Here is a 60,948-nt window from a genome sequence, read left to right on the forward strand (position 1 = left end):
TAGACGACATAGACTCTTCCTTTCAGGTTTATGCTTTAATAAATCATAGGTTTGTGTTAAGTGGCTAAACAGACACCACTGTATAGTTTTCAGAAAGGAAATTAACATAGCGTATTATGCAAACAAAGCAAATTTCAGCCTGACAACGACCAGTCAAGTCTTATCTCTGGTGTTCTTCACATTTATAGTCTTTGAATGTAAGAAATGTAGCACTTTCTCAAAAGTGGTGATCTGGACTTTGTCAACGCAGGAAGTATGCGTTTGCAGATTTTCTGATAAGAGTTTATGCTAGCTGAACTGAAGACAACATGTTGACCATCACCACTCACATGACTGACACAAAGGACAAAGGCAGACGCCAGCTGCTTATATTCTCCTAGCACACACCCAGGCGACCGACAGCAGAGCTCATGAAACCATAACAAGCTGAAACGTATTAGTTTCACATTTTAGGTCAGCTGGCCTCGCAGGTAACGGGATCTTTCATACGCATAATGGCGATAGCTAACAAGCTAGCCGCTACTTCTACTCAGCTAACCTACGCTACATCACATTACCACTGTGCTATGATAATATCAGAATATTTTACATACCAATAACCATCTGTAGAATGAACAAAGAGGCATGCCAAACAAAAAGTTAAAACAGGTCAGTACATTTCTTCGCCAGTGTTTCGCTTTTTCATTCACAAGCTAGTTAGCTACAAGCTAATGTAACCAGCAGAGACTTAGCATCCATGTTACATACTCACCATGTAAACCACATTCAGGGAGCACAGGGCGTTTTTGGAACAGGTGAACCCGCCGCACACCATCTTCGAAACACTTCCTCCAGCTAAGCGAAAAAATACAAACAACCTGAACTAATATCCCTGCTAGCTCGCTCTGAGAAACAGCTGCGCTGATTACTGGGAACGAACAGCACCGAGGGCGGATGACGATGGTGCGTCACGTCAGGGCAGCGACTCACGTCATCGTGTAAAGTGGAATAACCTTTTTTTTTTTTGCTTCCTCCGAAACGCCAAATACATGCGTGGGGTTAACTGCTGACTCTAAACTGACCACAAGCGTGAGTGTGAATGGTTTCCTGACCAAGGTGACCACTGACCCGGTGATTCCCCCCACCCCACGAACTGAATAAGCAGATTGGACTTTATTTGTAATCCTGTCAGGGTTTTTTTGGGGGTTTTTTTAATAATAGTATGCTTCTGTTAAATGTAAATTAATGAAAACATTTCACAGTATGCTGAAGCTCTAAAAAAGAAAATACAAAAAAAAAGAAAAAGAAAGAAAATGTCAACTTTTATGTACCATACTGGATAGAAATGTGAATACATCACCTGCAAAATGTTGCTGGTGATTCATTTTTTCCCCTAGAATGCAGTTACAGTAACTCAGTGTTTTTCAGAGATCAATATCTCTGAAAAAGACTCTGTCAGGAGTGTCAGGAAAAACATTTGTTACTGCATATATATATATATATATATATATATATATATATGTATGTATATATAGTTATTTTTAAAAGGAAACAAAGCAAATACAAAAAGAAAATGTATAGAAAAGGATAGAAAAGGTCTTATCAGCCCCCAGTGTATGATCTCTGTAGTGATGGCGGGACACTTGTTGTAACAGAGAGATTACAAAACAGGCTTGTTAATACATCAGGGATGTATGTGTGTGATAGCGTATGACAAAGGGAAACACAGATATGTTCAGTTCGGCTGGATAAGCCTGCCTGCCTAAAAAAAAAATCCCCCACAGTGTTTAAAAGCCACAGTTTAAAGCAGTAGGTCACAACCCTTTGGTGCGTGTGATGCTTTTGAATGGAGAAACAGTGCTGTTGTGACCTCACGTCACTGACCTTAATATAGATGGGTAACTTTTCCCTCAGAGGCAGCTTCATTTTTAGATGCCTCAGGAGGTTGATGCATTCAGCAGATCAAAAACAGCAGTGTGAGAAAAGTCATTAATTATTTTTATTATTAATACACCTCCAACAGCTGACATTAGCTGATGTAAGTACGGTCAGACTAATAGGAATCATCAATTAACATCATGACACTGATTTTGAGCTTGTAAACTAAGCTCGTAATCCTTTTTTCTCCTTGACAACATTATACAGGTACATGTAGGCATATATAGATAAATGGATAACACAGCTATTGGTGTCATAGGCCAGTGTACTCCTAGTGCATCTCCCAAGCTAGGTTAAGTTGGGGGGAGGGGCATTTGGTGTAAAATATTTTCTAAATCAAATATGTGAAAAGAGTTCACACCAGATGGGTCAAGCCTGGGTTAACAGCAACCACCATGCTGGTGTTGACTGGAGCAACTGGAGCGGCCTGCTTCAAATCCACCTCCATCGTCCCAATACCCAAAAACTCCAACCCATCAAGCCTCAATGACTACCGCCCAGTAGACCCTCACCAGTGTTGGTCAAGTTACTTGAAAAAAGTAATCAGTAACTAATTACTGATTACTTCCCCAAAAAGTAATCCCGTTACTTTACTGATTATTTATTTTCAAAAGTAATTAATTACTTAGTTACTGAGTTAGTTTTTAAAAACATGATTTACAACCTGAATAGGTGATAAAGTGATAGATCTTTCAGCCCAATTCTACTTTTTCTGCATAATCCATCATACAAAATGTAATCAAATGAAAAAGTCTCTTTTTAAAACTTGTTTTATTAGTTTTAATCTTTTAACTTTATGCATCACCAAAAATTTAATTATATGCAACATTCTCTGACTGGAAGAAATTAGTTTAACATTTAAACCTATTTTCTGCACATTCCAGCACATAAAATAAAATAGTTTTTGTGTTTACTCTCAGTCTATCAAATAAATGCAAGTGAAACACAGCAGAAAATAAATAAAATCAAAGACTCAGCGGTCCTGTTGCTCTGTTTTCACCTGTATAGCAGGCGGAGGTTTACCCTGGTGCAGGTGTGCCGCAGCGGTCAGTGGAAGAATCCGCGGGTTTGTCTGTGAATTTCCTATTCCGTGGTAGCGCACTCGGTGCTTGCTCGGAAGTTTAGGGTTTTTTCGCTGTAAAAAGAAGTTTTCTTCCCAAGCAGTGAACAGCGGACGCTAATGTTTTTGTCACTTTTTACAGAATCAAACTCAAAGTAAGGTCAGTACTTCCACGCTTTAAACGCTGCACGCTCATACTCTCTCCTGCATTCGATATATTATCCATTGTTGATCTGCACACAGCTGTTGCCACGGATGTTGCACTCGCTTACCTCATTGTCATGAGACACTCTCGCAAAAAAATCACGGTTTTAGTAACGCAGTAACGCAGCGTGCTCACAGGAAAGTAACAGTAATCTAATTACCTTTTTTGCAATAGTAAACCTTACTTTACTCGTTACTTGAAAAAAGTAATCGGATTACAGATTACTGCCCATCTCTGGCCCTCACTCCCATCATCACAAAGTGCTTAGAGCACACTTCAAATCCTGTCTCCCCCCCCCCCACCCTGGACCCCCACCAATTCGCATACCGTCAGAACAGGAGCACAGAGGATGCAGTCTCCATCGCACTGCACTCTGTCCTCTCACACCTGGACAACAACAACACCTACGCCAGAGTGCTGTTTATAGACTCCAGTTCAGCATTCAATGCAAGTGTGAAGAAGTGAATGAGGATGTGCAGAGGGTTGGTGTGACAAAGGAAAATAGGGGAGGTATAAAGATAATCCATTGTAAACGACCAGCAAAAACAATAAAGAGGAGATGATTTCCAGTTAATACTTATACTACACTTTATTCAGTAAGACTTCAAACCAGCAACTGAACCAATGGATCAATCAATACGGCGTTTACTCAGGTTACAAGTCAAGTGAGCCAAGAGCCACTTTTCGATGGACTTCCATATAATCAGACTTCTTTTTGGAGCAAGTGTTGCCCCCTGTTGACCATTAGGAAAACTACAGGACTAAGCATTTTGGCACTGGCTTCCTTTCTAAGGAAGCAAGATTCACTTTTTATATAAACAGCTTGAGAATTTTGTAAACCTGCCACCGGATCATGAGTGAACATCTTCAGTCACATGAGGAGGATGCAAAAGAGCAATGTTCCAACCACTTTATGACACACATTATGACCTTTTTATTTATTTATTTGCCAGACATGCTCCAATATTTTGTATCTAACGGTGTCTTGGCGTGTTTCTTTTTATTGTGATCTGCTTTTCCAGAGTTTTTTCACCCACTTTTTTACTTTTGTTAATCTGTGATGTGACAATAAAACCGAATCTTAATCTGAAATTGATTGAGTAACAGTGTCCCTAGAACTGAAGGTAAAAAAGTACAGAAAACTTATTCTGTCCTCTGGTTGTGGCCAGAAATTTTTCATAAATGAAACCATTGTTGCTAAAAAAGATCACCTGTAAGGATCCAGTATACTTACATAATGTGAGCAAACTCTGTAATAATGATAGGCCCAAAGATATTTTCATATTTAATATCAGTTTAATTTTATTCATGCAGGCACTTTATATTATAAGGTGAAGATGCTGAACATTATAGTTAGAAACTCAAAAATCCATTCATGCCAAATGACCAAACACTTGGTGACAGTGGGGTTAAAAAAAGATTTTTCTTTTAGCTGGAAGAGATCTCCAGAAGGACCAGGCTCTGGGAGGGGAAGCCATCCGTGACAGGCTGGGGGATTAAGAGAAAGAGAAGACAAAAATGAAGAGCATAAAAACAGACGTACGACAAACAGGACTAAACACAAACCACAGGAGACGGTAGACAAGCAGTTGACAGACCTCCTGACTACATAAACGGGCAATTAAGAGGTACAACTGCCCCATGATGATATGACCAACGTAGTGAAACACAAGATTCAAAGACTGTGAGGAAGCTAACAGTTTGGTCCTGACTGTAATAATGTTTTAGTTTATGGGGTGGCAGGGGGAAAAAACACTGTGAGGCCTGTGAGGATGAGTCTGTCTTTAAAAACATAAACATATTTTGCACCAATAGATAGCACAAAAGCTTTCTGTGTCTACTAATATATACTTATATATATATAGGAATGCATATAATCTGGATATAAGCTGTGAGTAATATGAATACTGACAGTGATGTGCAAGGAGGGCAACACTGTTCCCTTTATTGCCCTGCTAAAGCTAATTTCTGACCCATGAACTGATCTTAAGTTCAAACACACACCTACCTCTCATAGGTCTCAAAATGTGTACTTGCCCCACCCATTTCTCCCTCCCTCTTTTCCTATTTGTAATCCTCCCTCATAGCAGAATCTCTCGGCCGTGAGGAGCCACTACAGAGCTTCACAGATCATTCGTTCTTATTTTGTGGTGATCTTGGCAGTGGTTAGTACTGTCGAATCAAAGCAAGAATTTTCTGGGTTTGGCTCCACCGGCCGGCCGGGGACTTTCTGTGCAGTTTGCATGTTCTCCACATGCTTGCAAGTGTTGTCATTAGGTCCACTGGCTTCCTTCCACAGTCCAAAGATATGTATGGGTTAGGTTAACTGGCATTTCTCTATACACTGAAAAAACAGGGATTGGCCATCTCTTGGATTTATGAAAGCATCTTGCGTGTATTTAACACAATTGCCTTGTGCTTTAAAGCTAAGTGTAATATAGAAACTACATGATACGCAAAGAGGGTAGATTAAATTGTTCATATCATGTTCAAGTGAAGTAAGTCAATAATATATCTGACTTACTTACTTATATGTTAAATCTCACGACACCGCACGGGATTTCAGTCTCGCGCGCTTTGGATCGTGGTTTGAGGAAGGCATCCACCTCAGTCAAGTCGAGCAGCCGCCTCTACTTTTTTCGGTATGCCAAAAAAGTAAATTGGGTGGTTGTCACATTAAAAAAAAAACCAAAATTTCATGTTTCTATCTTGAACATAATTAAATCATGTAGGATCTGTATCAAATTCAACAACTTAATTTGTTCTTGTTGAGATGACATGATACAATCTAGTAAGAGTGGTTAGTTGCTCGACTTATGAAATTGACAAGATTGCACGAGAATTCAAACTCCAGGAAAATCACTGGAGTTATAAGAGGCAGACAACTACACACACACCACATGGTTGCTCTTGCTAATTATTGTGGTTTAACCTGTCAAAGACAAATGTACAGAAGATTCTGCATCAAGCCTTGAAATCATAGCTTTCCTACTTCTGTTAACCCTGGATCGGTGGCGTGGTGGTTAGTGCTGGTGCTTCATAGCAAGAAGGTCCTGGGTTCAAATCCACAATCTCGCTAGTGGTTTCTCTCTGGGTATTCTGGTTTCCTCCCACGGTTAGCAGTTGTTAGGTTTATTGGTGATTCTAAATTACCTGTGAATGTGAGTGCAAATGGTTGTTTGTCTCTATGTGATAGACTGGTGAGCTGGGTGTACCCTGCCTCTTACTCTATCACTAAAGGGTTATACCCCAGTCCCCCTGAAACCCAGATAAAGACTGGGTTGTAGATCCATTTGATTTTTATGTTAACCAGACTCTAGACTTTGTTGAACATTATGTAATATGGAGACAACATGTAGTATTTAAGTGACCAGGTAGTATTGGGGTAAAAGTTATTGAATAGCGTTGAAATAAAATGACAAAATTGGGAAGGATTTAAGAAGCTCCAAGAGCTCACCTTACTTCATCTAAACATGTCTCAATCACGTTTTATCAACACAAAATGCTCAGGTTTGTTGAATATGAATAAGTTGTGTTGATTTAACTCAGTTGTTTAAGTTTCTGCCAAAGCAAAACAGTTGTGCGCAACCAATGTCCACTATTGAATTAGGTAAATCCAACATGGCCTTTTTTTCAGTGTAGGTGTGGATGTTTCCAGCCTATTTACTGTCTCAGTATCCTCCCAGGTTGTACCCTGCCTTTCACACTATGACAGCTGGAATAGGCTCCACCCTTAATTTGATAAATTCAAGAATATTGATAAATAAAAAGTTTTGAGCCAAAAAGTAAAGAGGGTGGGCCTAAAGTGGGAGCTGGTTCTACAGGAGAGGGGTCTGACAGGTGAAGACGCTGCCTCCCATTCTGCTTTTCAAAGCTTCACAAAGTGAAAGTAAGCCTGCACCCTCAGAGCAAAGTGCTCTTTTGTGATAATATAATGTTATGAGACATGAGACACGATGATTCAGGACTTTGTACGTGAGAAGAAGGATTTTAAATTCAATTCCAACCTTAACAAGGAGCCAGTGAAGAGAAGCTAATAGGAGAGAAATATGATCCCTCTTTCTGGTCCCTGTTAGCTCTCTCTCTACAGCATTTTGGATCCGCTGAAGGCTTTTCAGGGAGCTTTTAGGGTGTCCTGTTAATAAAGCCTGTAAGTAACAAATGCATGGTACAGCTTTTCTGTATTGCTCTCTAATTAGAGAACAGTACAAATACTGTATGCACCAAACAACAACATCAGTGCTACAAAGCTGCTGCAAAGATTGGGCAAAAATCTGGTTATGGTGAGATCCTGTGCACGTGACCAGCATGTCTGACAGCAGTGGATATTTGCTCAGATGCCAGCCAGTCTGCAAAACAGTGACATATTTAACTATTAAAACACAGAGTCCTCTAATGTAGGTTCAATATGTGACTAACACAAACTGTGTCTCAGATTATCATGCTTCATAATATACTTTCCTTGGTAGTAACAGTTAGGGTGTTATGTGAGTTACATGGACGCTTCAGACGCCTTTTCTGTCGTGTGAAATGACAGCACTCAGAGCCGCCTCACAGTGAAGATTTGAAATAAGGAAGTGAATTCAGTTCAGTTCAAACCTGCAGAGGAAACTGAGACGTGCATTGTCGTGATCCGACTTTGTGGTCTAGAAAGACAGAGCGAGAGAGAGCGAGTGAAAGAGAGACACCCCGAGCCGCCTTTGCTTCTTGTTTCTGCTGCATCTGTGCGTCTGGAGCTCTTCTTGTGGAACAAACAGCCAGGAGTTCAAATGGGCTGAAGCGGCTGTTTGCTTCACTTTACCACCGATCCATGTGTCAGGATGACCAGCAACAGCAAAACGGTGAACTCCGCTGCAATAAAAGCAGAGATCAAGAGGCATGATTCCCTTCAGACTGCAATCAACAGACTGGCCAAGCAGTTTGAAAGGGTGGGGGATCAACAGCTGCGCTCAGGCCTTAAAGTTTACCTCCACAGTATTCAAGGTAAGCTCCTCTTTCTTAAGCTTGGCTGCTCTTTGTGATTGACCTTTACCTGTAAACTGCAAAAGCTGTTGTCACAATAACAGGATATTCATTTTAGTGTTATTCTTGGCGTGTTAACATGGGGAAACAGCTTACAAATGATACGTTTCTCTTCCTTTTATAAGTTTTAATGCTATGGTGGGTGAGAACAAGACAGTGTAGGTGATTTATATCTTCCCCTTCACTTCCTGTGTCAGTCGGTGTGACTCTACAGTGGAGGAGAGGCTCATTTCCATTATTGTTTTACTCTGAGGGAAAGAATTTACCACCTTGCTGCTGGTGTGTACTGGCATTTATTTATCAGCCAGGCTCTGGACATGGGCAACCAATGGCGACACCACCTCAGCAGCCATCGCCATGGCAGCAGCATAAAACCTGCTGTGCGGCCTACTTCCTTTCTGCCAATCTGCAACTGCCCTCAAAGCCACTTCCTTTCAAATAAACAGGGCCTTACATGTAACGCTGATCAGTTTTACATCATTTCCTCATCCTACTTCCCACCTTTTCTTGTTAATGTGACACGAGTTACTGTTGATCTACCTGTGATTTTGTTTTTAGATTTCTGTGGAAAGCTGGTGCACAGTAAGTGAGATGTAAAAGTAGGGGAAGTACTAAAATTGTATGTTTAAGTTAAAGGAACAAGAGCACAAAACAGCTTTTGTCGCTGCTGCGTGGAAAGGCCCCGGCTTCATAATTTGATGTTGCATTGTCAGTTCAGTTCACTTCAGTTTTTATGTGTATAGTGCCAATTCACAACAACAGTTGGCTCAAAGTGCTCAATAAATACTTAAAGCACATTTAAGTATGCCAATTAATTGTACTCACTATATAAGTGGTGCAAAGTAGGGCAAGGTCAATTTAGTGCATGGCTTCTCAGCTAGCCTAACCACTGCATATTTAAGAAAAAGCAATCAGAAACCAAACACGTTCATGTGTTTCCATTTCCTTTCATGTAATGAAGTAAATCCTAAAGAAAAGGTCAAATTTAACTAACCACACATTTATAAAACTGCTGATTAGGAGCCTCAGACATCTTAAGCAAAAAGTCTGACTTAATGTGGAAGTTAAGTCAGCCTGCTCTTACTATATGTGACTCTTTAAAGGCACAACACCTTCACACTTTGTTGTTAGTTAAGATTCAGAGAACTTGCTGAGATGCTTTCCACTGATTTCCGTTTCTGTTTAACACTAGTGGCGTCACAAACAACAGGAGCAGTAATGCAATTTCCTGAAAACAAATTACTTTTCTGTGATTCCCACACTTTGGTGTTTCTTTCTGCCCCACCTTGGTACCTACTACACAGAGCAGCATTTAGGTTAAAGGTTATTTTTAAATCAGTGTAATTGGCCGATGACCGGTCCACTGTGTACCCTGCTTCTCACTACCTGTGAAGGACGTGATGGACTCTCAAAGCTTTGATCAATGAGTCATTGCTTCTGTGTGACTGAGAAAAACACACACATCAAACACTTTCAGTTAGTCCTCTGTTCAGATGACGGTGGTTTATGTTGGCAATTGAGTAAAACAGGTTTTAAAAGAAAAAGAGGAAACATCTTTAGTTTTAGTTTTGGCCGGTCAATATAATTTTAGAAGTATAACAAACATGAAGAGGCTTGATATATAGTTTGGGTCTCATATTTTCACTGAGCATAGTTTTGATTTTGATACCAATTGTTTTTAGATCTTCGTCTGATGAACCGCAAACTCACACTGAAAAAACTTAAAATCAAACTAAACTAAACAGGAGGAACTCAACACTCCTCGGAAACGGACTGAGTCGAAAACAAAAGTGGAAAAATGAACTAATGAGAAATTTACCGTTAACTAGCAGTGTGGTGAACTGTTTAGTCTGCTGTGACAGCTAGAGGAGTTTCAAGATGAAAGGAAACGCTCACATGGTGTCATCCTGTGCAGCTGTGGATGAATGAAATGTGCAGTAGTATGCGAGTAGTATCAGTCTCTCTTTGCTGCCCACAGGCCCACACACCGACTGTGAGAGGCAATGTTTTAAAGGATATTTTGATATTAAACAACGTACACAGTTTAGTTCACTGACCTCTTTTTATAAGGCCAAGCTGTCAACAGTTCCATCCATAGCCTGTACTTAAAGACGGACAACAGATCACCATTAAAATGGGAATGGCTGAGACTATGCTTGCATAGAGACCAGGGGTGTGGATTTGAGGCATCTAGTTCCCGAGCATAAATCCTCTCAACTGCTGGCCTGGTTTTCAAAATTTAAAAAAATAAAATAAAATATATATATATATATATATATATATATATATATATATATATATATATATATATATGAACTGCCCTTGTTATTTTGAAATAGCATTAACTTACTAATTAACAGATCCTTGCTTTAAGGTTAGAGGGGGTTTTTTTCGGTCTGAGTATGAATTCTATGCATCTATATTTTTCTTTAGCATTAAGTATTACATTAGATTTAAGCCAAAATTATCGTTTAATTTAGCCTACAAAAATGAATTTTATCTTCTAATTATTTGCTGCAAAATTAAGCTTGAAAAGCGAAAAAAAAGTATATATACATATCTATTTTGATTTTTTTGTAATAAGAATTAAGCTTTTCAGTTAACTGAAAATAGAAATGTTTAATTCCTTTATTGTAAATCGCTAGTCAAGGCCTATCTGCAGTACCTTCATGGTCCACAAGGGGGCCAGAGAATGCACTTTGGGATTAACTGACCTAATGAATTCAACCACCCTCTCAAGTCAATCATAGCTATCATTTGCTAACCTTGGTCATCACCTCAGAGTTGAGAGAAGTTTAACTTAGGGCTCGCCCATTTTTTCTTGCTCGCAGTTCTTTTTCGTGTCGTTGCTTCAAGTTTCAGAATTTTGCTAGCATTTCTTTGGTCACTGTTCTTATCTTTCATATGATTAAATCTAAACTAAGCAGAAATCTAGAAAAGGCCAAAATACAAACCCAATCAGATCTCCTCCTCCTTTTTCTTCATGCATCTCCTCCCAGAAAAGCAGAGTCCTGTCCAGGTGTGTCACAATAAATAAAAGATTTGTCTCTTAATTTTGTTTAACTCCACCCTATTAGGTGAAAGCCCTTTGCTTAATCCATTGTATCAACACAACACAACCAGATAGATTTTCTGATGCCTGAAAACAGATCCAAGAGGAGGTGCAGTCGGGTTAGACCACATTATTATCATTTTTCCCTCTAATGAAAAAGAAAAAATCACAACCACTGCTTTATTCAGAGCAAATCTCAATTATGCACACTTTTTTATTTTCTGTAAAATAGCTCATCTAAAACAATCAGATCTTTGTTCACTTTAAAAGTATGGAAAAACTTGGGGAAAATGCATTTGAGCAACATGGCGTGTCATTTCGCCCATTCAATTAAGTGAAACACACAGCTGTTAACGTTTTGTTTGTTTGTCACGTAACAGCTCAACAACATGTGCAAAAACCAGCAATCCCACAGTTTTTAGGTGGTTTCCATTGTCATTTGGATCACTGATGATGAGCTAACCATCATCGTTTGAAGTTTGTCCTTCTGAATCTTTGTACTCAGGTGATGAAAACTAAACACTTTGACAAACACACACTGAAAATTATATAAGTTTGTGTTTCCAAAAATCTATTTTATTCTCCTAACATAAAGGGTAAGGGTATAGGGTTGCTGGGATACTGTGACCTAACGGGGTTACATGCTAGCCTGTTGCTCTGCTCGTCAGTGAACTGAAGGTCAGTAGGCTCCCTGATGGATTCTTTTGAGCTTTGAGGTCTTTTTAGGGCCTGGCAGATCTTGACACACTCTCAGAGGCATCCCCTACCTCTAAAAACATTCAGCTGAATTTTCTGTGTAATTAGGCTGCTGGAGTGTTGGCACTGTAGTGAGCGTATCCTCGGCGGGGGCCTGGATCTGTGAGTGTGAGAGTTCACTGCTGCTAAAAAGAGAGCCACCACTCGTTTGGACTTAATAAGCGAGTGGGACGTGGTCGACTGACTGTGTGCCAAGGAAAAGGCTGAAAAATGGCAGAGGCGAGGCGCAAGAAAAAGGTGCTCCTGGGAGCTAAATGAAGACATTTAAATGTGAATCTGACTGGTGTTCGCTGCAGCACGGCAGCAGAGCGAGAGGCTGAGGTGGGGGGGAGAGCGTGAGGGCAGCTCATAGTGAAGGAGAAATAAAAAATCACCCAGCATGACCACTGCCCTTGGCCACTGTCCATCTGACAGCACCCGCTGCATGAGTGTCAGTGTGTTTGCCTGGGGGTAGCTTTGTCTGCATGCATGCCAGTGACAGTATTTATGTGTGTCTGCCTAATTTGGTTTTACATGTGGGTGTCTTTTCCCCAATAATGAGATTCACCAACTGCAGCACCCAGGCCGGCACTTTCGTGTCGTGTCCCTGCGCGCACTTGTTAAAAATGGATTTTGCACTCACATAATGTCACAACTCGGTGTGTGTGTGTGTCATTTAAAAAGCAGCTCAGCTTGATCTTCCTGTCTGAGGTTTTTTATCACGACTCCTCTTCGGCGTTTGATTCATCGGCCGCTGCTCCTCTCAGGTCGTGCGTTTTCCCCTTGAGCCAAAGGCTGGTTGTCAGAGGTCCTTTGTATTCAGCGCGAGTAGTTATTGCCCTCTCGCTGACTGTGGAAGGGAGGGGGAGCGGGCTGAGCAGGTGGACAGTCACATCCTGTATTATGGGATGATGGTGGGAGGCTGAGAGTGGTGCAACCGTGCCGGGAGACATCCTCTGATTTCACTTTTTTTTTTTAAGTCAGAGAGTAATTAACACAAAATTACACCCGGTAATAACTCACGAGATGGATGTGTAATCATGTTTGCTGCAGTGCTTCTGGTGTTGCACACAGCATAATTGCAGCAGTTCCTCTTGCGCTTTTGTCTTCGCCGGCGAGATTAAGATCAATCAGCAACTATTTTGATATTAAATTTCAGTTTTGAAGGAGAACAATGACAAAAATCTATCTTTCAATCTCCTCAAAAGTGTGAATTTTCTGTCATCAGAGTGAATGTTTGGAAGTTTTTAAACCAATTATTTTATTATATATGGCATTTCATTCAGACGTTCTTGCATTTTTGCACTAGTTTCCGAACAGTGAGAAGATGTAATCATGAAAACAGCAGACAAGTCTTTTTTCCACGTGCTGTTTGTGCACAAGTTTCACTCACAGGCGATTTCCTGTTTCTTAAAACACAAAGAAAATCTTTTCATCACATGAAAAAAATGCAAATAAAACACGTGTGATTAATTATTCTGGTCATATTTTCCACTCTGCGGTTCAAAAATTGATGTCCAATACCCTCTTATCCTCTCATGCTGTGAGCCCACCCACTTCTGCTAATGAACACACGCCGTAAAAGGCAATACACTGCAGATCAATACACTCACAGGAAATCTCTTTCACCCACACACACACACACATGGACACACACATGTTCACAAAGACTGTTTTTTATATCCAGGGAGCAATTGTGATAAAGGGTGTACAGAGGCAAAGGAGGAGGAGGAGGAGGAGGAGGAAGGACATGGAGGAGATGATTGTGCCACCAGAGCCAGGAAGATTGTAACACCTTAGCAACAAACAAGCCAAGCCTCCTACTGAGGAGGAGCTACACGAAGCCACACACACACACACACACACACACACACACACACACACACACACACACACACACACACACACACACACACACACACACACACACACACACACACACATTCACATAAATAGTCAGCTGAATGATCTTGATGAAGATTTTCTGGCACTTGGAAAACACACCCAGCCCGAGTGCCTTTTTTCCTTCTGCACACACACACATCCTTTTCCCACTCTTTGTCATTCCTGGCTGAACCCTGCACACTTGCCTCTCCTTACCACTGATCTCTTCTCCTGCAGCCTCCCCTCATTTAGCAGGTCCAGTTTGTGTGTGTGTGCATTGATGATTTACCACCAGTCCCTGCCTCTCACCCCCTCCTCTCCTCTCCGGCATACAGGGAGAAAGATGGAAGGGAGGGGATGGGGATGAGCCGTAAAAAAAGCAGGGACCCTGCACTGTCTGAGAGGAGTAGCAGGAGAAGCAGAGGGAGAGAAAATAGAGGAGGGGAAAGCAAGGGAAGGGAAGCGGGATCGCTCTGCATTGTATGGATCGCCTATTGGAACAAGGAGGGGCATGTAGAGGGAGGGACATCAGAGATTCCTATCAGTGAGCGGAAAGGAGAGAGAAACGCAGAGTGCGAGAGAGAAGCGCTGTGCATGTGTGAGGGTGTGTTGCATGTGTGTGTGTGTGTGTACGTGATGCGATTCGGACTCGCTGAACCTGTGCGACGGTGTCTCTGTCAGAAGGCTTCACAGGCAGTCGAGGAGCTGTGACTCGCCTCAGCGTCTCCACTTGTGCTTGGCGCCTGATGCGCTCACAGGACACTGGCTGCCCAGGAGACAGAGAGAGGGGCGTGATGGCCGGACGCGCCCTCGCTCGGTCATGCATTTCCCCAGAATTCCATCCATCTTCCCCTGGCTTCTGCTCCCGATCCCCTCCAGCCCTCATCGGTGTCCTTCCTGCGCGTCTCCGTGAGGCTGCCTGCCTTTTTGCCGCCGCGCTCTCTGAATGGATGCTGCTGTCAACACGCATGTGAGGTGTGCAATGAGAGCCCATGATTTGGACTGGACTGCATTCAGCTCTGGAGGTTACTGTGCCATGCTGCTTTAGGGTGACGCTAATGAATCTTTAAAGACTTCACCTTTTCACTTTACAGCTGCTCTCCAGTACATCCTTGATGACGTATGATGCAGGGCAGCTGTTATTCCGAATGAATCGAGATTTTTGAAGCGGTTGGACAGAGCAACATGTAAGCTGAGGGAGCGCTGCACATGAAATAAGGTCATGTAAATGATTACCATAAAGAATGAGGCATCAGACACCATAATGAAGATATTTTTGTCTCAGTGGCTGCATGCATGTGTTGTGGATACATTTTAATTGGGTGTTTTCTAGGAACAAAAGAGCTGCTTTCACTGTACTGACAGTGGTCCTGAAGGTTGTCAGGAAGGGTGGATTTTCTTTTTGAATCACAGAGAAATGACAATTAGATTGAGAGAAGAAATCCGTGACGGAAATTAAAATCCGAAACAAAGAAAGAGGGATTTGGGGGATGGATGAGCCCAAGAGTCTCTCTGCTGTTGTGTCTTCCGAGGAGAAACTTAATCTTCCTCCGTGTAAGTTTTTCGTCCTTGTCGTGTCGTCAGATTGTTTCACATCCGAACACGCTGGCGAAGCGTCGGTCGCTCATGTTGCTCTGTCTGGTTTCATTCATCTACTGTGTGTCTACTGAAGCCTGACCACATGAGCGGAGGCGGCGCCCTGCAGCAACGCACCACCTACCTCATTTCCCTCACCCTGGTCAAGGTAGAGGCTGTGGAAGAGAATGGAGATGAGGCCAAGAACAGCAACCAGGGGAAGGAGGTGGAGGCCAGACCAGGAGATGAGAGAGTGGAAGCTGAAGGTGGAGCTTCCACACGGACTGAAAATGGAGCTGGGGTGGTTTTAGGGGAACCACAAAGAGCTGAAGATGCTGTCATTGTGAAAGGGAGCGCTGATGAACTCAAGGAAGGAGAGAGGAGATCCCTCAGCCCTCTGACAGATAAACTACCCTCAAATGTCCCCAGTAAAGTGGCTGAAAAGCCACCATTCAACCTCTCTATCCCCTTACCTGCTGAGAGAGTCACGATTCAGAAGACAAAGTCAGCGGACGTAGTCGAGAAGCTGTTTTCCAGCCCGGAGGCAAAGCAATGCAGGTCTCCATCTCTAACCACTACGCCCCCTATGGAGGTGGCCGAGCCCAGCCGCACCCCAACCAGGACCAGCCTCCCTATCCGCCCTGCAGGACAGCGGCCCGTGAGCCTGCTCAAGTCTCACAGCAGCGTGGCCACCCGCGGCCGCGACTCCCGGGACGGTAGAGAACGCAGCCCTACCTCAGCCCAGAGCCTCGATCGCAAGGACTGCCGCGTGACGACGCGCTCGCCAGGCCCCTGCAGGGCCTCCTGGGCCGAGGCGAGCAGGACCGAAGGATGGCGGGACCTGCAGGACGAGGCTCAAACTGGAATACAGCTGGAGATTGGAGGTGGCATGGCTGCAGTGATGAGAGACATCCCCAGAAAGGACAGGCTGAAGAGCGGCTCAACCTCCCTACCCGCACCTCCTACCCAGGCCTCCAAACCGGCTCGCAAAGGCAAAAGCCGCACGCTGGATAACAGTGACCTGAACAGCCTCTCTGAAGACCTGGGCCTGGCAAGAGAAGCTCAGCAAGGACAGCAGGGCCATAGAGGCTCTGCTAAAGACAGAAAGATGCTCAAGTTCATCAGTGGCATTTTCACAAAGAGCAGCTCGGGGGCAGCGGGGTCATCCTCCACAGCGCCTCCCGTCTATATACAGAGAGACTCCAGCGAGGAGGAAGGTAGGAGGTCACAAACACATCATCACTGTCACCTCTTCAACTTCAAATCCATCCTTCAGACAGGGACCTTCATGTGTGCACAGGCATCCATTAGAAACGATTTGGGTGGGGTGGGGTTGATCTTTTTAAAGAAGCCTGCACAGAATCTATCTGCAGGCTTTAACACTGTCACGTTTCCCCAAAGCCATGTGCGTCTGCAAAATGATGATAGATGAAGTTCTTTGATCTGAAGATTGACAATAGAATCATCTTGGACAGTTTTAACCTAATTCCCCTCAGAGCGCGGGGCCAATTTCACATCGCTAGAGGGGTAATCTGCACGCACAAACACTGACACTAACACCCCCAACACACACACACAGTTAAGCAGTGTTCCCAGCGTGGCTTTAAGTCTCCTAATGAAGCCAAAAGGGAAAGGAGCTGGTGGTCGGATTGCGTCGCTCCATAAAGCTGGAATGATTAGAAAAGAGGAAAGACAAGATGATATTCGATCACCCACGTCAAAAAAGGGAAGTGAGGATTCACAGCGAATCAAGAACATCTCTAATCCTGTCTTTGATAGTCCACCCACTGCATGATCTGCCACTATAAGGAGCTTGTTTTTTTTTTTTGCACCTTCTTTCTCACCCTCTTTGTCTCCGTCAGGTTGAATTTAAATTCATGTGTGAACCTCGCGTGTGCCTTTTCTAAGCTTCGGGATTGTTGGGTTGTGAGTTGAGCGGCTGCAGCGTACAACAGTGCATCTCTTTCACCAACATGTTTGCTCAAAGACGAGGCGAGTGTCGGCCTGTGGGAGCGAGCGAGCGAGCGAGTGTGTTTATGCATTCATTCACTCATTGTGTATTCACACTGTTACACATGCACACTGTGGATTCCACTCAAATAGTCAGACCAGCCTCGCCGACCGTGCACACACACTCGCACACATTCGCGCACATACTCAAGGCAGGAGGAAGTGTTGCCATGGCAACCGGCAGGACTGCTGCTTCTGCTGCTGCTGCTATAGAGCCTGATGAAACATAGGGTGGAGGAGGTGTGCTTGTGTGTGTGCGCGTGTGTGCATGCATGTGTGTGTGTGTGCAGTGACACATGCTTGAGAGACAAAATTTCCTAAAAACAGAATTAAGTTTTGGATGTCAGCTACAGGCTGCACACGAGGGATGTGAGGGATCACTCGTGATTGGTTTGGCGAGGGGACTGAGGATAATTGGCTTTACGTAGGCATGTGTGTGTCGAAGCAGCAGAAGGATCACATTGTCTGATCGTTTTTGGCACCAGCAGCGGGCCATAAAGAGAGCTTAGAGTCAGAAAGACAGACAAAGACATGCAAAGTCTGTGTGTGTGTGTGTGTGTGTGTGTGTGTGTGTGTGTGGTAGGAGTTGGCCTTTTTCTGAGGGAGCCGGCTGCAGCAGCAGCTCGTTTGTAAGTGCCTTTTTTAATCGTGTGAAACACATCATCGCTGTGTGTGGTGTTAGACTTAGAAGCAGGCCTGAGTTTAATCATCATCTGTTTTTGAAGGACACATCACACATTCACACTGAGGATAACGGGCAGTGTATCTATCAGGGTAGTCTGCCAAAACCTCCCGGTCTCCCGTTGTCTTCCTCTAGTTCCTTTCCTGCTTTGGATTTTCTGATAAATGCTTTTTCTTTATCAAAAAAAAAAGAAAGAAAGAAAAACGGGAGAACACAGGCAGCATGGCTCCTGAATCAAAAGTAACGCCTACCGATATAAAACCTGAAAAACCTTGTAGAGGCATTAGTGGTCCTTGAAGCTGAAGATTCAATGTTGTTTGAGAGGAAAGCCACTCTGCAGCAATCTTGGTTGCGAACCAAGATATTCTACAATCAACCCACAGCAAGAAGAAGTGTAAAACTTTTTTTAACCACGGAGATGGAGCCCTGTGCAGACAGCTTTGCAGCTGTGTGTACTGATCTCCATCAGGCACCACAGTCATCACTGTTTCAGCCTCCAGATCTTATCGGACAATTTTGGCTAACAAGACAAAGCCCATATCTATACAAGAATAGCCTAAGACTATGTACTGAAAATGTCCTCCACACTATGCAAGACAATATTTCCCAGTTGTTTTTCAATTTGATGCATATTTGTGTCCAAAAGTTAATCAATTCCAAGTTGGGCAAGTCCCCGCCTCTAAAACTGTCGCCCAAAGGACTCCATAACTTTTTCCCTGTTAACAAAGAAAGAGTCATAACCACCTTGATGAGATGGAGATGTTAAACTTCTACAAAGCGTGTGCAGGATTAATGACATCACGGCTTCAGTCCAGAGTGCTACCTGTCAACTAAGCCTGCTTGACACCTGCTAAACATCAGAATTAATGCTGCTACCGTGAGCATGTTGATCCTGGCTTTAGCATTACAGTGCACTCAATCTGAGCTGCTACCATGTCAGCAGACTCTATTGTCACCTTAACACATACACCTAACAAAAATATGAATCCAGCCTAACACGACAGTCATTCAGTAAATCCTTTTTTATGAGGTGTTACTGCAGGACTGTCGCGTTTCACTCCTCTAATCTTTGCAAACACACTCTGTATCTGCATGTGAGTTTGCAGATATCTGTGAACAATGTTTGATCTTTTTTGGTTACTGTTCGTTGTCTGAGCCGTATAAACCAAGCATGTTTGACTGGATTTGGCTGCATGCAGGTAAACAATCCGTGAGGCGAGTGGAGAAAAAAAAGAGCATTTTGAGCCAAGCACAATGCTGAAACCAGCATTTGACCTGTCTGCAGCCTGAAACAAACCCTTAGCTCTCTTTTCTTCCCTATAACCTCTGTGATCTCTGATAGGTTAAAAGTGAGATGACCATAAAAGGGCCACACTGATGTAATTATCTGAAACTTGGCCATGTTTAATACAAGAGTCCACCATCGTAACAGTATGACAAAAAAAATACAGGAAAGCATAGTAGGTTCCCTTTGATGTCTGCATTCATAGTAAAATGGTGAAATCACACGCAGTCTGTGAAACGGGAACTTTAGGGCAAACTATCAGATTTCGAAACATCTGCTGGTTACACCGGAAGCTGTGAAACATCAGCCGCTGCCCCCAGAGGATAGGTCATTAGGCAAGCACTGATGGGTTCCCAGACAGAGCACCTAAACTGGCCACTGATGCTTTTTATGTCTACGAATCAATTTTTCTGTCTGTCTTTCCCTCCAATGGCTCTGGAGCTGCAGCTGGGTTTCTGGGTGTGGGCATCGCATCATATCGGGTGTATGCCACCTCTTTTGCCCAATAGGAACGCTGGCACAGCTGTCTGCGACCGAACAACTGCAGACGACTGTGTGCCACGATCACAGACACAATTTCAAGCCAAGTTTGCCGCTAAAATTGGCCCCTGATGATTTTAGAATTAGTCGATTAGGTAAGTCGCTGAAGAGGAAAGGAACCCCAAATAACTTTTCATATTTATTTTATTTGTCCAGTAAATCCTGCCATTTTATTTTATTTATATAAAGTGAAAACGGGATTTTGGGCTGTTGACCAAACAAACCAGACATTTATATGATCTTGGTCTCTTGACTTTCTATGACTTAGACAGATACATGCATAGATTATAAGTTTTAGTTTTAACAATAACCTTCCTTTAAATTTGAGAACTTTAAAACAAACTATTTAATATATGACTGTAGTCACCGTATCGTGTCCCACTGAACTTGGACTCAAAGCCTCAAAGATGGACAGACTAATAAAATATACACAAACTTTGCGCAGCAGGTCACATTATCTCTCAGTTAATACCATTAAAAATGCTCCAGAAGGCAGACGTTTGGTGTAGATGTGCAGTTCAGTGGCTTCACTTAGCAGACAGGTAGCAACTGCACACCGGTCATGTAAGATAGCCAGACCCCTAAGTTTAATCCAAACTTGTGATATACTAGAATTTAGGTATAAACATTTAGGTTTAAACAAAAAGGCAGTTTTATTGCCTATAATAAGTCCAGATAATAACATTAGGTTAAAAAAAAAAAAAACCAAACAAGCTCTTTAAGGCACAAGGGGTTGAAGATAAGGAACACAGAAATCCACAAAAGACAAGCAGACAATCCAACAGTGACAGAGGGAGAGCGGAGATTATGTATAGACAGAAGGCTGATTGTAAAACGAGAGGCATGAGGGAAGAAGGCACAAACAAACAATCACAAAGCAGATGAAAGGAACAAAAAGCAGGTAGTAAAACCAAAACAGGGCATAGGAGAGCACTGAAACACAAGAGCTGACACTAAACAAGGAAGACGGAGGGAAAAACAAGACAAAGACCTCTAAAAGCTAAAACAGACCAAAATGTTTTATTTATTTGTTTATTTTCATATCTGGCTGTAAACATGATTTTCTTCATGACCGTATAGTTATTACTGGTGGGGGCTCTGTGGGAACTAATTGGTTTTGCAGGCAGTTCATTAGAGGAATCACAGTTTTTTGGCACTTCTGTGTGTCTTGTTTGTTTGCTGTTTACCTCTGGATGCTGCTGCTCGGTAGAAACTGTGCCAGCTGTCAGGCAGAAAAGCGGTTGAGTCACTGAAGTCATTCTATTTTGGTGATCATACTTTACTTTCTCTCATACGCCATTTATAGCTGTTTCACCTCCGCATGTGTCCAGGTCATAATTTCATCACGAGTCAAATATAAATATTTTTAGCTGTAATTTCTTTTAGTCCAAACCTAAAAAGGTGCCTGACATCTTTGAGCAGCAGCAAGTTGAACACTAAAGGTTTCCATCGCTCAGCGCACAGCTGCCCGTCATTTCCAGCACGGGGAGAGCAGAGTGGATAAAGAGCGGTGTGGCTCCACCTTGTTGGATCCCCCGTCGTGACTGAAAGGTTATATTCATTAAGGCGACCTGCCAGGCCGCACGTGAGGCCAGTCACGCAGCAGCTGTGTGATTTATTGCCCTCCCACAGGCTGTTAAGATGGCTGCCCTTTTTACTGTATGTAATCTAAATGATGTGTCACCGCCTCGCTGACTGTTTGTCCCTGTCTGTCTCTCTCTCTAGTAAATATTGCCAACAGCCAGGAGTGGACGCTGAGCAGATCCATCCCCGAGCTGAGACTGGTGAGAAAACCTCCTTCACTGCCAGAGCATTAGAAAAAGAGGAATTTATTACAGTAATTTATAGTTAATTATCTGTATTGGAGATGAGGCTAATGCAAAAAGATATATGTGTATATATATATATATATATATATTTAATGAAAAATGAAACAATCATCAGTGAACCACTTTGAAGAGAAGACTTTTAGAAACAAAATATGTCACATCTTGAGTTCTGCTGTAAGATTCTTCTTCTGGTGTGTTAAACAGATACTAAAATTACACAATTTTTGGTACAACATACCTCTAACCTTAATCTGAGATTTTAATTTGAGATGAGAGAGGACCCTCGGGATCCAGGACAAAGAGGGAAACAAAATAACAAAAAAGCTGCAAATTAAAATCCAAAAATTAGGAAAGACCAAAGGAAACAAAGCAGGAATCCAAAACAAGCACCAGGTAAACTGGGGGGATGGGTTAGCCAGCTAAAAGAGCTTAAAGTCAGTTTTTTCAGTGTCATAAAAGGGGCTCTCTCTTTACCTGTTAGATCACCACGGTAACTGATGCTGAAGACATCACCTGATGTGTAACAGGTTCAGAGTTTTTGGTTAAAATCAGATGAAAAAAGTGTGATATCGTTTCTCTGCTGCAGGCATCTCATTTATATACAGTGGGGCAAAAAAGTATTTAGTCAGCCACCGATTGTGCAAGTTCCCCCACTTAAAATGATGACAGAGGTCAGTAATTTGCACCAGAGGTACACTTCAACTGTGAGAGACAGAATGTGAAAAAAAAATCCATGAATTCACATGGTAGGATTTGTAAAGAATTTATTCGTAAATCAGGGTGGAAAATAAGTATTTGGTCACCTCAAACAAGGAAAATCCCTGGCTCTCACAGACCTGTAACGTCTTCTGTAAGAAGCTTTTCTGTCCCCCACTCGTTACCTGTATGAATGGCACCTGTTTGACCTCATCATCTGTATAAAAGACACCTGTCCACAGCCTCAACCAGTCAGACTCCAAACTCCGCCATGGCCAAGACCAAAGAGCTTTTGAAGGACACCAGGAAAAGAATTGTAGACCTGCACCAGACTGGGAAGAGTGAATCTACAATAGGCAAGCAGCTTGGTGTGAAAAAATCAACTGTGGGAGCAATCATCAGAAAATGCAAGACATACAAGACCACTGATAATCTCCCTCGATCTGGGGCTCCACGCAAGATCTCATCCCGTGGGGTCAAAATGATCATGAGAACGGTGAGCAAAGATCCCAGAACCACACGGGGGGACCTGGTGAATGACCTGCAGAGAGCTGGGACCAAAGTAACAAAGGTCACCATCAGTAACACACTACAACGGCAGGGAATCAAATCCCGCAGTACCAGACGTGTTCCGCTGCTGAAGCCAGTGCATGTCCAGGCCCGTCTGAAGTTTGCCAGAGAGCACATGGATGATACAGCAGAGGATTGGGAGAATGTCATGTGGTCAGATGAAACCAAAGTAGAACTTTTTGGTATAAACTCAACTCGTCGTGTTTGGAGGAAGAAGAATACTGAGTTGCATCCCAAGAACACCATACCTACTGTGAAGCATGGGGGTGGAAACATCATGCTATGGGGCTGTTTTTCTGCCAAGGGGACAGGACGACTGATCCGTGTTAAGGACAGAATGAATGGGGCCAAGTATCGTGAGATTTTGAGCCAAAAACTCCTTCCATCAGTGAGAACTTTGAAGATGAAACGAGGCTGGGTCTTCCAACATGACAATGATCCAAAACACACCAAAGGAGTGGCTCCGTAAGAAGCATTTGAAAGTCCTGGAGTGGCCTAGCCAGTCTCCAGACCTCAACCCCATAGAAAATCTGTGGCGGGAGTTGAAAGTCCGTGTTGCTCGGCGACAGCCCCAAAACATCACTGCTCTTGAGAAGATCTGCATGGAGGAATGGGCCAAAATACCAGCTACTGTGTGTGCAAACCTGGTAAAGACCTATAGTAAACGTTTGACCTCTGTTATTGCCAACAAAGGTTATGTTACAAAGTATTGAGTTGTATTTTTGTTATTGACCAAATACTTATTTTCCACCCTGATTTACGAATAAATTCTTTACAAATCCTACCATGTGAATTCATGGATTTTTTTTTCACATTCTGTCTCTCACAGTTGAAGTGTACCTCTGGTGCAAATTACTGACCTCTGTCATCATTTTAAGTGGGGGAACTTGCACAATCGGTGGCTGACTAAATACTTTTTTGCCCCACTGTATGTGACTTATTGAGACGTACCAAACCAGCATCACCAAATGAATCCGTACTCAATGTACTCAATGTACAGGTAATAAAAAATGTTTCTTTGACACTGTTAGAATGAAAAGAAAAGCAGAGGCGGCACAGAACGAAAAGCAGTTACCAAAATAAAACAGGAAGTGGAAAACGCTTGTCTCTGAACAAATAGACAAGTCAGGGGGAGGTGAGGGTAACAGATAACAGGAAGTTCAGATACATAAGAAAGGAGAATAGATATCAAAGAAACCAAAACAGGAACCAAAAATACTGTTCAAGAGTCAAGGACCGTGAAAAGCAGGTCAGCAGAGATCTGTTGGATATTATGAGCTTAAAAGGTAAAGATGATTTTTTTTTTAAAGTCCCGAGTTCTGTCTGCAGGACGTTTGTGCAGAGTAGAGAAAGTATTCAAATTCTTAAACTAAGTCAGGGGCGAGCGTAGGTTCAAACCTCAGTTCCCAATCATAATGTCATGCATGCAGTGCCCTGTAATTAACATTAATGGAACATGTTGTTTGTTTGCAAACCTCAGTTCAATTGGATAAACATTACAATGTTACCCTCAGAAGCAGCCCAGTTAACTGGATGACCTTTTGTAGTGTCTAAGAGTGAAACTATTACTTTTTAGAGTGAAAAGTCAGAGAGTTCAATCTAATCGACCCGTTTAAGGGTGGAGCCTTTAGGCAAAGATTCAGTCATTTAGGAAGTTAAAGAACCATTTGTGAAAAAGCAGATAAGATAAGAAACATTATTTCAGTCTGTTAATCACATAGAGGCAGTCCACCCAATCATCAAGCACTTAAAGTATCATTATTCAGTACAGACACTGGGGAATCACCCTGCCAGTCTGCAGACCTGTACACAAAGCAAACTGGTAACAGAGTTGTTTTATATTAAAGTGTTTTCATTCAAACTGTACAAGCCCTCCTTTTAGTATGCAGACTTGTGTGCTACTGGAAAACACACAAAGCCTCCACGACTTGCATGAAAAACTACTTTGGATAAAATAATTTTTGTTTTTCCAGCTAACGTCACTTTTTGGTCTCTCTGTCCCCCCCCCCCCCCATCCTCCTCACTAAACTAGACACTAGAAAATGACAAAAATATAAGAGCAAGTGGGAGATGCACAATCGACAACAGTACAGCAGACTGTTTAGTTATGTGAAATCATCGTCAATGAATGTGTGTAAAACAGAAGCTGCAGCGAATAAATGAGATAAACTGTAGCCTTAAACATAAACCATATCAGCTGTACTGTAAACAAACACTGAAGCCCAGTTTGATCAGAATAGGAATAGAAATTTTTAAACTAAAATAATAATGCACATCAGCTCCTTGGCTGGCAACAATATACCAGCCTGATTAGTGGATCAGAAGGTTAAAATGAGCTAATCATCTCTGGTGATTTAAGCTATATTAGTGAACGTGTTTGACACTCTTTAGAGAACAAATAAAAATAAGCAGACACAGCAATGTCCCCACATTATCAGAACTATTTGTACTTTGCTATATTTTAGTTAAAGTCTGTTTTAAATCTGCATCACTGAAATTAGCACTTGAGGACCTCTAAAAAGGGTCTAAATGTACCGGTGAATTAAGTAGAGGTGCTCATATTGCACTGCAGTGATGCTGAATAACAATTAAAAAGCCTGGATTAAAATGTTCTGTGAGCATGGCAAAGTATTAAAAGTGGAAACACTCAAATAGCCAAACAAGCCCTCTGACTAACATCATGTTAATTTATTTTGTAACTGTTTTTGCTGTTGAGTTCATTTAAACTGCATTTTACTGTTTCAGTCGGTGGATGTGACGCTAATTTTAACTGTAACTAATCATGTTTTTCATAATGGATGCTGATGCTCATTATCTTCTCATTTGAGTTGCAAATTTTCAGACAATGGTGTGAAAATCTTCTCACAGTTTCCCACAGTCCAAAGTGAACAATGCATTTTTTTGTTTAAACAACTGAAACTATTAAAGTAATGAAAAGGGAAGAGAACAAGTCCTCAGCAGAAAAGCTGGAATCTTTAAAAACAGGCATTTTAGCAAGAAAATAAGTATCAGAATAGCTGCTAATTGATTTTTCTGGTGGAAAATACTTGCTCATGTATATATTGGTAGTGCTTTGGCTTTAATGGAAAATCTTAATTTTGTTCACCACCATTGAGTGTAACTTAGTAGAAATGATATGACATGGTGCTGTGTGTAACCTGAGCGGTGAAAACCGCATACTGACAGAAACATGTCTTGCAACTCAACAACCATCTTTGCAACACCTCAGGGCTGAGATTTTGAACCTCCCAAATAAATGAATGGGTAAAAATCCAAAACCTTTATTTCATTGGTCACTAAGGCCATAAACCCTGTACAGGATCACAAATCACAACAGATAAAGACAGTCCAAAAAGCTCTGAAAATTTGTCCCAAAACTAGATTTACCCAAGAAAACAATGAGTACATTTACCTACATTCTCAGAGAGATACTAAGGTTGCCACCGCACACCTGTCTTCACTGTAGGCAGTACAACACAAAGCGGTTTTAACGATATTTTGTTATATAATCATGACCACTGATTCATAGTCCTGGACCTAAAAATTCGCACCTTTATTTTCATATTCCTAAACATTTTGTCTGTCCGCTCTCATATAAACTGACTCAGGTCCATGTAAACAAAATTCCTGTTTTCCAATTAAATAAAAAGAAATCCCAGTTGGAGACCAAAGGAGCTGTGATAGCGATTCATTTCCCTGCCTACACCAGACTCACAAGTTTGAGTCGTAGGCCACATATTTTTCACACTTTAGCCAAAATTATCTGGTCACGTTTAATCATAAAAACTACTGGGTTTAGTTTAGAAAAAGATTAAATTAAATTAAATAGTATTTAAATAGCCAAATCACAGTACCAGTTGCCTCAAGTTGCTTTAGTTTTCTTAAAAAATGAGCAGGTACTCTGTGACAGTGGGAAGGAAAAACTCCTTTTTAACAGGAAGAAACCTCCACTTTTTGCATTGTTGTTGTTTTTTGGTCGCCATGTTGATGCACTTCCATCAAAATGTTGCTCTATTTTCTGACTAAAAAACAACTTGACTTGAGACTTTGCCAGTGAGCCCAGAAGTTCCACCCACCTGCCATCCAGACCTTCGGTTTATGAGAGGCAGCCAATCAGAAGGAAGTTGGCTTGAAGCAGTCAAGGATAAAAAAAGGGAAAAATATAAAGTGAAACTGATCTCAAATTAACTAATGTTCAGTTATAGCCATTTTTATTTTTATTTTTATTTTTATTTTTATTTTTATTTTTATTGATTGTTCTCTTGTGTATGTCTGGCTAAAAAAACTGGAGCACATGAAATGTTATGTGCCACAAAGAGCTTTTGAACCATGTACAGAGCGGTTCCCAAGCTCTTTAAGTGCCAATACAGGTTGTTTCAGACACCAGATGAACTGAGGTGCTGCACCAAGCCCTCGTACTGAGCAGTGAATTGTTCAAAGCCTCTCTAGTGAAATCCAAAAATAAAAATATGAAGCTAAAAATGGGCATCATACTTTCCCCGAATATTTTTGAACACGGGACTTTTACCAGATTGCATTACAATGAAGCACTTTTATAGCACTTTCAGAATTATCTTCACCTACTCACTGCTGCACATTTCTGTATGTGGATGACAAAGCAGTCTACAGGCGGAAAATACAGATTAAATAAAAGACAGTGTAATCTGCCTAAAAGGAGCCAAAGCTTATCCGATGGAGGAACTGAAAGTCTGCGTCTGATGTGTTTTAATTTAGTCTGAGAGTTATATTTGATGCATGGTGCTGTAAATGTGCATGCAGGCTGAACCTGAATCAACTTGTGTGTGCTGCATTTCCTTCCTCCTTCTCTCAGGGTGTTCTGGGAAGTCTGAAAAGTGGCAAATCGGCGCTGGTAAACAAATACATCACAGGCAGTTACTCAGCAGTCGAGAAACCTGATGGTAAGACACAAGCACATCCTATCTAAAAAGTGTCTTCTTGTGTGCGTGAGTTTTGTATTTAATCATGTTTAACCTGTTCAGAGAGACACCTCAGAAACCTGGTGCATGATATGGCTTCATCCTCGGGGTGTCACTCTGCTGAATAACCTGTCACTGTCACTGTTCCTGACAGGTGGACGGTACAAAAAGGAAGTGCTGGTGGATGGTCAGAGTCATTTATTATTGATCAGAGAGGAGGCTGGACCACCTGATGCTCAGGTGCTTCTTTGTGATGATGTGTATGTGTGTGTTTGTGTGTGTGAGTGCGACAGACCTGTAACACTGCACATTTCATCGTCCATCAGTGCACAGTAAGATAACATCTGTCCATCTATCCTTTTCCTCCTGCAGTTCAGCAGCTGGGCTGATGCAGTCATTCTGGTCTTCAGCTTGGAGAATGAGGCCAGTTTCCAGGAGCTCTACCAGCTCTACAGCCAGCTCAGCGCCTTCCGCTCAGACATCCCAGTCATAGTGGTCGGCACACAAGGTAAACGCACAAATCAGTCATGTACCCTCAAATATTCAGAACCCTAACCTTTATTAACTTAAGTTAAGTTAGTCAGTCGGTCACATGACAGGAACTCAGTGCATTTAAACTTAACTCATGAGAGACTGTAATATTCAGTGAGCAGCAGTTCAATTCAATTTTATTCAATTTTATTTATGCAGCGCCAAATCACAACAACAATCACCTCATGGGACTTTATGTTCTAAGGTAGACCCCACAGTAATACAGAGAAAAACCCAACAATCATGACCCCCTATGAGTAAGCAACAGTGGGAAGGAAAAACTCCCTTTTAACAGGAAGAAACCTCCGGCAGAACCAGGCTCAGGGAGGGGCGGGGCCATCTGCTGCAACCGGTTAGGGTGAGAGAAGGAAGACAAGATAGAAGACATGCTGTGGAAGAGAGACAGAGATTAATAACAAGTACTATTCAATGCAGAGAGGTCTATTAACACATAGTGAGTGAGTAACTGAAGGGATGCATCATTGGAGTCCCCCAGCAGCCTACACCTATTGCAGCCTAACTAAGGGAGGATTCAGGGTCTCCTCCCTTAGCAGCTCTCTGGGTGTAAATGCCATGTTTTGCCAGAGTTCAGAGGAAAATGGTCACTGCTGCAAGCTGATAGGAACGCTGCAATAATTCAAATAACAATACAATACAATTTTATTTATATAGCACATTTAAAAAACCACAGGTATGCCAAAGTGCTTCACAGAATGAGTTAAGAGCAATAATAAATACAAATATAAAGCACAAAATACAAAATACAAATAAAATATACTAACAGGCGGGTGACATAACTAACCAATAATACACCAGGCATAGTAGGCACTAGTGAAGTCCACACACAATGCTGAAGGTCACCTCTGGTCTTAAATAACCACCCGATACAATCAAAATGTCCAGAAGAAGCTCAATAAATGCACAATCCGTCAAACCTTGAAGCAGCAGAGACCCCATTGGTTGCCAGTCCTGTTAGTTAAGAACAGGAAATCGATGCTATAATGTACACGAGCTCACCAAAACTGGACAACAGACAATCGTCACATGCTCTAATGAGACTGAAATTCTGCTTCAGCATTAAGATGGCACAGTAAGAATCTAGCGAAAGCATGGATCCATCCTGCTTTGTATCAGCAGCTCAGGCTGTTGGTGGTGCTCAGATCATCTCAAACTGGTTTCCTGACAGTGAGTTCACTCTACTCAAAAGGCCAGCGCAGTCACCAGATCTCAATCCAACACAACACCTTCAGGATGTGGCAGGAGCTTCATGTCTTCCGTAACTGTGTGATGCTATCATGTCAATATGGGCAAGAATCCCCGAGGAATGTTTCCAGCACCTAGTTGAATCTATGCCATGAAGAATTAAGGATTACTGCCAAGATGTGCAAAGTGTCCAGCGAGTTGCATTCATAGGAATGGGTTCCTAACATCCACAACAAAAGAAGATGCTTATGGGACAAGCAGGTGTTACAATGTTGATATTGTTTCTTTCTTTAGATAAAATCAGCAGCACCAACCCTCGCGTGATTGAAGATCAGAGAGCCAGACAGCTGTGTATTGACGTGCGTCACTCCCTCTTTTACGAGACCTGCGCCACCTACGGGTTCAACGTTGACCGAGTGTTTTCAGAGGGTGAGCTGACTCACATTTTATAAGTGATATCAGCACAAACAAAAGAACAGGCTTAAGGATGTGATTTACAAGGAAAATAAAATTTAAAAAAATATCCACCCACTACTATTTACACACTGACATTTGAAACAGACTCAACTGTTTGAGTGTTTGTTTTTCAGCTGCTCAGAAGATTGTAGCTCAGAAGAAGCAGGCGGCACTGCAGGCCTGCAAGTCTCTGCCCAACTCACCCAGTCACTCGGGAGGCTCCACACCTGGATCAGCATCGTTCCCTGGACAGGTAACACGTCCTTTCTCGGTTTTACTGCTGGGTAACTCCTATAGGAGATACCCCATATTGCATTTGCAAATTTAATGGTTAATGAAACACAAACCACACATCCCTGATAGCCTTATCTTGATAATTCTGACATTTTCAAGCCTTTTTCTAAGCAACTACCTACCGGTAACTTTTTGCATGTGATCGGTGGACTTTGTGTTACACATTTTGAAGAAACTGCGGCACAAAAGTGGTAAATAAAATGAAACAGTTTTTTGTTTGGTAAGTAGAACAGATCCGTTTTCAAAACTTAGTGGTAGAAGATCTTATCTCACCACATAGAGCTTTTCACAAAAATGCTCAGCAGTTGTTGGGGGTAACTTCCTTTTGAAATATATTTTTACTTGTTCCCTTGTTTATATTGCTCAGTTATGTGATGACTTTTCTTCCTGACTAAAGAAACCATTCTTTAATGGGGTCGTTTTAGACTGAGCGCTAGTTTCTCCTTAATATCCAACGATGGTCTACCCACCGGTTTGGAGAATTTAATGTTCACCATCACAGGGTAGCAACATGTCAATCACTGTGGCTAGGCCTGAAGGTATATCATGCATCTTCTGCAAAATTAAGTTTTGCACAAACAAAGGTTTATTTATGTATTTATTTATAATAAGATGGACATTAATGCACCAGCCAGGAGTCGTGTATAATAAAAGCTTTCTGTTGTGGGACCAAAACTAACTAAACACACTTCCTAATTTTGTTGGTTTGTGAAACAGCCACAAACCAACCAACTAATGAAGTGACACCTTTCCCCCCACCTTCAGATATCCTGTTGGTATGGCACCATGTCTTAACAATACCAGTTTCTATAATGATGACCTTTATTATTACACATTAAAAGGACCTAGTACTATATTCCTACTTTATTATACTTTAAGGTTTAGAGCATGATGTCAAATGTCTTTGGACTGACAATAATCTAATTTATGTTTTTACTCTAAAATATGAAAAAGCTCGCTTTATAACTGAGGCATCTTGTGCTTTTGACTTCACATAGACGCAGAAGAAAAGTTGACATACTATAATGTAAAAGTGTATAAATATATAACTGAAAACTTACATCTATTAGGAATTATTATTTGATCATTAATAATATTGATATTAATGCCATAATGTGTAAATTATTGTGTGCACTGTAACAGGTATATCTCACAGCACAGTGTTTAAAACCAAGCTGGCTAAACTGTGAGATCCTGTGAGTTTATGTGGATAAAACAGAGCGCTGTAACGTGCTGTAACCATTTCCTGGTAAGAAATAAGTGAAAATGAAACTACTGCTTTCAAACAAATACACACAAAACCTAAACTCAAGTTAAGAACAATATGTAAAAATATACCGTACAAAATATTCTGTGTACTGAAAGCTTGACTTTGCCATTTAAAAAAATATTTTCTGTCAGAATTTGCTGGTATTAAATCGAAATTTCTAGTTAGTTTCTCAGAAGTATGATTTTTTTTTCATTGTTGGAAAAAAGCACAACACAGTTTGCTGTGAGATATAAATTTATACATTCTACATTCTTCTTCTGCATGAGTTTTTTCACCAACTACAGATGTTTCAGATGAAAAGACATGTGGATATTAAGTAAACCCAGTGAGTTAATAGTGCAATATATCCCTCTGAAAAGCAGACGTAAATTAAATTGCAATACCTGAAATAACGGTAGTGATTGCTTTCCACCACACACTCAAAAAATATTTATCCCAAATTGCGGATTTTAAATAATTTGATTACATATAAAATGTTCAAAGTAAATTTAACAGAATCTGGTCAAATGAAATTTACGTGATTGTTTTACATTCATATCATCTAAGCTTATTTTCTATAATGATTCATTATTTGAATGAATAAACCTTTGATTTTATATATTTAGTTGGATTTTAATAAAATTATTTTGCTTCATGTTTATCAGGGACAAAACATATTTTTGAGTGGATATTCTATCATGTATTTTCTACTTCAGATAATTATTTGTCCGGATTCAATTATTGATTCGAATATTTCTTGGCCCTCGTTGCTGATTACATCTTCTTAAAATCCACAAAACAAAAGGTTCAGCACGTTGAGCACATTTAAAGGACTGTGTTAGAAAGAGAGCAGCGACTATGACAGTCAGGTGTGACACCTTCTCGGTAGTTATTAGTCGACTGTTTGAGTAAACACAATCTTCTTTCGGTCTAGACAGATATTACATAAGACATGATAAATATAGGACACTGATGAAAGTGTTCTGCTGTTGCTATGCTGATGCTGTCTTCAAAATTAAAGCACTGTTTCACCGTTTTATAAGGCAGCGCTCCGGCTGTTCTTCTAATGCCAGCTGATCATGTTTTAAGCTGTGCTAGCAGAAAGACTCTGGGGACGTAAGTCAGCAGCACACGCTTCAATACCTACCAAATGCATTGCAAGGAAATTTGGCACACATATTTATTTATTTACTTACCGTCAGACTGGATCAAAATAACTTTAATGATTATTTAATCAGCAAATATTCTTTATGTTAAAGGACGTCCTTTGAATACATCACATTTTGGCTCAAAGACAAATCCAAAAAGTATTTTTCATGAGTAATAACAAAATGTTGCTTATACTGGTGTTGGACTGGTCCCATTTTGTTTTCTGTAGCCAGAAGTGACCATGTTTAGATAAAAGGGTGACGCACGCATGTTGCATAGATAAAATGTACAGGTGAAATGCACAGAAAAGACACCAATTAGAGCTAAAAGGCAAATAAAGCATGCATGCTCCAAAAGGCACCGTATTACAGGTGGAGAGGTTAGTCAAAGCAGCCACGCCCCTAACTCCAGAATCCAAGACCAGACCCCAAACTGTCCTTTGTCAGACTGTAAGTACGTTACACAATGATACAAATATGGACACTTTAACATGAGAGACAACGGAGGTTGACTCTCATCCAGAGCCACCTTCTAGTGGCCATTAGAGGAACTGCAGTATTTGTACACTGGGGTCATTTTCCCTCTTAGAGCAGGTTTGCGGGAAAATAGTCACCTCTGGCGAGCAACATACAGTAAATCATGTTGCTGTTTTTTGGAAATCATAACTCCTTTTTCTCATTTTTGAATATGTTGTTTCACGATGACCTGCAGCAGTAGGTTATGTGACATGTAAGTGAACTTTCACTGATCGTGTGAGCAGGTGGAAGTGAGCATTAACCTCAATGCTTAGTATATTTGTAGCGCAAATATAATCAAAAGAGGATTAAATATATTGTATATTAAAAAAATACATTTTGAAAACTTATGCAGCTTTAAGCAGTGGTGTGAAGCAATACATTTACTCAGGTACATACTAAATGTTAGATATTTGCTTTGTTTTTTGTGATATTCAGACGGAAATAGTGGATTACTTTGAAAACAATCAGGGAATCAGGGGGAGACAGAGACAGGAAGTACATGTAAACTTCAAAGTAAAATAGAAAATAACCATAAAACAGACATGAATGCTAACATTTAACAAATTGTTGCTGGTGGACCAAAGCATTATCCCTGGAAATATCCCGGTGACTATAAAAATAAAATCTAAACTCCAAATATTATGCGTTTATATTTATCTCAGAAATATAATGTTCATCTATTACTGGCATCAAGGCACTGATGTTAAAAATGAGCCCACCCTGTAGAGTTCAGTACATCGGACACGACTTCCAACTGTTAATATTTTCCTGTTTTTATCCCTCATTGTTTAAGTTATTTGTGAGAACATATGATTTAATCGTGATATTTAAAATGTAAATGACATTCAAAGGATCATCTAAGGTTGTGTACACCAACGCTTGTGTCGTGTTTGATTACTTTAGCTTAGTCAGTGAAAACACGGCCCGCCCTGTTCTTCATCCATCAGTTTCCATCAATCACACCGATCGACTGAAGACTTCACGCTGTCACTCATCATCACCTTTTTGTGACTGTTTCATCTTTCACCCCATCCTCACTCTCTCCATCTCTTCTCATCTCCATTCCCATCCTGACCTCCTGACCTCCTCCACCTCCTCCTCCAATCCCTCCTCCTCTCAGGCCAGTAATGGCCCCAGTATCGGCTACGCCTACTCCCTCCCCTCCACCCCTGTGGTGAGCCACAGAGAGCTGCGAGTTGCACAGGGAGACGGGGGAGGCAGCGTCAACTCTCGCTCGCTGAAGAACATCCCCAGACGCCCCTCGCTCTTCAAGGTCAGTCACCTCCAACTGCTCGTGTCTCGCACCTTTTAGTCTCCTTCATCTCATTCTCATTTCACTCCATTCGCCCCCCTCTGACTCTCCCCGCTGAAATCGTCTCCTCTTCTTTTTTAACACTTTCAATTCTGTTGGATTCGTTGCAGAACCGGGACACAGACAAAAAAGGTGGCGACGCTAAAGGCGACCTGAGCAGCCTGCGGGGCGTTCCGATCAAACAGGTTTGGTTTCCGTTACAAGCAAAAATAAGCCGAATATCCAGTGATGGGGGCATTTACACGCTGCAGTTATAACAATAACACGAGCCAATTCCCTTGTCGGAAATAAGATGGGAACAGAAATACATTTGTCTATTTATTTTGTCTTACATAAGCAGCACAGAAGTCTGTTGTTTCATCCTTTTCAACCTTTCTCAAGGGTGTTCTATTAATACAAGAGCTCTCAGCTATTGCTGTCGAACTCTTTCTGGTACGCTTTGAAGGGGCGGCTCTAAATTTAGGCAGATTCAGACTGTGGTTTGCTGTGACTGATGCAACCCCGGTTGATGCTTTTGACAGGGCATCCTGTGGAAGAGGAGTGGGAGCTCTCTGAATAAGGAGTGGAAGAAGAAATATGTCACCCTGTCCAACAATGGCACGCTGTCTTATCACTCCAGCTCCAGTGTAAGAAAACACCACAACACCGATCAATGCGACAGTAAACGAGCAGGGGGGAGAGAAGATCTGCAGCTTTTCACATTTAAAGGGACCCGTTATGCTTTTAGATTGTTTTTGTTATTGGTTTTGGAAAGAAAGACCCATTCTTATTTGTTACATCTACAGAAATGTAGGTATTCTAGCAGAATTCATGAGATGTGATGCTATTTGCATCATATTTTAATTCAGTTGTTTAAATCAGGGCCTTTTGAGGAAAAAAAAACCATGACTGACTTAAAGACTGTTTTGGAAAACATTACAGATCACTAAGATGATTAAAAACCTCTGTCAGTGCGCCCCAGGGCGGCTGTGGCTACAATGTAGCTTGCCATCACCAGTGTGTGAATGGGTGGATGATTGTGTATAGTGTAAAGCGCTTTGGGTTCCTTAGGACCAAGTAACGCGCTATACAAATACAGACCATTTACCATTTAAAAACATGCAACATTTTGTCCTCTTCAGGACTACACACAGAATACCCATGGAAAGGAAATCGATCTGCTGCGTGTGACTGTTAAAGTTCCCGGGAAACGTCCTCCAAGAGCAGTCGCACCGACAGGCCCCTCGCCTGCCCCCCCTGGAGCTGTACCTGGAGTCAACGGGCTGAGTAAAGAGCTGCCAGCCGCTGATAGCACCAGTACAGGTACGTCTTCTTTAAATAGACCATACTTTGAAGACTGTATATAAAAGATGGACATGTCTTCTTATCTTTTTGATAAATCCACTTATTTAGAGCAGATCTGACCAAGAAATCGAGGATTGTTGTGTTTACTTTCTCCTGAAACACACCCTCCTTTATCATGCGTTTTAACTCTTAACTGTTACCATAATATTACAAAATGCTAGTTTTGTCATGGCCTTCGATACAATCTGCTTTTTGCACCTAGAGGAGTCGCCCTCTGCTGGCTATTAAAAAGATTGCAGGTTCTAGTTTTATCTTCCTTCCATATGTTTGTTCCTGGAATTTTATACTTGAAAATAAAGCTTTAGATAACAATAAATTTACATTTCTTAGCCTGAAAGATCATAAAAATATGGCCTATTGTACATAAACACTTCACTTTCTCTCTCTTCATCAGTTCCTCAGTTGTGTCCAGCTACCCTCTCTGTCGTTGCCGATGACCGGTCTGGCGGTTTGTCCCCTCAAGGAGGTGAACGAGGACTTCAGCGCTGCCCCTCCTCATTGTCCACCAAAGCACAAAGTGTCGGTACGTACCGCAGGGAATGAAACCTTTCAGCCGCCATCGCCGGCTCAGACACCCTGGGTGCAGCCTCAGCTCCGGTGCGACTGAAAACAATTCTGTCATGTGTGTTTTGTTATGTTTGCGCCAAATGTCAGATGCCCTGGAAGCGACAGCCGGTTCGTTTGGTGGAAAAGATCCCAGCCAATCATCTCCCATGAGCGACAGGAAGAAGAACAGGAGGAAGAAGAGCATGAATCAGAAAGGGGATGCAGCCGTCGGGCAAGCCGAAGGTAACATCATCATTCCACAAGGCGCAACTACTGATGCTAAAAGTTTACGTTTAATAAGAAATTGGGTTTTCTATTTGCTTTATAAATACAGAAACAATTTTACTCAAAATAATAACTAAATAAAATCTTTATTCTTTAGTTCTGAGAGATTTTTATAGTCTTGACTTTCTACTAAGACACACTTGCTTATATTCTGACTTTTTTTTAACCTGCGCAGCTTTTCTTGTTTTCCCGTTCTTTCTCTTCTGTGTGGATAAAGATTAATAAACGTGTTTGTCTTTCTCTGAATATTTCGTATCTGCCTTTTTTTCCTAACACTTGCACTCCTCTTTCTCTTCTCTTGCTTATCTCTCGCTCTGCAGCCAAACGCAAAATGTGGAAATTAAAGAGCTTTGGTAGCTTGAGAAACATTAATAAGACAGGTAACAAGTGAGGGTGATGGTGCTGACACAGCTTGTGCTCTCTGACTGTTTTCCTTCCCTGTGTGCCTGACATCCATAATCTACACCCCATTGTTTTTTTGAATTACCCTCAGTGTGATTAACCCAAAGATTTTTCTGTCCTCATGTCTGAATCTAAACCACTGTTTTGTTTTGTTTTACTTTTCATTCATTTTTCCTCCACCGACTGAAAGTTCAATGGATTCATTCTCTCGGTTTGTCGAATGCAGCAAATCTCATGTCATGTTTCTCCGGCTTCACCCTCTCTTCGCAGAGGAAGAGAATGCCGACTTCATCATAGTGTCGTTTACTGGGCAGACGTGGCACTTTGAGGCTCCGAGCATGGACGAGAGGGACTCGTGGGTCACAGCTATAGAGAGCCAAATCCTGGCAAGTCTTGGTTCCTGTGAGAGTGGCAGAAACAAGGTAAACATGTACAGAAAACACATTTCAGAAATGGATTCTTTACTTATTCTCACCATTTTTCCACCTAAACTAAAATGATCTTGCTGTCTAAAAACATCATTTCTTGGAGGCTTAAAGAGAAGAATATTACGGCAAAAATTGAATCCACAAACTGTTCCCTGCTCTTGAACTATTCCTTTGGATAGCTGCGTGAAGGTTTGATTGACTGATCACAGCAAGACAGAATGAAAGTGCAGTGTGGGGGCAGAGAGCAGAGCGGGAAAAGAAAGCAATGCCAGGAAGAATACAGGTCAAATTTTAAAAACACTTGAGTCTAAATCTGATGGTGCTTGAGTCTCTGCTGTCACCGATCCCAGTCATATCTGATCAAATCACACCCACACAGTCTCACACCTCTTTTCCAATAAAGAAGACACATTTTTTTAGAGGCGCTATATATTTGCAACCTAAAAGAAATTCACCAGGAATCCAGCCCACGAGTTATGTGCACGGTAATTTCCCTGGAAATTAACCAAACTTCCCTGAACTATAGCCTTATGAATCTTTTGGTTCTCAAATCTGTTAAAATTTAGGTTGGTTCTTAAAAGGCAGGTGGATGGAAAACGAGCATTTACAGCACAGATTACTTAAAGGTTTTGAAAGATAAGGTTTGTGGATGAATTTTTGCTGGTAAATTACTTCAAATGGAAGCGCTCTTAAGTGAAAAACATGCAAATAATAACCAGTAAAAACCTAATAATAATAATGGATTGGATTTATATAGCGCTTTTCAAGGCACCCAAAGCGCTTTACAATGCCACTATTCATTCACGTAGCTTGCTTCACACACTGGTGGAAGCAAGCTACGGTTGTAACCACAGCTGCCCTGGGGCAGACTGACAGAAGCGAGGCTGCCATATCGCGCCATCGGCCCCTCTGGCCAACACCAGTAGGCAGTTGGGTAAAGTGTCTTGACCAAGGACACAACGACCAGGACAGAGAGCCCGGGGATCAAACCGGCGACCTTCCGGTTACAGATACGCTTCCCAACCCCCCGAGCCACGGTCGCCCCTACTACCTACAGTAGTTTATGCATGCATCACAATCTTAATTTAATTGTTGGAGTGAAACCTTAATGGGAAAAGTATGCCTAAAAGGTTTATTTGTTTTTGTTTTTTAAATAAATTACATATTACAATGTTTCTAAAATCATCCACTCTTTCTGTGACACCACAGAATACGTTTTGTACAACTGCTCTCCTGTTTTGTTTAAAAGATAATCATAACATTTTTTAAAAAAAGTAGGGAAGAGAAGCAGGGAACTATATAAACCCAGGAGAATGATGCACTAAACAGGAGGGGGAAAATAGCACTGATTTAAACAGATGTCATTAACTCTTACCCTCATAAAGACAAACTCTGACAGCCTCCTCTGTGCCCTTAATTACTACATATGGCACCTAAGTATATATCAATAAAGATTCACTTTACAATTAGTTGTAAAATCCTGCAGTTACAAAAAAGAAGAAGAAGAAGCTGTATAGTTTGATCTTTGACCTCAGTAAAACTTTCCTGATGACTTCATGGGCTCAGCTGATAGCTTCAAGTTGTAGTAAATTATGGTCTTCATTAGGGGAAATTAGCAGAGTATATTTAATGTTGGCATCTAAGTGACATGACTGATTATTCTGTAAACTACAAGAACGTCTGTTTGGTCCATGTGGCTATTTCTATCTTTAAAACATCCTCATGTTGTGCTGCAGTTATTTTGGCATCTTTACAAAGCCTCGCATGATTGGAGCAATGAGTTGTTTGTGCCAAAGCAGAATTTCTAAGTGAAAACATTTACTCACTCCAAATTAAGGCTCTCAAATAAAATGTCAGAAAGTAAATGTTATTAACTTTAAAAATAGTTCAATATAAAATGTCTTTGTTTTGCGGTTTTAATGCCACGTGGTGTCATAATCTGCTCTAATCAATGCGTGTTACTATTCGTTGTGTTTACTGAGGTAGCGGTTGGATTTTAAGCACCACTTGTTTATGAAACAGAAGCACTTGTGTGGATATGAATAAATGATGCAAATGGGTGTTTGTGCAGGCGCGGAGGAGCAGTCAGAGCGAGGCCGTAGCGCTGCAGGCCATCCGAAATGCCAAAGGCAACAGTCAGTGTGTGGACTGCGAAGCGCCGAGTGAGTTCCTAAATGTTGGCACAGCTGCACATTAACTCTGGAGCATAATTCACACCATGCGCAGACTGTGGTGGTGCAGCCACTGGCTCATCGTTTATTCTTGCTAAGCAGTCTCTCTTCTCCCATCCTGCAGATCCCACCTGGGCCAGTCTCAATCTGGGTGCGCTGATCTGCATCGAGTGCTCAGGGATCCACCGAAACCTGGGGACTCACCTGTCCCGTGTGCGCTCGCTGGACCTGGACGACTGGCCAGGAGAGCTCACACAGGTGCTGGCTGCCATCGGAAACCACATGGCCAACAGCATCTGGGAGAGCTGCACCCAAGGACGGACCAAACCCACACCGAGTGCGACACGGTGGGTCGAGCCAGATCACAGCACACGTCAAAAACTGTTGTAAAGAACCCTGTACACCCTATACAAGTTTTAAGCAGATAAAATGTACAGAAAGTGTCAGTTGACAACATTTCATGAAAAATGTTAAATCATTTTAATAAATTATAGTCAGTGTTGGGAAGGTTACTTTTAAAATGTATTCCATTACAGAATACAGAATACATGCCGCAAAATGTATTCTGTAACGTATTCCGTTACGTCACTCAATGAGAGTAACATATTCTGAATACTTTGGATTACTTAATATATTATCATGCTGTTTACAACTACGTGAATGTACTATTGCTGTGATTTATTACTGTTACTGAAGGTCCGCGGCTCCGAACCGTAGTAAAGGGACCTCTGGCTAATACGGTGGGTTCTGTGTCGGGCTCGTAGCCGAAAACTAGCTTTACTTTGTTGTCTGGGTCACTTTGCTAGCGAGAGACAGAGAGAGGCGTTGAAAGGCTGCTCCAACGGAACTTATTGTTTTTGGAGGAAAACACGAACACGGTGTACAGTCGAGTCTTAATAGCTTACTTACAACTGGGCTCGTCAGGCTCTCTTCTTGGCTGCAGTGGTTATTATTATATTTACATGCTTCCAGCTCCCGTTTTTGTTCGATGACAGCTCGTACTTTTCCTTTTTCTTCCTCCCTCGCTCACAGACACATAACGGGTATGGCAGTCCATTCTCCCTGCAGCACGGACTACACTGCCTATGATGCTACATTCTTTAGAGCTATACATGTAGCATTCTGCCTATTACCTTAGCACAACAACAACAAAGGCCTCTCTCACCCAGGAAACACGCAGAGAGAGAGCGTCACCCTGTAACCATGGCAACCGTAACGCTGCCACCTGGAACAACAGAACGTAGCTGTCAAACAAAACCCAAACAGTCCTGACCCGCCACAATATGAAACAGGGAAGTACCGCCGTGTAATCCATTTATTTCAACAAAGTAACTGTATTCTAAATACCACCTTTTTAAACGGTAACTGTAACGGAATACAGTTACTCATATTTTGTATTTTAAATACGTAACGGCGGTACATGTATTCCGTTACTCCCCAACACTGATTATAGTAATATTGAAGTCTAAAATAATATTAAATATGTTATTTAAGCAGATTTGTACACAAATGATTACATTTGTGTTTAGAGCTACTAAATGAGATTTAAACTATGAATAAAACTCATTGATGTCCATTATTAGGTTTATTAGTAGGTTTTAAAAAAAAAGTTCATCAGTTAAAATCAAAATTGATTCATTGTCACAGAAGGGCTAAAAGTAAATACATTAATGAGTAATATTATTTAATTTACCCTAGTTACAGCCATTTGATTATATTGTTGTATGTTATATTATAATGTTGTCAGGTTTTCATCACAGTGTGATCAAAAAGATTTCATTTGGACAACGATCCAACGATCTTCTTCAGGCCCTTTCACTGAAAGCTAAAAGCCAGCCTCTCCCTTAAAACTCGCAAGCGCAAATTTATGGGCCACAAAAAGTCTACAAATGGACACGAGTAGTTAGAGCAGGACTTCTAACAGGAGTACTGGAAGTGCACCAGGAGACCGCTTTGAAGGGGAGATCAGACAAATTTTAATCCTTTTTTTTTTTGCATTTTATTTTTTGTTTGTTTTTATGGCCGGAGTTGCAGAACTTTTTTGCACTCGTGATTAAACATATATGAAATGCTTAAACTGCATCTGCTCATATCTAATGTACATTTATTTAAATAGTTAAATATGGAGTCAAAAGTGATGCAGAGAAGTTGTCGTTGGTTTCGTGTGCTTGTGGGAAAAATCAAATCCCAGACCCAAGAAATAAACTAACAAAAAGCAGGTAAAAATCTGATCGCTCAATATCCTATGTGTAAAAACGTGAACAAATAACACCCATAGTGGAATTTCTAAAAACCTGCAGATATGTCAAGTTTTAAATGTAAGCAAAGTTCTGCAGTGTTTCAAAGAGTGTCTAATCTTACATGTGTCTCCTTTGTATTGTTTCTGTCTTTCTAGAGAGGAGCGAGAGTCATGGATCCGTGCCAAGTATGAACAGCGAGCCTTTGTGGCGCCTCTTGTGCTGGCCTCAGGGACGCAGCTTCCAGAGGATGGTGTGCCGGTGTGGCTGCTATCTGCAGTGACCGACAGAGATCTGCCCAGGCTGCTGCTCCTTCTGGCCCACAGCACTAAAGAACAAATCAACGCTCCGCCGGCCGGCTCGCCTTCGCTGCCGCGCACGGCTCTGCACGCTGCCTGCCAGCTGGGAGATGTGGTCATGACACAGCTGCTCATCTGGGTGCGTATCTTCTTTGTGTTCACACTCATTCATATCGGTTTCATATTTCCTCAGGCCCAATGACGAGTGTAGAACAACACGACTAGTTCATTAATCCTGTAAATCACAGTAAAAGAAATAAGGGTGGAACAAACTACTTCAAAAACTGACCGGTAGAAGTGTGCATGCATGCACACCATGATCGTGTAAATGCTTAGTGATAGACTCTTCTGTGCTTTCGAAACTGTGAATGCCTCTGCAGACACGTACCCTTGCCATTCTGTGATGAGTGTTACTCTCTGTGGAGTCATATTGGCAGCTGCCTCTTTTTTCTCTGAGGGAAACAGGAACTTTCAGTCAGCATCTGCACCAGTTTATACCCTTATCAGATGTGCCTTTAGAGTTTTTCTCAGGTGCTTACAACATTTCAAAAACATGCTGCCCTCTTAATATTAAATTGTTTGTTCTTGTTTGTCATTATCAGCTTTTATAACGACATTAAAAAGCTGCTGTAGTTTGCACAGCGTGGTTAGAAGCCTGCACTCCTGCAGACTCCGTGTTTGAGGGCTTTATAATAAGCACTCAGTGTGCCAGACTCTCCACAAAACCCACAGAGTCGACATCTACAGTGAAGGGTGTAGGAGCTGTAACTAGGCCAATAGATATCTGTCATCAAATATCTGACCAGACATGTGGCATAGATAAGATTACAATCAAGGAAAGCAAATGCAGGAGATATTCATCACTTTACAATAGTGTTTGGTAATGAAATCACATCCTGTGTGAACAGCTGACCCAAAACCTTCAATCAAAAAGAAAAAACTATGTGCGTGTAATTTCAGCCGAGCATCAGTGATGTTAAAACTGCAATTCTATCCAATTTAATGTAAAAGAACTGAAGCTGAAGAACACTGTCTCGTTGCTAATCGCAGTATTGCCAGCTGGCCTCTTCGCTGAATGTGCTGACTTCAGTAACCTTCAAAAGAAATGATGACAGGCTGTTTTTAGTGCACCTGGACTCTGTGCTGGGATCTCCACAGTGTTCAGGTGGTATTTAATAAATGTGCTCTACCCCTGGAGTTCTTCTGTAATGGAATAATTTTCCCTTACTAGACTGAGTCTGTGTTAACAGACACTCAGCACACGTTAAAACGAGTAAAGCAGCTTGAATAACAAATTCGTTTAAGAAAAACTAAATGTTGGTCCTGAGATCTGATGACCTGTCATCAGTGTTGGGGAGTAACGGAATACATGTACCGCCGTTACGTATTTAAAATACAAAATATGAGTAACTGTATTCCGTTACAGTTACCGTTTAAAAAGGTGGTATTTAGAATACAGTTACTTTGTTGAAATAAATGGATTACACGGCGGTACTTCCCTGTTTCATATTGTGGCGGGTCAGGACTGTTTGGGTTTTGTTTGACAGCTACGTTCTGTTGTTCCGGGTGGCAGCGTTACGGTTGCCATGGTTACAGGGTGACGCTCTCTCTCTGCGTGTTTCCTGGGTGAGAGAGTGCCTGTTGTTGTTGTTGTGCTAAGCTAACAGGCAGAATGCTACAGGTATAGCTCTAAAGAATGTAGCATCATGGGCAGTGTAGTCCGTGCTGCAGGGAGAATGGACTGCCATACACGTTATGTGTCTGTGAGCGAGGGAGGGAGAAAAAGGAAAAGTACGAGCTGTCATCGAGCAAAAACGGGAGCTGGAAGCATGTAAATATAATAATAACCACTGCAGCCAAGAAGAGTGCCTGACGAGCCCAGTTGTAAGTAAGCTATTAAGACTCGACTGTACACAGTGTTCGTGTTTTCCTCCAAAAACAATAAGTTCCGTTGGAGCAGCCTTTCAACGCCTCTCTCTGTCTCTCGCAAGCAAAGTTGACCCAGACAACAAAGTAAAGCTATTTTTCGGCTATGAGCCCAACACAGAACCCACTGTATTAGTCAGAGGTCCCTTTATTACAGTTCAGAGGCGCGGACCTTCAGTAACAGTAATAAATCACATTCATGTAGTTGTAAACAGCATGATAATATATTAAGTAATCCAAAGTATTCAGAATACGTTACTCTCATTGAGTAACGTAACGGAATACGTTACAGAATACATTTTGGGGCATGTATTCTGTATTCTGTAATGGAATACATTTTAAAAGTAACCTTCCCAACACTGCCTGTCATCATAGACAACACTGAACGTCAGGGAAGCAAATTCTGAAAAATCAGTAATAAATCAAATTATGAATATGCTGGTTAGACTTATTTATTACCTTAACTCTATATACTGTCTATGCAAATCAAAGAAAATCTGTCCAACAGTAATAGAAGAGGAGGAGCACATAATTTTTCAGCTGTATGCTCCACTTCATGTCAAACTGTTCAATCACCTAATCAATATCTAATCAATAAACAGGCTTAAATATCATGTTCTGTCCTTTGCCTCTTCCCTGCAGTATGGAATCGATGTGAAAGCGAAAGATAACCAAGGCCAGACGGCCATGATGCTGGCCACGAAAAAAGGGAGCAAAAGCTGCATCGATATTTTGCTCCAGCACGGCTGCCCCAACGAGACGTCGCCCACCGCCGCCACGCCCATCCTCAGTCGCCGCTCCAGCACCGCCAGCCTGGGTCGGACCAGCTCCAGGAAACGGTAGCGTGGACTGAAAACGCTGCCACAGAAAACATTTTTAATGTGTGGAAACGGGCAGAGCTGATCGCGGAGAGGGGTGTAGTATAACGAAATGACAGCACTGGATATCATTAGTATAACGGATGAAAAACATTGTTTCTGAAGACTGAACAACATATCAAACCACTTAAAAAGCAATATTCATTCAATTTGTTGATTGCAGGCATATTGCTGAGTTATTGTGCCGTTGACCTCATTTCAAAATGACTCAAGTAGACCTGTAGCGGACTGCTTCTGTTTCACTTCCTCTGCAAGAAGTGCAATAATTCAGCTACGATGATGAAAAGCAACAAATTTTAGCGCAGATGACTCAACTCAGTGCATCCAGAGGGTGATGCTTTTATTCAGACCTGCTGTGACTGGACCAAAACTGCTACTTTTTTTTTCTTCCTCGGCTTAAACCAACAATATGTCATGGTGTTAGTTATGTGAGCCTGTCAGTTCGACTGTATAAACTGTTTTCCAGCAACGAATCAGCTGAGATTATTCTACTTAGACTAGAAAAATGAATGGTTTGGAGTATGACCTATGTCAGTGTTAGGACCACAGGTCCGAGATATGACGTTTTATTCTACTATAAATGTATCTAGACTACATGCTTAATGTTAAACTCTGTAACGAAGACACAACTGAAAAAACCAGACTGCATTTTGTAGTGATTTCTTACTGGTAGTTCTAAAAGCTTGTTTTGTTTTGTTTTCCATTGTCTTTTATAATTTCTTATTCTCTCACATGTCATAAAGCAGTAAGCGGATGGTTTTACAAGTATGTAAACATGTGGATAAAGTTTTATTTGGGATATCGAGAGCGGATACGTGAAGACTGCGACATAATTCACATTCATCTTACTGTTGTGTAGGTCAATCCCATGAGTTTACAGTGAAGCGGCCGAAGGTGAGTCATGTGAGTCCCTCATGAGCTAAAACAAATGGTTACCAGAATAAAGTAATAAACTTTTTTTTAAATAAGCATTAAAAAAATGTTGTTTTTATTGTCTTTGTGTGTCTGCTGCACAGATTTATTTGACTGTTTTTAGCAACATTTGGGTCAGAGTGGTTCACCATATAGACTGTATATAAAGTCAAGTAGAGTTTTATTGTCAACCCAACAATATACAATCAAGTATACATTGGGACGAAATTTCATCCTCCTGGATCAAAGGAGCAAATGGAAGAAATCATTTTGGGAGCCTCACCAACAAGTGACCATACTAGAAAGAGAGATAAGCTATCAAGCTTGGTGTTGCGACTTTCATCCGTAAATAAAGCCGCGGCCGGCTGAGTTGGGTGTGTCCCTGTGACGCGCCTCCAATAATCCATAATGAGTCGTACTTGTACTTTGCGCATTTATTTTAAGAACAAAACAAAAACAAATGTTTGCGCTTTCAATCGATTAACAAATAGCGCATGGATTAACTGGTGTGCCAAAAAATGACGGTCAACAGAAAAGTTTGCCCACAAACCACTCACCCCACAACACCTGCTGCGAACACCGAGATCAGGTAAATAGACTGTGACCACACCCACATGCCATCACCGGAGACACAGGTAAGGCTATACACCTGTGCCACCATAACAAAAAGGCAAAACATAAACATTGACTTTGGCTCTTACACTTGGCTAGTAAAACGCATCTATTAATTGTACCAGTGCTATACACTGAATAGATGCCTGCTAAAGAAGTGAATTATAAGGTATTTTGGACATTTCGATGCTTCTAACTTCGTGGGAACAGTTTGGTTGTTCCACCATGACCAAGGCCACGTGCACAAAGTCCATAAAGATATGGTTGGATGAGTATGGTGTGGAAGAACTTGATTGGACCACCCACATCAAGAACCTTTGGGATAAGCTAGAATAGAAATTGCAATTTAGGCTCTCTAGTTCAATATCAGTGCCTGACCTCACAAATACTCTTTTAGAAAGACTGGGAAATTATCCACACTCCCCTCCTGCGGTCAACAGCAGGAGTTCTATGTTTTGTGGACTAGACAGTGGTCGGGGGCATAGGCCCTGGTAGTCTAAGCCTTGGTTGACAAATCTGGCTTAAGGAAAGTCCTCGGTCATTTAGAGCAGGTGTGGGGAACTGCAGACCTCAAGAGCCGGTGTCCTGCAGATTTTAGATATCACCCTGGGCCAGCACACCTGAATCAAATGATTAGTTCATTACCAGGGCTCCGGAGAACTGCAAGACATGTTGAGGAGGTGATTTATCCATTTAAATGAGCTGTGTTGGATCAAGGACACATCTAAAACCTGCAGGACACTGGCCCTTAAGGCCTGGAGTTGCCCCACCCCTGCTTTAGAATATCCAGTCTTCTTGGAGTCCTTGTGCTTAAGGGTGCTCCTACTGGAAACTGTCCTGCTGTGAGATTTCAACACTTATGTGAGGTCACACAGCCAGTGGAGATTTGATGCCCCTGCACCTCCTGAATCTCCGTTGTTCCACTGAAGGAAAAAGCACCCCAGACCATTACGGTTACATCTCAGGTGGGATCTGCTTGTCATGGCAGTAACTTTGGAAACCTCCAGGACCATCAAGGTTCAATTTTTTCTCATCAGAGAATAAAACTTTCTTCGATCAATGTCCCATGTTTGGTGTTCTCTTGCAAAGTCCAAACAGTCAGTTCTGTGGCGTTCAAGGAGATGAGGTTGTTTGGTTTTTTTTGAAGGCCTTCTGTCTCAGATTATATCTGATTGTTGTGGGGCTGCAGTCAGCACCAGTAACGGTCCTAATTTGGGTCGGGGATCGCCCAGTGTCTTGATGGACAGCCAATTGGATCCTCCGGCTCCGTGCTGGTGAAATTGTTTTGGGTCTTCCACTTAGCTTTTTGTTCCATAACCCTCAGGATCATTTAGGAAATTCCAAATGACTGCCTTGCTGCGTCCCACCTCAGCAGCGATGGCGCGTTTATGCAGTTTAACAACCTGACCATGTTCAAAAAGGGAAAGGTTTTTTTTTTTTGGCTTTTGCCATCAGACTGCCATGGCAGTGTGACTACCTGACAGAAAATGACAATGAATCCATATTTTTGCACAGATTGGCCTTTTAAAGGCATATGGTCTTAAACTTTTGATCAGCTGTCAAAACAGCCTGTTTCAGTTTAAGCGTTGTTGTCAATAAATTGCATGATCAAAAAATGTTTTGTCTCACTCCCATTTCTTCTTGTTGCATGTTGAAGCTCAACTTGGAACCTTGTTAAGATCCAACCATGCAAAATATGATTTATTTATTTTTTGCCATTTTTCAAGTGGTCTTGAAACTTGACGGGTGATGAATTATCCTCCCTGCAGTGACGCCTCCGGCCTGCAGGGGGCAACGCCGCTCAGCTTTGTTGACATGCGTCACCAAACTGCGACGGATGGATGGACCATAAGAGCAAAGGCTTCTAAAATGTAGAATGAGTGCCTGAGCGGTGCAGACCGAATGAAAACAAAAAGAAAAAGGGGATTTCTGAGCGCCTGCGGACACTTCTCAATGGGTGAGTGATGGTAACAGAAACGAGCGGGCCTGCGCTCACAGTAGGAGGATTATTTTTTAATAAAACCTCTGGTTTGGGTGAGTAGAGTTACCATAATGTGTCTGGATTGTCTGCGATAGAGAAAAAAACGGTCTGGGATCCTCTAGCTTCTTTTTAAACTGCGGAAAATTAAGAGTAATTGTGCTTTAAACACAAAAAGCAGCAAAAACAACGCGTTAACACCCTTTAAAAAAGAAAAAAAAGATACGATAATTTACAACATCTGTTACTGCAGATCAGTTAGATCCTGCTTCTTTATACAAAAACATAAATGCTTAAAAAATAGAATCGAAAGGAGTATATTATCATTTTTATAATTTATTGTTATTTATAAAAGTGAACCTATACTGCTTTTCTTTATTTTCTGCCATGCATAAATAAAGAACATACATAAATGCTCCTGTTAAACACGGCCAAAGTTTCAAGCAATGAGAGTAATCCGTATCAGCTAAGAGCTCAGACTGCTATAAACAGTTCGTTTAAAATAACTTTTTTTCTATTTTTGACTTTCTGTAAAGTCAGGGAAAGGGTATCCTTAATATGGAGCTGTGGGCACAGAAGCCCCCCCATTTTCAGTTCAAACCTTCTGTTTGTAGTGAGTGGCCAATCAGAATGAGGTTTCTGTAACGAGGGAGGAGCTAAAATTCCTTCTTTCAAACAGAGAGTCCAAGATAAAAGTCAGAATGGGAGATGCATACATGTTGAAATGTACTATGAATCATCCAACTAACTTCAGGTTTAACTTGATATGATGGTGGTTCACATCTTATGTCACCATGGTAACTTATGCTGCTCTGGAGCAGGTTGTGTTTAAGATAAGAGATCAACAGTAATAAAATCACAGCCTGTTGACAAACCAGTTCTCCAGAAAGCATTGCTGAAAGATCCCTCAGACCTGTGTGTGCAGATATGAAGTATTTTTTTTAACAGCGTCTGCTTCAGACGCTGCATGCATTCATAACCCTCGGTTTGTTCGGTCACAATGGGGGTTGTGTTCTTTATTTACCTGTTGCCATGGCGAATCATGGTATCAGAGTGCAATTAATGGATTTCTTTCCAATTCTAAATCTGAAAACTCAGAATTTAGTTTTAAACTGTTGTTAAACCTGTTTTATAAAAACTGGAGTAAAAACTGGTTGCCACATACTGGACTGATTATTGACAGCCACTTTGGTTCCTTTACATATTTTAATCATGCAGTAACACATTTTATCTATATATTTAACAACTGGATTATCACGCTGCTTTTGTTGTTTGTTTGTGTTTTTTCACTGCATCAGCGTATGAATACATTTTCATTAGTGATCCATCTACCACCAAAAGATGGATGACTAATCACCGAATATTAAAGAAGACGTCTGTCCCCTGTACTGCTCTGATGATTCTGCATTTCCTTCCCTGCAGTTGGATTGTAGTGCATTAGGAGCTGCGGCAGGGATGAGGATCCGGCTGCAGTGTCCCGGCCACGCTGCCAGCCTTCTCTCCGAGCTTAACCGTTGCCGCCAATCACGTCAGTACTGTGATGTGTTCCTGCAAGTTGGCAACCGGACATTCGCAGCCCACCGTGCAGTGCTGGCCTGCGCCGGGACGTACTTTCGCAACTTGTTCACCAGAACTCCCACTGCGTCCAGCGCCGCCTTCTCTTTGGAGTTTATCTCCCCAGCTAACTTTGAGAAAGTGCTGACATTTGTCTACACCGGGGAGATAGTGACTGATCTCATAGATGTCGGGGTCCTGTACGAGCTGGCCGAGCGGCTCGGGGTCAGCGAACTGGTGAAGGCTTGTCACGCTACCTTCCCTGACCTGCAGGCTTCTGTGTCTGCAAACTGCAATGCCAGCAGTCCCGGTGATGTCACCCTGGACTCCAGCATGGTGGCCGCTCCACCCACAGTGGTTGCAGTTAGTGCAGCTTCTGTGCCGTCTGTGTGCTCCTCCGCCGCCTCCTGCTCCTCTCTGTCTTCATCGGCTGGCCCGTCTGCTGCCCCGACTCCTGCTGCTGCTCCCTCCCCTCTTTTCCAAATCAGGATGGGCAGGTCAGGCCGCGAAATTCAAGCCGGGCCTCTGTCTCTGGACCTAAAGGCAGAAGATGTCCAGTCTCATATCGGCTACGGGCAGATGGGAGCAGATCATCAGTTACCAGGAGCACCGCCTTTAACCACCAGCAGCAGCAGCCTTTCCCTTCAGGCTGACGGCTTGCAGCCTGTGGGGCCTGTGCTCCAGCTGAAGACCGAGCACGAGCTGAACGATGGAGAGGCGGGAGGCTGCTGTGAGGACGGTGACACAGATGGTCAAATGGTTTCTGACAGCGCGGGCGACTCTTTGTCTCGGAGCAGCAACCCTGTTACGTCTGAGTCTTGCTCCCTCCCTGACTCGTCAGCTCAGCTCGGCGCTGAAGCCTGCGCCCCGACATCATCCTCGGGAGAGTCTCCAGGCAGCCTTCAGGTGGCAGCGGTGGAAGGTGGCGTGGTCGACGTGCAGCAGGACAGCAGGCTGATGTTTGGGGAAGTGGAGGAAGGAGACACTGAGGAGGAGAGGGAGGCTCTGCAAGGTAATGGAGCAGTGGAGGGAACAGAGGAAGAGCAGTGGAGACAGTTGGCAGGAGAGATCATCGAGCTGAGCGACGATGAGAACTTCATGGAGGAGGGAGAGGAGGAGGACGAGGATGAAGATGACCTTGTGTGTGTGGAGAATGGAGATGGAGGGGATGCGAGTAGCCAGGTAATGTTTCTGTTTGTGAGCAGTACAGTAGTTCAGGTAAAAGGTCATTCTGTATAAAATCGAATCAGCTGAAGTTCTGTAATGTTTGTATTTCTAACATCGTGCTCTGAACGTTTTCTGAGCTACAGACCTTCAGAGGACACAGGATGGGTCGTATTTTTGTTCCCACATAGGAAATAATGGTCTTTGCTCCTCCAGGTGACAGGAAGCACGGTGACATGTAAAGCTTGCACAGTGGCACTCCCAGCAGATCCAGCTGCCATCAGAAGACACGGTGAGACGCACCTGACGGAGCTGGGGCTCTGCAGGGTGTGCGGAGCCTCTTTTCCCGACCGTGCCGCGGGCATCGCCCACTCCTTCACCCACGTGGGAGTGCAGCTCTTCACCTGCGACATGTGCCACTTGCAGTTCTGCAGTCAAAAGAAACTGCTGCGGCACCACCGCCAGACAGCATCCAGCTACGCCATCCCACAGGGGGCGCTGACCAACAGCAGCCACAGCCAAGAGCTGCAGTGTGCTGTATGCACCAAATCCCTCAGCAAGGACTTCCAGGTTAGTGGATATTTATGGAGTGTTTCTGACGTAAGTCAGACACTGTAAACGATTGCTTGATACATAAATGGCTCCATGTGTAAACAGACACTATTAAGTTATGATAAATGCGGACTTGATTGAAGAAATTACAGCCATTTCTATCTCCATGAACTGAAATGAAGTCGGGCAGTTCATTGAAAAGTCGTTCTTTTTTTTTTTAGTCACAAATTATTAAGATAAAAAGCCCCAAATGTTGCGTTGGCCTTTGTAAGCTCTTTCTGTGAGCCACAACATGCTGTCGAGCTCTCGGTTCATTAAACTGTGTCATGAATGAGCTCTCTGTGGTTCACTTTAAGGTTAACTGAAGCGTTTACTTTGTAAATAATGCAAGGACCAGGTGTGTCTAAGAAGCACAAAAGTGAGACTTGAGTTCACAGTGAAACCCACAGGAAGTCTGATGTTTGTATGAACAGTGCCTGAGAACCGGTTCGGTGGCAAACATGAGCAGGAAATAAGAATGAGGAGTCCCCCTGCTACACACCTGCTTCCTCAACTTTTAGTTTTGTGTTTCTCTCCTCCTCAGACTCTCAAAGACCACCTGCTGAGCCACGTGTGCGCCCAGAGCCTGAGCTGTGGCGTGTGTCACCTCCCCCAGCTGTCCCTGTGTTCCCTACTGTGGCACGCCCTAGCCCACCTCTCCCTGCCCGTCTTCACCTGCCCGCACTGCGCCCGCTGCTTTGTAGAGCGCGCCCTGCTGGACAGACACATGGCTGTGCACGCCGAGGAGGCGGCAGCTAAGGAGAGAGAGCAGTCGGCGCTGAGGGCTTACGGAGTCAAAGCAGATGGAGGTGGCAGTGGAGGAGGAGCGGAGGAGCTGCATTGCTTCCTGTGCCCGCAGACGTTTCGCTCGTCCTCTGCGTTTCAGTACCACCTCAGTCTGCACACCAGCGACTCCACGGGGAGCGGAGGAACCGCTGGCGGCCAGGGGTGGTTAGGGAAACGTAAAGCGGATCAGTCTCTGGAGTGCCCGCCGTCTTCCTGCTCCTCCTCATCGTCACGGGACGTCAGCGGGCTCGTTAAGATGAGCAACTTCGGTTTGGGTTTGGGAATGGGCATCAGCGTGTCAGACAAGTTTTTTCAAGGGCCGATGCACGGCGTATCCTCTGGAGTCCTGACGAACGGAAGCTCCAGTCAGGACAGCGGTGTCGGACCTGCAGGGGTGCGTGGGAAGTGGTACCGGTGTCGCTACTGTGGTAAACGTTTCGCCCACTCGGGGGAGTTCACCTACCACCTCCGTATCCACACCGGGGAGAAACCCTACCAGTGTAAAGTGTGTCTGCGCTTCTTCAGGGGGCGCTCCACCATGATCTGCCACCTGAAGACGCACGCCGGCGCCCTGATGTACCGCTGCACCGTCTGCGGCCTTTACTTCTCCACGCTGAAGCTGGTGTCGTCACACATGGAGCTCCACAAGGACCACTTACCGCCGGACTTCAACATCGAGCAGACCTTCATGTACAATGATCACTCTAAAGAACCGCTGCCCACTGTGGACACCTGATCAGCTCCTCGTTTCCTCCCTGACGCCTCCTCTGTGTCTGGTTGTCGTGGACCACAAGCTGCTGATAGTAGACTAGAGCTTTAGCTAACTGATGCACCAACATCAGTTAGCACCTATCAACAGATAGGACATTTACTGATGACTCATGCACATCTGTCATGTTACATCAATTTAATGCCGGCTAACTGTTTAAAAAAAAAGTCAGAAGCGCTAGAAGTTTCCATTCTTGTTTTTATTAGGAGGATTTCTTCATCCTCCTAATAAAAACAAGATGCTTTGGCTGAAATATTATTATAAACACTGGTATTAGCCCAGTGCAGTGATTTTCTAATGTTTTCAGTTAATCACGTAGTCTCTAAATTATTGTAAAAGATCTCAGTATTGCTTATTTTGTCCAGCTAACTTTCTCAAATACACAAATGGAACCAGAACTACATAAGAACAAAACCTAAAAACTCTAAAACTAGCCATTACTATGGATTAAAGATGGACGATTCTCCTACTAAAGACCATTTGCACTGGTCAGATTCTTGACTGAGTCTGTTTTCAAAAAAAAAAAAAAAAAAAAAAGTAGCCTCATCAAAATGATTGTTGTTTTAATATGTGATTGTAATTACAGTGTAATTACACTGCAGTTACCTCAATGTAGAAAATTAGACAAACACAAAATATTTTCATAAATGTATTATTTTCTTTCCACAGTGTTTTAAAGCATTGATTCCCAAACAGAGAGCGGTACGAGTCACACTGAGGGGCACGTAGCAGGTTTTTGAGGGGCTCTGGGGTTTCACGTAATAATGAAAAAATTAGAAATTACAAATCGATAATAGAAAAACTGTCTGCACTAACACAACAACAACTAGTTAATTAAAAACAGTTCACTTAAGATGTATTTATGTAGCAGTAAGTGCCTTTTATTGTAAGGTAAAGACTTAAAATCTTAGTTATTATTAATTAATTAATTAATAAATTATCAGTATATACGACTACGATTATTTGAGCTAAAATGATGACAATAGTTTTAATAAAAATGCTACGGGTAAATGTAAAAAGTGCAAAAATGGCAGGTAGATTAATCACAAAAATAATCCTGGTTATGCCTCAAAAACTCAACTCTTGCTGGAAGTGCACACTAACTGACTGATAACTGTATAAAATTAATTTTTAACACTATTTAAACTTGACTAAAACAAAATGAACAGTTTTTGGAGTATTATGGGTGTGTATGTAAGTTAGCACCCAGTACAGGAGTCCAGTCAGCACATAAATGAGTCTCCCCAACAACTTTAGCAGAGAAGGATGCTACTTTGGGAGTGAAACAGCTGGAAGAATCATCTCCCTAGACTTTTAATTAACAAAGTCTTCTCGGCTACCTCACCCCCACTGGCCAACTCCATCCCCCATTTCTCATTTCTTAGTTTCTACATCCTTGCATCCTCTCCTTCCATCTGGTCCCTTCCACCAGAGATCCAAGCAGAGGAGAGAGGAGTCAAGGCAACAAGGATAAAGTCAGCTGCAGTATCTATTGGTTGTGTTTGTGATGTGTGGCTCCTGATGATAAGGTTAGTTTTCAGTTTAGCCAGCAGTGTCCTTAAAGCAAAGATCATGCTGGTGCATGCTCATCAAAACACACACACACATCCATATAGAGGATTTAGTAATGCTGGCATAGGAGCAGTAGTTTAAGAAAGGTGTGGTTATGTATGTGTTGTAAATGGCGACTGATTCCCTAAAATCAAATACATGTGAAGGATTTTTTTTGAGTTTTAGTAAATATGTAAAAAAAAAAAAAGTGGGGACACTTTTAATCATTCACAATATCAGTATCTTATAAGTATGAGAAGATATACCCCTTTTGAGCCGTAAAGGGCAGAAATTCCATCCCTCAGTGGCTTATCCAGGTCCAGGTTGCAGGTGCAGCACTCTAAGCAGATATACTCAGACTTCCCTGTTCTCAGCCGTCTCCTCCAGCTCATCCTGGGAGACGCTGACGTGGAGGAGGAGTCCCTCCTTAATGACCAAGCTCCTCACCCAGACATCTGTTGGAAGCAGCCTATTTCAGTCATTAGCCAGAGCTTCTGGCCATAGATGAAGTTAGTAATGTAAAACTGTATGGTTGAAACCATCCCTGTGCAACTGGAGGTTCATTGCTTGAAGCGAGTCATCGCAGTGATGCTCCTATGCTGACAGGCTCATGTCTGCAGGAGGATGCAACCCTGCTGCTTACAGCTGGTTTTTGGGGAGATCTCCCCCCTTAAAAATGCCTCCGAGAACTCTAGCATCAACCTGTCTTTTTTTTCTCTTTTCTTTTTTGATATAGGCCAGAAAATAACTTTTAAAAGCTGGGAATCACTGTTTTAAAACACAAAATTAGTATTTTTATAGAATAGAAGTAAAGAAATGGAGATTATTTTTCACTTACATCTGATTATTTCTGTATCTGTTGATCGACTGAGCGTTTACCTGGATTTTTATAATGCGGCCGCCATATTTTTTTCTGTTAGATGCCGTTCAAACTGCAGGTTTGGTCTGTTTGAACTAAGATAAGAAGAAGCCACTTGGTGGCAGTGTATCCTGATGTTAGCAGGTGAAAGAAGGCAGCTGTATTATGCAGCAGATATTATCTACTGTAATATCAGGATAGGTTTTTGATGTCAGTGATTGTAATTACAGAGTAATTACACTGATTGCATATTGAAGTAGCATGCCATTTGTAGCATACTAATTCTATTTGCAGTCACGGTTTTAAAACCTTACAATTTTATTTCGTCTGTTCTTATGGTGCATGTTTCACTCAGATAAAACAAATCCACAGTAGAGAATATTTTTGTCTTTGAAACATAACAGTGTGCGTTTGAACTTCCACAGACTAATTCCATTTTAAACACAAGCTATACTGACTTGTTTAGAGCGTGTGACGTATGTTGTGCTGTAGAAATGTGACATTGAAGTGCCCGTTTACACATTTCTGTGCGATTTTTGTGTCTTACCTCATATTTATGACAGCAGCTATTTATTATTTTTATGCCTTTCGTTGTCTATTTCTAAAGCTAAATATGAATGTTTTTTTAATATTGTTTTTGCAATAAATGCCTCTAGGAAGACTGTTATCACCTCTGAATGATTGTTATTTTTTTTATCTGTTGGATGAGCTGCTCCATCATCAGAAATTCAGTGATGAATCTGCAGAAATCTGCTTCCCCTGTTTCCAGCAGCTCAGACCTTTGCCCTTGCAAAGCCTGGTCTCTTCCTGTTATTGTGCCGTTTGTGGACACACAGACCCCGCTTTTTTTCCCCCTTGCCTTCTTATCGTTTAACCTGTTGAACATGAAACATTCCAGAAACGGAAGTAAATGTAATAAAGATGGGCAGAAAGGACAAGCCAGCTGCAAGAAAGGCAAATTTCCTTGTTAAAATAAACAAGTTTCCAAATGAGTGGCTGTGCTTTGTCATCATCAAATCAGCTTACAAACGCCAACTCAGCTTTTCCAGCTTGGATCGAAACAAGCAGCGTTTAAGGGAGTTTTATTGTTTTTTTGTTTTGTTTTGTTTTTTTACAGATATGACTACATCAGCATCCAGATAAATAAGCATTTAGTAACATTAAGCTTTGATTTTATGCAATAAAACAGTTACATTTTCACATTTGCATTTGTGTATACTGATATGAGGATTTCTCCTGTGGGGCACTGCAGCACATTTTGTTGACACGAATTCCTGGAACATTCACTGTGCCATGAGTTCCTGTGTGAGTTGAGCAGCTTTGCAGGAAGACATCAAACATTTCCTGCCCTCCTGTGTGTGAAACTGATCAGGTACATGCTTAACAAAACAGGAAGTGGACTATGAGAGGAAGGTATGAGCCCGATCGATGCCTGTGATACTTGGAAGCGACAGGGCTGAATTTAGTTCGGTCAAATATACCGCGACTGGAGCTTACTTGATCCTTAGCTCAGCTTCATCTTATGATCCAACATCAGAATGGCTGGTGCTGGCGTTACTCCGCTTCCCCGGGTCTCTACCGCCCTCGTTTGCAGTTTTGGCGTTGGCTCCGGGTCCCACCTGTTCTGCAGTCCCCTCTCTGGGAATGTAGTTCAACATGGTGTTGATCAGGTTGTTCCGAAAGCTCTTGCTGAGGAAGTTGTAGAGGAAGGGGTTGGCGACACAGTGCAAAAGCGAAATGGTCTGCACCACGCTGAAAGAAAAGTAGAGCACTTCCACCGTGTTGCAGCTGAATACATAGGGCTCAAGGTCGTCTATTATCATCAAGAACATGACCAAGTGGTAGGGAAGCCAGCACATTACAAACACAAGGGAGTATACGTGCACCAGCCAAACATCCCGTCGGTTCTGCACATCCGTCGCCCTGTTGGCTGTACGAGCGATCAGCACATTGCAGGTAATGATGACAGCAGCGGGGACCAGGAACTGGAAAACCAGGCAGAAGAAAGACACAGTGACGAACCATTCGGTGTAGTTGTATTCAGGCAGCATGTAACAACCTGGCTCTTCCCACTCCAGAAGATCCACATGGATGTTCTCTAACAGAGCCAGAAACAAGGAGAGCCCCCAGAGGCCCCCGCAGACCACCCACCGCTTCCGGCCTCCCGCAGGGAAGAAGCTTGACGATGACGGTCTTGACAGTGAGAAATAGCGTTCGAGGGTCATGAAGGCCAGGAAGAAGGAGCTGCTGTAGAAGTTGATCACGTAGATGAGGTGGGTGACCTTGCAGAGGAAGCGACCCCACAGCCACACCTGGTCCATGGTCACCTCCATCATGAAGAAAGGAAGGATCACAATCACCATCAGGTCCGACAGGCTCACGTTGATGATGCAGAAGAGGACCGCGTTGGAGGAATGCCTTCGGCGCCAGTTGACCCAGACGACCAGCGTGTTCTCCATCAGGCCCACCATGAAGATGAAAAGGTACATCAGGAAGAGGGCGATGCGCCGGGAGTTCGTGTTGAGCTGGAGGGTGCAGTCGAAGACGAACCATGGCGTGCCGTTCAAGTGGTCAAGCGAGTGGTTGAAAATGGTCATGTTCTGGAGTGAAAAGCAAAGGAAAGCGTTTCATATCCTGACAGGGTTTGAATTTATTTTGAGGTTAATCTGATTATGTTTTAAGACGTTGCATAAGAAGGGCACAGGAGGAGGAGGTGGTGGTTTACTCAAAATGTTTTTGAGAGGTGAATACAAAAAGCCCAGCAGGTTATTAGAAAACTATTTCACAACCTACAGTGTTCAGTTCAGAGCAGGAGTGCCTCGCGTTGAGGTGAATGCAAGCATGGATTTGTTTAGAAGTCAGATTTATAGCATGTTTTTCCATTCACAACGCTCCACATATATAACTCTGCACATCTAAAACACAGACGGTTTCCATTCCAAGCATTCTTCTTTCTCACTAAGCTGTAAAGAAGTCAAAAACTCAGAAACACTCATGCTATGTACAATAAAAATCTTTCTGCAAGAGGTGTTGCACAAGTTTTGACACCTTTAGATTTTATCCTCACCTCCATGCATCTTGGAGGAAGGTGAATTTGTCCACAGTGCCTTTACTTTACTATTCTCATCCAAATCAGCCTCCCACATTTCCCCAAATTGCAACCTGAAACTACTGACAAGCTTGCCTTTACACCAACAGAAAAAATGCCCAATTGATAGCTTATTTTTCCTGGAGATGATTTCAACAGATTCAACTTTGCACGTCTATAACAGTGAAAAAGAAAAAAAGTGCTTTTTATTTCACACTTCTATCTAAAAAAAATCCAAAGAGGTCAAAACTCCAGAAACTTGCATAAGATGCAGAAATAAATCAACACAATCTGAAACACGCTGGTAAAGCATTACACAACAGTGTTGCTGGATCTCTGACCTCTTCACACTTGCAAGTGTCAGATTTTGAAGCCTCTAATCTCTTCAAAATCACCTACACCTAAATGCAACCTAACAACTGACAATCTCTATCTGTATTTCTATGTAAAAACAATAACATGATTTTCCACACCTGACAACAGATAGATGTATAAAGTGTTTCCCTTTAAGATCTAGACTAAAGGTAAAGTGTGGTTTAACAACCTTAAAAATGACTGAGTTTTCTCGTACCTCAGTGGCGGTGGCAGCGTACACAGGAGCTGAATGGGGAAGGTCGCTCCTGAGACCTTATTGTCTTCTGGAGAATCTTCTGTGTGAAGTCTGCAGATGGGAGATGTGCCTTTTCAGCTCTGCTGCTCAGGACTATGTGGGCAATCGAACAGGAGTTTCTACCCTCCCATTTCCCATAAACAAACACACACACACACATACAGCTATGACATCCTCAGTGAATACTCAGTAGGACAGCTGAAGTACAGGGACACCCACAACGCTAGTGATACAATAATTTAAATAAAAAATAATGTATTTCGCACGAATAGAGAAGTTATATAAGGAGGATTTCCAAAAGTAATTATTGCTAGAAATGTGCAATAATGAAACTCAAGTTTCTCAGTGACCCAAGTTCCCTTTGTAAAGTTCACGCCCTCGACAAATCGCAGCTGTCTTCCATTCAAGTAAACCCATATAAGTATATAAAAATGTGAATTCAATGTACAGTTTTAATCTAAAAAAATCAAATTTGCTGTTGAAAGCTGATTGTTATTAAATTACATTAAAAAAAAAAACAGATTAAGCTGTGAATAATGCAAAGGTTCTACTAGTAGAATAAAAGTGGGTTCTATTAAACCCCTTTTAATTAAAGCTGGATGTCTGCAACTGAATCACGTTGTGTCTGTCTGATTTGAGATCCACTGTGGTGGTGTACAGGGGCGAAGTTGCAAAACATAATGCATCATTGTTCAAATATTATGGGCTTACCACTGGCAGTCTAAAGGCTGTTCTGTAAGAGAGAACATATGTTATGTTGTGTGATAGTAGATTGGATTAAAGTCGCACCAAATGTGAAAAAATCAATTAAAACTTTTTATTACCCACAAATTTTTATGAAAAACTTACTTTACTTCACAACAATATACTAGGCCTCGGGGGATATGAGTACCCAGGTTGGCTAAGTATTTAACCTCGACCTTTATTGTTAGTACCCAAGGTCAAAGTTGACAGTGGAAAACAAATGTCAAAAAGAACCATATGAAGATGCACGTAGAGAGCTGCACAACACGCTTTTTTATTTTTTCAATGAGACACAATGAAAATGAAACGATGCCGTAAAGTTTTTACAGCTCATAGAAGCCAAAGATTTCGCCCAATTCTGCCCCAATCACATGGGTAAAGATAATGAAATACACCATTTTAGTATGTATGCTTCAAGGCCATAGGTCAAAGGTCAGACATCAGCTTGCAGGTAGCATCTGGGTTACCTTGAATTTGATAAGCTGTCATAAGATAATAATAAT

At 42.1% G+C, this 60,948-nt stretch overlaps 4 protein-coding genes across 8 annotated transcripts in view; 2 read left to right on the top strand and 2 right to left on the bottom strand.

Moving 5' to 3' along the window:
- Positions 1-958, bottom strand: part of tspan31 (tetraspanin 31) — an 11,186-nt gene extending 10,228 nt beyond the window's left edge. Inside the window, exon 1 of the mRNA XM_006793980.2 lies at positions 752-958. Coding sequence (XP_006794043.1) covers positions 752-814 — 63 coding nt within the window. The 5' untranslated portion in view covers positions 815-958. The remainder of the gene's footprint in view (positions 1-751) is intronic.
- A 13,294-nt stretch (positions 959-14,252) lies between these two features.
- On the top strand, positions 14,253-46,192 carry agap2 (ArfGAP with GTPase domain, ankyrin repeat and PH domain 2). Of its 4 annotated transcripts, XM_087833703.1 has the most exons (20): positions 14,253-15,429; positions 15,548-16,667; positions 21,693-21,751; positions 27,894-27,981; positions 28,154-28,239; positions 28,372-28,507; positions 30,028-30,162; positions 30,324-30,442; positions 34,520-34,672; positions 34,822-34,896; positions 35,233-35,337; positions 35,833-36,013; positions 36,450-36,578; positions 36,710-36,844; positions 37,207-37,266; positions 37,559-37,710; positions 39,788-39,878; positions 40,012-40,234; positions 42,283-42,562; positions 44,992-46,192. In XM_087833703.1, exons 1-20 carry the CDS (start codon positions 15,370-15,372, stop codon positions 45,190-45,192), a joined length of 3,588 nt encoding a protein of 1,195 aa, XP_087689829.1. In that variant the 5' UTR covers positions 14,253-15,369; the 3' UTR covers positions 45,193-46,192. The 4 variants fall into 4 exon arrangements, with proteins under 4 accessions (XP_087689829.1, XP_006794040.2, XP_006794041.2 ...); XM_006793977.3 differs by lacking the exon at positions 14,253-15,429 and having other exon boundaries at positions 15,444-16,667; XM_006793978.3 differs by lacking the exons at positions 14,253-15,429; positions 37,207-37,266 and having other exon boundaries at positions 15,444-16,667.
- A 2,424-nt stretch (positions 46,193-48,616) lies between these two features.
- On the top strand, positions 48,617-56,942 carry zbtb39 (zinc finger and BTB domain containing 39). 2 transcript variants are annotated; one of them, XM_006793975.2, is made up of 4 exons: positions 48,617-48,708; positions 50,152-51,465; positions 51,664-52,017; positions 52,583-56,942. In XM_006793975.2, exons 2-4 carry the CDS (start codon positions 50,185-50,187, stop codon positions 53,558-53,560), a joined length of 2,613 nt encoding a protein of 870 aa, XP_006794038.2. In that variant the 5' UTR covers positions 48,617-48,708; positions 50,152-50,184; the 3' UTR covers positions 53,561-56,942. The 2 variants fall into 2 exon arrangements, with proteins under 2 accessions (XP_006794038.2, XP_006794039.2); XM_006793976.2 differs by lacking the exon at positions 48,617-48,708 and adding an exon at positions 49,435-49,483.
- A 127-nt stretch (positions 56,943-57,069) lies between these two features.
- Positions 57,070-59,845, bottom strand: ackr5 (atypical chemokine receptor 5). The gene is made up of 2 exons (XM_006793974.3): positions 59,663-59,845; positions 57,070-58,603 (listed from the first exon to the last, which is right to left on the bottom strand). The coding sequence occupies exon 2, from the start codon at positions 58,598-58,600 to the stop codon at positions 57,524-57,526; it is 1,077 nt and encodes a 358-aa protein (XP_006794037.1). The 5' UTR covers positions 58,601-58,603; positions 59,663-59,845; the 3' UTR covers positions 57,070-57,523.
- Positions 59,846-60,948: the final 1,103 nt, after the last annotated feature.

This window comes from Neolamprologus brichardi, chromosome 20 (assembly GCF_056152115.1).
Source record: "Neolamprologus brichardi isolate AB-2024 chromosome 20, ASM5615211v1, whole genome shotgun sequence".
NCBI classification, from domain to species: Eukaryota; Metazoa; Chordata; class Actinopteri; order Cichliformes; family Cichlidae; genus Neolamprologus; species Neolamprologus brichardi.

Excerpts from the sequence above, each read along its gene's own strand:
- agap2 (XM_087833703.1), top strand. The coding sequence starts at position 15,370 with ATGAGCCCAAGAGTCTCTCTGCTGTTGTGTCTTCCGAGGAGAAACTTA. Across the intron at positions 28,240-28,371 it reads CTGGACCACCTGATGCTCAG|TTCAGCAGCTGGGCTGATGC; the intron begins GTGCTTCTTTGT and ends TTCCTCCTGCAG. Across the intron at positions 36,579-36,709 it reads CACCAAAGCACAAAGTGTCG|ATGCCCTGGAAGCGACAGCC; the intron begins GTACGTACCGCA and ends GCCAAATGTCAG.
- zbtb39 (XM_006793975.2), top strand. The coding sequence starts at position 50,185 with ATGAGGATCCGGCTGCAGTGTCCCGGCCACGCTGCCAGCCTTCTCTCC. Across the intron at positions 51,466-51,663 it reads GAGGGGATGCGAGTAGCCAG|GTGACAGGAAGCACGGTGAC; the intron begins GTAATGTTTCTG and ends TTGCTCCTCCAG. Across the intron at positions 52,018-52,582 it reads CCCTCAGCAAGGACTTCCAG|ACTCTCAAAGACCACCTGCT; the intron begins GTTAGTGGATAT and ends TCTCCTCCTCAG.
- ackr5 (XM_006793974.3), bottom strand. The coding sequence starts at position 58,600 with ATGACCATTTTCAACCACTCGCTTGACCACTTGAACGGCACGCCATGG.